This window comes from Xenopus tropicalis, chromosome 5 (genome assembly GCF_000004195.4).
Source record: "Xenopus tropicalis strain Nigerian chromosome 5, UCB_Xtro_10.0, whole genome shotgun sequence".
Taxonomy (NCBI): domain Eukaryota; kingdom Metazoa; phylum Chordata; class Amphibia; order Anura; family Pipidae; genus Xenopus; species Xenopus tropicalis.
Window position 1 is genome coordinate 58,079,695 of NC_030681.2, and position 58,916 is coordinate 58,138,610.

At 39.2% G+C, this 58,916-nt stretch overlaps 1 protein-coding gene across 1 annotated transcript; it reads right to left on the minus strand.

The window, feature by feature from the left end:
- Nucleotides 1-7,903: 7,903 nt before the first annotated feature.
- ppil4 (peptidylprolyl isomerase like 4) lies at nt 7,904-57,914 on the minus strand. The gene is given in 13 exon segments (NM_001128642.1): nt 7,904-8,295; nt 8,844-8,976; nt 15,469-15,565; nt 17,477-17,588; nt 17,688-17,754; nt 20,119-20,243; nt 25,460-25,576; nt 27,840-27,936; nt 32,223-32,365; nt 39,539-39,656; nt 43,290-43,354; nt 47,241-47,308; nt 57,694-57,914. Coding segments are annotated over 13 exon segments (1,416 nt in total). The 5' UTR covers nt 57,764-57,914; the 3' UTR covers nt 7,904-8,091.
- Between the last annotated feature and the right edge of the window lie 1,002 nt (nt 57,915-58,916).

Genomic DNA, 58,916 nt, shown 5'->3' on the forward strand with positions numbered 1-58,916 from the left:
TCCTCTTACAACATCTTCATTATCTCCATCCAAATGGGAGGGGTGCTTTTTTAGCTAACAGGGAAAGCTTTACAGACATTAGGGCAGTAGGACATTAAGTGCAGTGGGCAACTTGCCCCTTTCCCCACAGTCAGTCTTGCGTAAAACCACTTTTATTAAACATTCTTATGTCAAAACGCACTTCCTGCTCCTCCCTGTAGTTGCACTTGGTGCCGCTTAGTCCTTCCTGCCTTCAGTTCCTAATCGGGTGCTACTGTACCTATTGACACGGGAGCACTGAAACTATCACTACCCTTAGGGCCGTGGTAGATGGGGAGATTAGTCGCCCGCGACAAATCTCCCTTGTTGCGGACGACTAATCTCCCCGATATGCCATCCCACCAGCTTGAATGTAAAATTTTATGTAACTGGTATTACTGAGTCTTGGTTGGATGAAACATGTGACTGGGCTTTAAATTTAGATGGTTGTACTCTTTCTAGGAGAAAAGAATAAAAAGGTGGACTTTGTGTTTATGTAAAGTCAGATATAAATAAATACACTGAGATTTATTTATTTCCTGATATATCTATATAGCCAACACATTTCCACAGTGCTTTACAGAGATAATTAATCATTCACATCAGTCTCTTTCCCAGTGTAGCTTTAATTTAGTCAAAAGCTAATTAACCTAACTGTATGTTTTTGGAGTGTGGGAGGAAACCAGAATACCCAGAGAAAAACCCACGCAGGCACAGGAAGAACATACTAAGTTCTTGCAGATATGCCCTAGCTGGGACTGAACTCTCGCGCTGGAAGGCAGAAGTGCTGTAGCACTAGGGAGCATGTGGAGTCACCATGGGTAGAGATTTCTGATGAACTAAAGCAGTGCTGTCCAACTTCTGTTGTACCGAGGGCCGGAATTTTTCTGACCTACGTGGTGGAGGGCCGATAATGGAAGCCAGTTTTGACCACTCCCCTTTTTGAAACCGCACCCACTTGAAACCACACCCATGTTATCACATGACCATACCCATATTAATGGTTGTAGTACAGCAAAAACCTGCCATACTCTGCCTGCCCTACCCTTCCTGTGTGTGCCATACTCTGCCTTCCCTACCCTGCCTGTGTGTGCCATACTCTGCCTTCCCTACCCTGCCTGTGTGTGCCATACTCTGCCTTCCCTACCCTGCCTGTGTGTGCCATACTCTGCCTTCCCTACCCTGCCTGTGTGTGCCATACTCTGCCTTCCCTACCCTACCTGTGTGTGCCATACTTTGCCTTCCCTACCCTGCCTGTGTGTGCCATACTTTCACTGTGTTTGCCATTCTTGGCTGGTTTGTGCCATACTTGGCCTGTGTGTGCCATACTCTGATTTCCCTACCCTGCCTGTGTGTGCCATACTCTGCTTGCCCTATGATGCCTGTGTGTATGGCACACACAGGCAGCCTACAGTGACACAATGCTGGCACTGCTCCTACAGTCTGCACAATAACTATATATTAAAAAAACTTTTTAATTGCAGTACCACCTCAGTATATGTTCTTTTTGTAGTGTGCAGGGATTATTTGTGGGTTTCTACTGCTCCTGAAGTGTGAACAGGGGAACAATGTGGGTGATTACAGCCTGAGCCTGAGGTGTGAACACTGCAGGGGGTGAACAATGCAGAGATTAAAAGGTGTGAACAACACAGGGGATTACATGTTTAAACAATACAGCCTGATTACAGCCTGAATCTGAGGTGAGAACCATGCAGGGGGGCAGTTAATCACAGTACTGATACCATTTAAAGCTTACAGAAGAGTAAGCCATCAAAGCAGCCAGACAGGTGGGGGGCCACACAGAGGGGGGTCGCGGGCCGCATGCGGCCCGCGGGCCGCCAGTTGGACAGCACTGAACTAAAGAAAACTAAGAATTTTTTTTTTGTGTGTGTGTGTGTGTGGAGGGGGGGGGGGTTACATGTCCTTTTATGGTACTGCACTAGCAAATCCATAATGCAAAAGTACCTTGGAGTCCTTGTAGATAAACTGGGATGTAGCACGCAATGCCAGTCAGCAGCTGCAAGGTTTTAGCTGTATTAAAAGTGGCATAGATTTAATTCATGAGAGAAGAGGTTTATTCTTCTACTGGATCACAGTAAAAATCTCAACCATAGTCCACACAGTCCCCCTGCCCTGGGTCCCAGAATTGATAAAACCAGATAATATCACCTCTTTCAAAATCATATACTATCCATATGGGACAAAGTCAAATACAGAGCTACAGATGCCCCCCCATCTCCCAGCAGTTCCTTTATTTCATAATGAAGAAAAAGAAACCCACACTTTCTCCAAGGCCTATCCCAAAAGCAATATCAATAGAAACTATATAGTGTGAAACTAGAGCTTTATAGAGCCTGGGTGAAATTCCACCACTTTCTATTCACAAGATTTTTTTAAGCGTATTTATCAAAGTGTGAACACATTGATAAATATTCCATGAAAAAAAGCCCTATAAATGAATAAAGAGAGTTGTAATGTCAGTCTGGCAGACTGTGGTAGGCTTTAGTTGCAGACATTTAAAAATATGCCCTATATGTTTCCCCAAATACCTCAGGTGTACTTTCACAGAAAGAGCATAATGTGCAAACATTTTGCAGGCACAAATAATTTGCACAATTACACCAGTGTATTTTGCCCATACAATTGTAATCAGAAAAATATGCTGACAGTTATTGCCATAAAGATTTAATATCTTTAATATTTAATATCTTTAGGGCAGATAATGGAACCATGCGGCATGTGTGGTGGGTTGTAACAGCCTTTTGAGACTCAGTGGTGCATCATCTGTCTAAAGTACTGCACACAACATTTTCCAAAGATTTTTTTGTGTTATTGTTGGGGAAAAAACCCAAATAAATTTAACAACCAGCACCCAGGCACATTTTCTTAGCAGCACATCTTATTTATAGCTATGGCCTGGACATTTGCATATCTTAATTTTGATCTGATAAGGTAAAACTTGACTGGGTCTTTTGTATTGAGAAATTAACTAGCATAGTATTATATAAATATCAGTCCTTTTGCACAATTTGGCAACCTTGGATTGATTACAAGTATCAGGGATTTTTAGCAAGGCACTTACTGTCCTTATAATGATATAATAAAATTTGAATCTGGGAAATAGGGGACTTCTATGGCATCAGTTGAACTGGTCCGTGGATACAGCATGTTGTGACAGGAGATAGTCAGTTGAAATGTTGTACCCATTTATTCTGAAACCTTACTCTTTTTTTGTTTTCTTATTGATTGGTTATTTACCAAACTATATACGTTAATGTTTACCTCACTTTTGGATGTCCACCTATATTTCCTCCTACTACTTGTGTAATTTAAGATTAAAGGGTCATGTAAAGCCTACAATGTATATCAGTTGGGCACACCTCCCCAACCCAAATGGCATCATTTGTACTGCATATATCCCCTCCGTTTGCTAGCAACATCACATTTTCCTAAAGCAAATAGCAGCTTTCACCCGGTGGCCATTTTTCCTCTGATACATAATCAGATAAAATTAAATCTGCAAACCGTATACACACACAAAGACCCTTATTTAGCATACATTTAATCAAGAATGGAGACTGACACAGGCAGAAGTGTCACTGATAGAAGTTCTGCTTTGTTTTAGCTGAGCTCAGGAGAAAAAAAATTTAAGCAGACAGCTACAGCTTAGTTTCCATGGGAACCAGCAATGCCATCTCTTCACTGGCTGCTAGACTGGAGGGCGTGTGTAGTAATCTGAGCTTAGAACAACTGAGCATGCCCACAAGCCAGAAGTCAAAGCAAACGCCCGAGGGAGGGGGCCGAGTGGGTTACAGGAGGAGAAGGAAATCTAAGTGATTAAGGAGATGTTGCAGCCTTCCTATTAACCTCTGGACAAACAGTGTGGCAGGTATTGAAAGAGTTCACTGATTACATTTTTGTGTGTGGAGTTTACATGTCCTTTAATATTATATTGTGAAACTGTACAGTAACGATATTAAGCTTAGTATAGTGACACAAGAATTCTTCTCTTTTTATTAAAAAAATAGACATTTATTGAAACGATAAACATTTTTTTCCAGAGAGAGCTGTGTTTGTGGACTTTGCTACCTGACATGGCTGTACTGGCAGATCCCAAAGCTTCAAAAAAAAAAAAATTGCCATCTTATCCCCCCCTGATAAATGGAGAGGCTTCAAATAAGGCATTTCACCTTGCTCCATCAACTAGCATTTGGGCAGTTTTTATTTATATAAAAAAATATTGAAGTGAATGGATATGTAACTATGTAAGGTGACCATACTGGTAAGAAAAAATGTACTTTTAAAGCATTCAAGTTAGCTGGGACTTTTATCAGGTACAAGGAAGACGATAAAGCATGCAAAAAAGCTATCAGGCAAGTTCAAATAGAGATGGAAATGGGTATTGCAGCTAGGAGTAAAAGAGAATACAACATTATTTTTTAAATATGTTAGTAGTAAGAAAATGAAGCAAGAAGGGCTGGGACCATTACTATTACAGGGGGAGTCACTTTGTTGATGAGAACAGAGAAAAAGCAGAAATTCTGAACTCATATTTTTCATCAGTCTACATAACTGAGGAGCCAGCTAATCAAGGCTTCCATTTTAAAAGACCTAGTTCTAGTAATATAACTACTTATGCATACATCACTGAACATGTAAAGGTAAAAGACCAGATGGTATTCATCCTAGGGTATTAAACGAGCTTAGCTCTGTGATTGTCAAACATCTTCACAATATTTTAAGTTTGTGCCAACATGGTTTTATGCATAACAGATCTTGCCTTTCATGCGGAGGGAACCTCAATTCTGGAATGGCAGTGGATGTCATCTACTTAGACTTTGCTAAAGCATTTGATACAGTACCACACAGAATGTTAATGATAAAATTGAGGAATATTGGCCTAAAACATACAGTCATGGCCAAAATTGTTGGCACCCCAGAAATTTTTCCAGAAAATCAAGTATTTCTCACAGAAAAGTATTGCAGTAACACATTTTTTGCTATACACGTTTATTCCTTTTGTGTGTATTCGAACAGAACAAAAAAAAGGGAGGAAAAAAAGCAAATTGGACATAATGTCACACAAAACTCCAAAAATGGGCCGGACAAAATTATTGGCACCCTTAACTTAATATTTGGTTGCACACCCTTTGGAAAAAATAACTGAAATCAGTCGCTTCCTATAACCATCAATAAGCTTCTTACACCTCTCACCAGGCATTTTAGACCACTCTTCCTTTGCAAACTGCTCCAGGTCTCTCTTGTTGGAAGGGCGCCTTTTCCCAACAGCAATTTTAAGATCTCTTCACAGATGCTCAATGGGATTTAGATCTGGACACATTGCTGGCCACTTTAGAACTCTCCAGCGCTTTGTTGCCATCCATTTCTGGGCCCAAGATCTCAGATGCAAACCCAGCTTTCTGACACTGGGCTCTACAGTGTGACCCAAATTCTTTTCGTAATCCTGCCAGAGGCAGCAAAACAACCCCAAAACATCATTGAACCTCCACCATATTTCACTGTAGGTACTGTGTACTTTTTAGGCCTCACTCCGTTTTTGGTAAACAGTAGAATGATGTGCTTTACCAAAAAGCTCTATCTGTCTCATCTGTCCACAAGACATTTTCCCAGAAGGAGTGTGGCTTACTCAAGTACATTTTGGCAAACTGTAGTCTTGCTTTTTTATGTCTCTGTGTCAGCAGTGGGGTCCTCCTGGGTCTCCTGCCATAGCGTTTCATTTCATTTAAATGTCGACGCATAGTTCACGCTGACACTGATGCTCCCCGAGCCTGCAGGACAGCTTGAATTTCTTTGGAACTTGTTTGGGGCTGCTTATCCACGATTCGGACTATCCTGTGTTGCAACCTTTCATAAATTTTTCTCTTTTGCCCACGGCCAGGAAGATTAGCTACAGTGCCATGGGTTGCTAACTTCTTGATAATGTTGCGCATTGTTCACAAAGGCAAATCTAGATCTCTGGAGATGGAATTTTTCCACAATTTTGGTTCTCAAGTCTTTAGACAGTCCTCTTGTCCTCTTTCTGTTGTCCATGCTTAGTGTGGCACACAGACACACAATGCAAAGACTAAGGGGCACATTTACTAAGACACGAAATCGAATCCGAATTGGAAAAATCCGATTGGAAAACGAACATTTTGCGACTTTTTCGTATTTTTTGCGATTTTTTCGGCGCCTTTACGTCTTTTTCGGAAATTGTCGCGACTTTTTTTGTTACCAATACGATTTGCGCGAAAAAACGCGAGTTTTTCGTAGCCATTGCGATGCGCTCGTATCTTGTCGCGACTTTTTCGTATTGAGCGCTCGTAAGTGGCGGGCGAAACTTTCAGACTTAGCATGATTTTGGAAGCCTCCCATAGGACTCAATGGCACCCTGCAGCTCCAACCTGGTCCAAGTAAAGTCACCATACTGAAGCTTGAATGAATCCGAATCTTTCGTACTCGGCACGAAGGCTACGAAAAAGTCGCGACAAAATACGAGCGCATCGTAACGGCTACGAAAAACTCGCGTTTTTTCGCGCAAATCGTATTGGTAAAGAAAAAGTTGCGACAATTTTCCGAAAAAATCGCCAAATACCGATCATTACGAAAAAAACGCAATTGGGCGCATTTGGCCGGTTCGTGAGTAAGTAAATGGGCCCCTAAGTGAACTTCTCTCCTTTTTATCTGCTTTCAGGTGGGATTTTTATATTGCCCACTCCTGTTACTTGCCCCAGGTGAATTTAAAGGAGCATCACATGTTTGAAACAATCTTATTTATCCTCAATTTTGAAAGGGTGCCAATAATTTTGTCCAGCCCATTTTTGGAGTTTTGTGTGACATTATGTCCAATTTGCTTTTTTTCCTCCCTTTTTTGTTCTATTCCAATACACACAAAGGGAATAAACATGTGTATAGCAAAACATGTCACTGCGTGGTTAGTGGAGTACTGCAGGGGTCAGTCCTTGGTCCTTTGCTTTTTAACTTGTTTATTAATGACCTGGAGGTGGGCATTGAAAGTACTGTTTCTATTTTTGCTGATGATACTAAATTGTGCAAACCTTTAAGTTCCATGCAGGATGCTGCCACTTTGCAGAGTGATTTGGGAAAACTGGGCAGCAAAGTGGAAAATGTGGTTCATTGTTAACAAGTGCAAAGTTATGCACTTTGGTAGAAATAATATAAACGTGAGTTATACACTAAATGGTAGTGTTTTGGGGGGGTCCTTAAAGGGCATGTCAACCCCAAAAATAATTTTTTGCATAACGAAAGAAAACATAATTCTAAGCGACTTTCCAATATGAAATAATTAAAAATTGGTAGCGCTTTAAAAGTTATTTATAAATGTAATTGCTATTGAAAGCAGCATTTGCTGAACTCCTGGTTGTTACATTTTAAACAATGTTGCAAAGGTCTTGCTTCTCCAGCAATACAGGTCTGTCAGTCTGCTGCCCTGTGTTACATTGTTTCAACAGTCTGAGCCACCAGGGCAGAGAATAGAAAAGGACAGGCAAACACTGCTTCTAATAGCAATTATAAACACAAATAACTCAAAAACCATTACAAACTTGTAATAAATGTATATTGCAAAGCTGCGTAGAATTTTGGTTTCTTTTATTAGGCAAAAAATAATATTTTGAGTTGCCTTGTCCTTTAACTGAGAAGGATTTGAGGATTTTTGTAGATAACAAGTTTTCTAATTTGCAATGCCATTCGGTGGCTACTAAAGCAATTAAAGTGCTGTCTTGCATAAAAAAGGGCAAGAAAACATAATTTTGCCTCTTTATAGGTCTATAGATCAACCCTATGTAACTACATAAGAAGATAAATCTGAAAATATTAGTTAAAGCTAAAACCACTACCTTGTTGTAAGATAAAAACAAACTGGTTATATAAGGTATTTTTAATTTCTTTAAAAGTAGGGGACACAGTACAGAAATACAGTATGTATAAGGTTCTACAAAGTAATATTTCATATATAATAAATTGGTTTCACTGTGCTTTCATGAGCAGATTTTCAAACTGCTTTAATCTAAAAAAAAAAAAAAAAAAAGTTTTATTATTGAGTAACTTTCCTCAGTCCCTTTCTCTGTATTTTGACTTATTCTTATGATGTTTGGGGCTCTTGTCTCTCCTCTTTTCTCTAGACTTGGTTTCCTCTCTGTGCCTTTCTTTAGATACATAGTAGCTGCCATGGGTTTGAGAATGTCTATGGCTTTCTTCGTATTTCTTCTCACTTCTTTTCTCTCGATTATAGTCTCGGACATCCTTCTCTAAATCCTGAAAGACAACAGCTCTATTACAACATAAAAGGATAAAAGCAATTATATGTTGTCATTTAATATTCATATCAACAGCATTTAGTATACTGTAGTTAGTATAACATTTCTCCACCAAACTGAATACCACTCCAACATAGAAAGTTCTAGAAGGTTCTGCCTGGTCCGGCATCTCACTCAACTCCATCCTCGACCCCCTGCAATCTGGCTTCCGCCCAACAGAAACTGCTCTCACCAAAGTAACCAATGATCTTCTCCTGGCTAAGTGTAAAGGTCACAATTCCACACTATTCCTTGGTAGTTGGTAGTTGTTTTCGTCCTTATAACTAAAAAAATAAAAAACTAGCAAACTACAGTCATTAATTAACTGCTGAACTATAATTTCTAGCATGAACATCTTGTTCATCAAAATGCGCAGATAAGAAAAATGCAACAAAAGCAGTCAGGCTACACCAATATAACTGTAAATTATAAAATTCATTAAAAAAAAAAAATCATGTGATGGTGGTTTGCCCCTATTTAATTAAACCATGTAATTATTCACAATACCTTAGATTTTTTTATTCTCCGTTCATCTTCATCATCGGACAAATGGCGATGCTTTCTGTCTTTATGTTTTTTTACAGAATGCCTTTCTTTGCTGCTTGATTCTTCTTCATCCAGCACCAATTCATATTTATCACTATGACAATTTATTAAGGCACTAAAATATACTCAGAAAATTATTGAAAACATGCTTACTATTACAACAGAAACTTTCACAAACACATTTGCGTGTGGCAACATCTGTTTATGTTCGTCCATACCAAAGTATTCAGACTCATGAACAAATCTCTGATTATATTTTCATGTTCTATTACATTTTTAATTCAAAGCTCTAAAACGAAAAATTTGTTTTTAATGTGACATTAGAGATCACATTATGACCACAAGTGCAGTGCCTTTCAGCTAAAATTCCAGCATAATTGCAGCCACTTGGATTTTCACTACACGCAAATGCACCTGATACGTTAAAATGTACACAACCCTGTTCTGCAGTAAAAATTGAGTGGGGATTGCATGATTTCTTGGAGGAGGGGGTAAAATGCCATTAGTGCGTGATTCCTTGAAAAATGGCCATCATGGGAACCCATTAATTAGTACAGTAGCCCTTTTGTATTATATTAGAAATAAGTCCAACATAAAGTGAAATATTACATTCCTAGCCCTAGTTCCAGCCCTGAGTTAACGATGCCTTTCCACCCCACAATTCTTTGAAAATAAATCAACCATAGGAAATGCCTAATTTAGAACTTTCAGATACATAAAAAATCTGGATCAAGATGATGGTGGCTTCTTCAAAACTTATGCTGACTCCCCATTAGAATGGCCAAGGAACACTGCTGTGAAGTTTTCTTCAAACTAAAGTGCTCTGTAAGTGAGAACAGCTCAGTACAGCTTTAAGGACATATCATGCAAATGATGTAAAAAGCAAGCATGTTCAGGGGAGGGGATTGGGCGGGCAGCGGGGGCCCCCTAGTGGGAGTGTGGGGTTAGCGGCAGTAGCCCTGGTGGGCCCTGCAGAAGCCAGTCCAACCTTGAATGTTTCAGGAACAATGCATTAGGTACAAAAGGCCATTCTCTTTCCATCACCTTCATCTCAGGGCTACCTCTATATTTGTGAACAACATGAACAGAGGGTTTTGTAAACAACAATATAGTTTGAGCAGCATTAAGAAACAGGGCTTCTCTCAAACAGAATGTAATTCACTGGTGAACAAGATCTCTGGATACTAAGAAATAATGTATTTCATCAAATCTACAGTGGTGTGAAAAACTATTTGCCCCCTTCCTGATTTCTTATTCTTTTGCATGTTTGTCACACTTAAATGTTTCTGCTCATCAAAAACCGTTAACTATTAGTCAAAGATAACATAATTGAACACAAAATGCAGTTTTTAAATGAAGGTTTACGTTATTAAAGGAGAAAAAAAACTCCAAATCTACATGGCCCTGTGTGAAAAAGTGATTGCCCCCCTTGTTAAAAAATAACTTAACTGTGGTTTATCACACCTGAGTTCAATTTCTGTAGTCACCCCCAGGCCTGATTACTGCCACACCTGTTTCAATCAAGAAATCACTTAAATAGGAGCTAACTGACACAGAAAAGTAGACCAAAAGCACCTCAAAAGCTAGACATCATGCCAAGATGCAAAGAAATTTAGGAACAAATGAGAACAAAAGTAATTGAGATCTATCAGTCTGGTAAAGGTTATAAAGCCATTTCTAAAGCTTTGGGACTCCAGCGAACCACAGTGAGAGCCATTATCCACAAATGGCAAAAACATGGAACAGTGGTGAACCTTCCCAGGAGTGGCCGGCCGACCAAAATTACCCCAAGAGCGCAGAGACAACTCATCCGAGAGGCCACAAAAGACCCCAGGACAACATCTAAAGAACTGTCTCACTTGCCTCAATTAAGGTCAGTGTTCACGACTCCACCATAAGAAAGAGACTGGGCAAAAACGGCCTGCATGGCAGATTTCCAAGGCGCAAACCACTTTTAAGCAAAAAGAACATTATGGCTCGTCTCAATTTTGCTTAAAAACATCTCAATGATTGCCAAGACTTTTGGGAAAATACCTTGTGGACCGACGAGACAAAAGTTGAACTTTTTGGAAGGTGCGTGTCCCGTTACATCTGGCGTAAAAGTAACACAGCATTTCAGAAAAAGATGGTGGTGGTAGTGTGATGGTCTGGGGTTGTTTTGCTGCTTCAGGACCTGGAAGGCTTGCTGTGATAGATGGAACCATGAATTCTACTGTCTACCAAAAAATCCTGAAGGAGAATGTCTGGCCATCTGTTCGTCAACTCAAGCTGAAGCGATCTTGGGTGCTGCAGCAGGACAATGACCCAAAACACACCAGCAAATCCACCTCTGAATGGCTGAAGAAAAACAAAAAGACGACTTTGGAGTGGCCTAGTCAAAGTCCTGACCTGAATCCTATTGAGATGTTGTGGCATGACCTTAAAAAGGCGGTTCATGCTAGAAAACCCTCAAATAAAGCTGAATTACAACAATTCTGCAAAGATGAGTGGGCCAAAATTCCTCCAGAGCGCTGTAAAAGACTCGTTGCAAGCTATCTCAAACGCTTGATTGCAGTTATTGCTGCTAAGGGTGGCCCAACCAGTTATTAGGTTCAGGGGGCAATTACTTTTTCACACAGGGCCATGTAGGTTTGGATTTTTTTTCTCCCTAAATAATAAAAACCCTCATTTAAAAACTGCATTTTGTGTTTACTTGTGTTATCTTTGACTAATAGTTAAATGTGTTTGATGATCAGAAACATTTTGTGTGACAAACTTGAAAAAGAATAAGAAATCAGGAAGGGGGCAAATAGTTTTTCACACCACTGTATATGTAGAGGTATGTTTTCCTCTCTGCTTCCAAAAAACTGCTGTGCATCCCACTTTTACTCTTGAGGCATGTTGTTTAAACTATACTGTTTGCTACATTGCAGTGAGAGTCAGCATAGGAGAGAGATTAGAATGGATCTGTTTGGGACATTGCAACTCTGTGAACATTCTATTTCTGAATGTATGATAAACTAAAAAATCTAAAGCTCTTAAAATGACAAAAGCACAACATGAAAAAATAAATTATACAGATAGAGTTTCTCTAGTCTGCGGATTTTCTTGAATGGCTTCTATTCCCTATTCAGCTTTGCTGAAACCCAATTTGGCCTTAAGAACAGAAGAAACTGGTTAACAAAATAAGTAGTTTCAATAATTTCTAAGTCTGGTTTTGTGTGCTCTATGTACTCTTTATCTATACTCCCTATGCATTTCTATGCTAGAAAAAAATACTGTATAGAATCTGTGCTTTTGTGGGTACAGAGTAACTCATATCAAATAAACTTTACTTATATCCACCATAACTGAACTTCCTCAACATACATAGTAGGAAGACAGTACTAAAGAATATTCAAGTGTTTGGATGACATAGTGGCCAATGTTGGTTCAATTATTATTATTTTGAAGTTCCCCTTTGTATTATAAGGTGGTGTTTTGTGCTATGTACTTTTTTTACTGGGATGTATAACTAATTATGTACAATAACTTTTTGTGTGTTTGGTCAGATGTTTATATACCTCTTTGTTCCCCATTAGTATTTTTTTTAGATTTCATAAAAAATAGGCTGAAGAGTAATGGGTGGGTTTAAAAAAAAGTAACATAACGAATCCATTTAGGATAAAACTGGTTTGATATTCAGACTGCAAAGATGTGGACATAAAGGTTATCACCTAAGTGAGTGTATGAAAATTTTTTCTTACAATTTAAAAGCATATCTGAGTTTAGAGTAAAATTGCTTATGGCTCTGCCTTACTTGGTTTCTTTCTCAGCAATGCTAAATCTCCAAAATTCATACCCAATAGTTCACTGTCAGGGTAGTGCACCCCTTCACATCCCCAATCGCTGCTGCTGCTGTGACTGCAGTCACTTTGTGGCCTTGCCTTGCCTCATATCCAGGCTTGGTTTTTACAGTTACAGCAAGCTTTACTCCACACAAGGCAATTATTTTTTGTAATGTATTTTCTAGCTACAGTCATTGATGCATGGCTACTTATGCTGCTTTTACTTAAAGGAGAAGGAAAGGCTAATAAAGAGTTAATCACAAGCTGCAGGCATACCTTCAGTTGTATCAATAGTGCCCTTAAGTCTCCCCATACTTCACCGGTTCAGAAGATCAGAAGCCAAACAGGAAAAAAAAACGCTGAGCATTGTAGAGAAGATTCCCATAATGCATCGCTCCTTCAAGACTTGGCGACTTGTTACTGCAGGCGGCGCCTGTGCACAAGGCAGAAGCGTCCGGTTGCCATGGCGACGCAGCATCGCCGAACTCTGTGACAAGCAGGTGGGGGAAGCGGGGGGGGGGGGGGGCAGGTGCTGCGAGTGGTGGAGGGTTTGTGGCAGGAGCGGGGGGTTTTGTGGAGCTTGGTGGGGGGTTTGTGGCAGGAGCGGGGAGCTGCAGAATCTTTGTGACAGGAGCGGGGAGCGGAGGGGGCTGCTGGCTTGTGCTTTTCAGCGCATACAGACACGCTGGACAAGATGGCGGCGACGTTCACTGAAACAAGTATATAAGTTCTAGTATGTGTATCTCTGTAAATCTTTTATTAGGCAAGCCAGAAATATAGCATTTTTACACAGCAATAGTAGTACTATTTAATAGTGTGCTTAATAGATTTTGACTTTCCTTCTCCTTTAACAAAAATCACAGAAATCCACCATGTTTTAAATATAGCTACAAGTTGTGGTTATAAAAACCATTTAGGGCTCATAAGAACTCAAGTGCAAAGCACTTAAATGAATACAAAGCTGTGTGCAAAAATGTGACACTATTCACTGATGTACTTTGCTCCCACACATGCGCTTTACGGCTTGTACGTAGCGTCAATGTGCACATTCAGCCTGCTCTGATAAATGGCACACAACAGTACAGGTCATAATATACACAGAGCAACTGTCAAAGTAACACCAGCCTTGAGTTGCCGGTACTTCCAGGCTTAACTTAGTGGGTTAAACCAACACACTGAAGTGACACCATCTGAGCACAAAAAAAAAACAAAACTTTAAAAAAAATGCACTGCAACTTATGCCCAATTCAACAATACCAAACCTATATTGCAACTGGATAGGTTAATTGAGTGTGATCTTCAGCACACCACTATTTAGTGGGTGCTTGTAATGATACTAATTCTAGGGAAAATGGTGCTTTGTGGGTAACATTTGAAATCTGTACACTGCACTTGTATTAAAAAAATTAACCATTTTCTGCTGCGTCTTTTAATCTATCTTGCAGTACAGCAAACATTGCTCAACTGCAAGATCATTTAGTAAGATAACAGATTGAAAAAATACAGATTTCAGTAACTTAGTATTTTCTCATATTCTAAAAAGGCATCCAACCCCTTCTTGAAACTATCTAATATCCCCATACAACAGCTTTGGGACAGAGGAATACAACTTCACAGTTTGCACAGTTCTTTCCACACCTTAAAGGGCATGTCAACCCCAAAAAATAATTTTTTGCATAATAAAAGAAAACATAATTCTAAGCAATTTTCCAATATGAAATAACTGGTTGCGCTTTAAAAGTTATTTGTAAATGTAATTGCTATTGAAAGCAGCATTTGCTGAACTCCTGGTTATTACTTTTTACACAATGTTGCAACTGTCAGTCTCCTCCAGCAAGTCAAGTTTGTCAATCTGCTGCCCTGTGTTACATTGTTTCAGCAGTCAGAGCCACCAGGGCAGAGAATAGAAAAGGACAGGCAAACACTGCTTCTAATAGCAATTATAAATACAAATAACTCAAAAACCATTACAAACTTGTAATAAATGTATATTGCAAAGCTGCTTAGAATTTTGCTTTCTTTTATTAGGCAAAAAATTATATTTTGCGTTGCCTTTTCCTGGAACCTCCTTTCTTTTAATCTGAATGAATGCCATTTTGTTTGCTGGTTGATAAAGCATCCAAGAGTTTTTGTATGGTCCTCTTGAATATTTATACAAAGTCTTATTATATCCCCTCCTTCAATAACTTTTCTCCAGCCTAAACAACCCCATCTTAGCCAACCTTTCCTCATAACTGAGACATTCCAGACCCTTTATTAGCTTAATAACTCTCTATTGGCCATTATTTCATTAATGTCATTTCTAAAATTTTGAGACAATAACTGTACAGCATATCCTAGATGGGGCCTGAGCAGTGCTTTGTAAAGAGAATATGACCCTCTCATCCTGTGAATCTATACCCTTTTTAATACAAGACAATAGCTTACTGGCCCTTACTACTGCTGACCGGCATTGCTTGCTATAGCTAAATTCATTACCCACAAGTACATTCGGGTTCTTCTCCATCAAGGATATATCTAACTTGTGGCTTGCATATTTTCCTATCCCAAATGCATAAAACTATATCAACATTAAATCTCATTTACCACTTAGGGCCCAATTTACCATCCAGATATCCCTGCAGAAATACTGCATGCTGTATATGATTAATTGTAGTGCATAGTTTTCTGTTATCAGCAAACACTGATACATTGCTTAAAATATCCTACCCCAAGTCATTAATGAACAGAAACATGTGGCATCTCAATATAAAATCTTGAACTACTGACTCAAAGGATACTCCTGTTTAGGTTTGGCGCTGTATTTCAGTGCAAATTTGGCATTTTTGTCGGCATCATTTTCATATTCTTTAAAATCATCTTTTGTATACTTTCCCCCTTGGAAAAAGTGGTAAGCATTTACTATAATTTCAAATACAAGCAGAATAAATTTCACCACATTTTCCATAGTCTATTATGGCCACATTATTTTTATTTCTGCCATGAGGTAAGTTAAGAACACTTGTGCCGGGCAGCAGTTTGCCAGCAACAGCATAAACAGCAACAATTGGTGCACTGGAAGAAAGAAAAGGAGGTTGGTGGGGAAAATATATATATTTTTTTCATACTGAAAGAAAACATAATTTTTGGCAAAATTAAATTAGTTAAAATTTTAAGTAGTTGTAAGTTATTTGAAAATGTAAAAGCAGTATCTAACTATATTCTCTACGCTCCTGAAAAAAACATTGAAAGCCAGGTATCATAAGGCCATGGTCACACCTGTTGTACAGTCTGCTTCTCTCTGCCTGCATTTTGTAGGCTGACGGATTTGCAAACACCTGTTAAATTGTCAAGAGTCAAACTCAGAAAGCAGTAACGCTACATTTAACTCTACATTTTTGGGTGGAGGGCCTCATTAAAGGGTCTTTTTTTTAGATCAGATTGTAAGCAGGCACCATATATTCATTACTGCCTACATGACAAATGTGATTTTCAAAAATAGATTGATATGTCCCCAAAAAATGAGTTCTTTTGCCATCTCATATATCTGATACATTAGTTGCAAACATTCCTCAGCAGCATTTGAGAAACTCTAGCAAGTAATGTATTCAACTGTAACAACTGATGACATATATATTCTCTGCACTCCTGGTTCTGACTCCTAAGGGCTCTGGCACACGGGGAGATTAGTCGCCCACGACAAATCTCCTGTGTCTCGGGCGACTAAACCCACCCGGATTGCCATCCCACTGGCGAAAATGTAAATCGCCGGAAGGCATTCGCGGCGGTGCGATTTCGGTGAAATCACGCAAGTTACCTCGAGGGGAGGCATATGCCATCCCACCGGCGATTTACATTTTCGCCGGTGGGATGGCATTTCGGGGAGATTAGTTGCCCGAGACACAGGAGATTTGTTGCGGGCGACTAATCTCCCCGTGTGCCAGAGCCCTAATACAATGTTGAAAGCCAAGATATCCTAAGAGACCTAGATGAGAGCGGACATCTGTTACATTGTTTTAAGTGTTAGACACAGAAAGATAAACCTGCAATTATAATAAAAAACTTTGGTGGTTGACCCCTATAAAGATAACTGTCTTTTTTAGCCTAGACTGAGACCAAGCATTATATATTCATCACTGCCTACATGATCTGTGCGATTTTCAAAAACTAGTTTAAAAATGAGTTTTCTAAACTATTGTTATCTGATTCATTAGTTGCTAACAATACTCAGTAGTATCTGAAAAATGCCAGCAGCTTATCAAGTTGTAACATATGCTTTAATAAAGCTTTTTTCACCTTTAAATTAATATTTAGCGTGATGTAGACAATGATATTTTGCTATCATTTGCAACTGGTTTTCATTTATTATTATTTGTGGTGTTTCAGTTATTTACGTTTTTGTTTAGTTATCTTTGCAGTTAGGTATTGGTTTGAAAAAACTATGGATAGGAGGGGGCCTAAGTAGAAAGATAAGAGATAAAAATGAAAAATAATAATAAAACTGCAAGTTCACGGAGCAACAGTTTTTTAGCTGCCGGAGCCAGTGAAAGATGTAAAAGAGAATGACAAATAATTGAAAAATTATTAAAAAATGAAGACTGATTGCAAAGTTGCTAAGAATAGGACGTTCTATAAAAGATTAAGGTTAATTTAAAGGTGAACCACGACTTTAAGTCAGGCGACTGAAGCTACTGATGCTGAATATTGTTAACAGCTAACAATTTTACCTTTTTTGTTCTTGCTAGGTAGAAAATTAATAATACTTTAAAAAAAACAAACAAAAAAAAACATGATGTTACAGTGAAGTACCTTTTCCTTTCCATTTCACCTTTGCAACTGACTGGCTGAAATCTACATGTATTCGTCGATCATCAATCAAGACATTATCCATCTTAAAATAGGCTTTCTCACAATCTTGTTCCTGGCCAGAAATAGATTACTTTTTATGTAAAAATCAACTGCAATTGCTTAAAATTGAACAGCTTAAGAACATACAGTTATTACATATTATAAATATTACCTTTTCAAACTCGATAAACGCATAACAGAGTGACTCTCCAGTCTTCCAGTCACGTATAATCTCACAGCTAGAGGGTATTAGAAACAAAAAATTAAAACTCACACACAAACCTATCACATGAATTTGACAACAAACTGCTAATTTGGTCTGTATGTGTCTGTAAAGCTGGCCATACATGATGGTTTCCTTTCCGCTTTGCATCAACAGCACTTGCTGTTTAATGGGGGTCAGCAGGTAGTGGATAAGGCAGCTGCGGGTCGGGTAGTAGGCCCAGGCAGGTTAAAATGCAGGTTGCGGGTTAAGGCTGTGGGTCTGGGTCAGGTTCAAACTTTGGTTCTGTACATCAGGGGTCCCCAACCACCGGGCCGGGGACCGGTGCCGGGCCGTGGGCTGTGCTAAACTGGGCCACCTCTGGTCCCAATTACCTGTGATCCCAACTCCATGACAACAGCTATGCGAAGCCCAGGGAGCTTTCTACTGATCGCAAAAAGGACCAAAGTACTTAAAGCTCCATAATAAGTGTCAGGGGATGTCACCACTTAGGTGGGAGTTAGAAGAGCAGAAGGGCTGGGCGCATCTAGTTGCTGATTTTGCATTATGATGAGCTGTATTATACCCACCACCCCTGGTCCTTGGAAAAATTGTCTTGCTTGAAATCGGTCCGTGGTGCAAAAAAGGTTGGAGACCACTGCTGTACATGACTACCGTATATACTCGAGTATAAGCCGATCTGAATATAAGCCGAGGTACCTAATTTTAACTAAGAAAACTGGAAAACCATATTGACTCGAGTATAAGCCTAGGGAGGGACATGTAACCGCTACTGCTAAGTTTTAATAATCAATAACAGATAAATAAATAGAAAACTTTAGGGAAAGAAAAATGCTACAGCAGCAGACAAAAGCAAGTTTGGGAATGCTAAGGAAGCTGTCATACTAATTATCAAGTACTTGGACCCCAGTGTACAAGTCCCACCACAGTACTACAATAGTAGTTACAAGGGCAAAATAATTCTTGATGCTGGACTTAATACAAATTAAATTTTTGTAAATAACACATCACAACAAAAGGACAGAACAAAATCATAATTACTATGTTTGTCAAATGCAGGTTTACATCTAGTCTTCAAGGCTGCCATCACAATGCCACAATTGCCCCTAGGGCACAATTTGGACGTAACATTTGGGGCCGAGCTAAAAAGCTCAGGTCTGAACGAAGCAAGATGGGGAAGGTGAGAAGAGGTATTGGTTTTGCCATTGGTACTATTAATTATCAACTACTAATCCCAACCCTCCAGCTGACAGTACAGAATTGACTCAAATTCAATTACCAATGGCACCTCCTAATGCGGTTTCATCTAATCACTGCCTCTTGGAACAAGAACAGTATTTATATTTCGCTTGAGAACTTTTAATCACCGAGGAAAGTGGGGAGGTGCGTTTACTGACTATAATATTTGATCAGTGTTATCTCTTTTCCCTGAGCCAAAGATCCTATTAAAATAATAAACATTCGCATTCGCATGAATGTGTATCTGAACTCACCCCGTGGGAAATGTTTCTATTGCTAGTTCTCATTCCAAAACAAATCGCTTCGGGCAACGCAAGCGTGTCAGTATAGAACTACCGGTAACTCCTCCCACTGGCGCTGTCAGGTACGGAAGCCTGCTGAGGCCAGAAGAATAAAGAGCGTTCCGGATGGGACTCAGCGGTTGCTGATCACGAAGGGGAACCAGGTAGGGAAAGGAAAGAGCAGGCAAGGAACCGCTGGGAATAGATACTGTGCAGGCGGCTGCTATAGGACTGCACGCTGGAGGGAAGCCGTTGCTGCCACAGGACTGCACAAACCCACCTTATGCACAGGGAACCCCCGTGACTTCATATTTATTTGCACAACAAACTCCCAGATGAAGCACACGCCGAGCTGAGGTGCAGGATCCTGTGGCAGCATCTTGGTGGCGTCACCACTTGCACATGAAGGGGGCACTATTTTAGGACACGGGTATACTCGAGTATAAGCCGAGGGTTACTTTTTGAGCACATTTTGGGGGCTGAAAAACTCGGCTTATACTCGAGTATATACGGTAAGTGGTAACTTTAAGAACCGGAATGTAATTTTTTTTTTTTAAATGGAAACTTGATTCCTCTATTGCCTAGAATTTAATCTGCTCTCTGCATTAGGGAGGTAGCCCCTCCTCGACCCTGTAAGCATGCGAATAAAGGTAAGTTCAGGGGGAAAGGGGGCAGCATTGGGTAGCCCCCACCCCCTTAGGGTTGCATGGGGGCAGGATTGCTTCTGGGATAAATGCCTTGTATTACCTGTCTACTGGTACAAGTTTTTGCAGCAGACAAGCGGTAAAAAGATAGAAAGTTCACCCTTCTGTAAATTATGTTACAGAAAAGCACCTCTTACAAGGGGTGTAAAAGTATACCTCTTTATGGATCCAAATCTTGAAAAGATAATCTCCAAATCTTCATCTGTGGTAACAGGATTTAGCTTACAAACAAACAGCACATTTTCGGGAGGTCTGATATCTGCATCAGGTATATCACCAACCTGTAAAATACATTAGCATCATGGTTAAAAATCACAAAAGCAAACAAAAACAATGCTTCATAAATCTTAAAACTGGCAAGCACTACGAATTGACATCATAAGAATTTTCTTAATAATGGGACATATAGTAAAAAAATAAAGCCAATTTTCAGGTAATATACTTCCTTTAAAAACCATTTAATGAAAAACAAAATGCAATCTTTTGCAGCAGATATTCCATCTCCCTGTTCACTCTCATTACTGCGTGCAAAATTCTTCCAGTGGCAGTTGGCTGTACTACTCGGAAATTAACAGGGTGCTCAAAATTCTGCACTGCATGAAAGTAGTTTGTTTCTTGTATTTGTAACCTCCTCAGTGAGAAACAAACTCTTTATCCATTAGTTTCCTGCAGGGCAGAACTAGGAGCACCACCAACATTTCAAATTTGTACAGTCGTCAACCACCTACTGTAAATCAATATTTATAAATGAAATTAGCTTGTAATTTTTGCTTAGGAATTACTGCAATACAAGCCATTTAAGATTCTGGGCCAAATTTGTATTTGGCAACCATTATGTCATAAAAAAATATTGTACAGAAAAGCAAAAGAATTTAGGAGCAAAAAGTCTGTAATACTTGCCAGTAAAGCCATCAGACTTTTAACATCCTTATTATTGTTCTGGATCTCTTTATTAGGCTCTGAGATGGTGAGGAAAGTGTGTTTGGAGTGCAGTTCCTTTTAAGAATTTACTAATTAAATGTGAAGGAGGATTTAAGCTCTGTTTGAAAGATGCCTGGTAAAATAAAACAAATTCATGTACTATCTTAATCAGATTGGCTGATAGGGCACCATTTTTATTCCTTATGTGAAGGAGAACTGAAGAAATGTATTCTCTTATCCACGTTAGTATTGTGTCAGCCTTGTTTACCTTTTGGATGCATTTATGTTTCACCCACTGTAATTTACTCACCCCCTGTCATTTGATGATTGATTTAGGGGCTAGAGAACAATGCAAAATGTCATCTGAGTGAATGGCGGTCCTTTAATGCCACTAGAGTTTGGAATGGGGTGAAGAGAGAGGACAGATTATTGGGAGGGGTTGTGGAAGACCCACCATTCATGGGGGCACATTGGTACTAATGACAAAGTTATGAACATGAAATTATTTTAGAAAACAAGGTAAAAATTTGGAACTTGACTCAAAAAACACAACAAAAGGGGGCGTAAACCATATAGATCTTACCTGTACAGAGAAAGAGTGCTATGCAATTGTGACCCAGAAATTGTTTAAGTTGACACTTTGTAAGTGCAATTTTATTAATGTTATTTTGCATGTACAAGTATGGGACCCGTTATCTAGAAAGCTCATAATTACAGGAAGTTTATCTCCCATAGACTCCATTGTAATAAAATAATTCTCATTCTTAAAGGAGTCTCCTCATATTTCTCCCCGTTCAGATGATCAGAAGCCTCATAGGAAAAAAAAACCCCACTGGACTCTGCAAAAAAACGTTCCCATAATGCCTCGCTCCTGCACCGAGACCAAGTCACGTGTACATGCTCTGTTTGTAAGACTATGAGGAAGCTTCCTGCTAATTGGCTCAGATCCACATTCCTAAGGGGGGGGAGGGAGTTCTTAGCATTCTTGAGGGAGGGGGGAGCAGGAGAGGGGAGAGAGCTGCATGTCTACAACAAATCTTTTGACAGAGGACTCAGCGTTTCTGTGAGTGCTTTTGATAATGCTTACTTAGTTTTTACCTTTTCTTCTCCTTTAAAAATTATTCCCTGTTTCTCTTTAATAATAAAACAGTACCTTGTACTTGAGCTCAACTAAGGTATAATTAAACCTTATTATAGGCTAAACACTCCTACTGCGTTTATTTAATGTTTAAATGATTTTTTAGTAAACTTAAAGCATTGTGATCAGGACCTGAGGATTCCAGATAACAGGTCCCAAAACCTGTATTATGTGCAACATTATTGGAGGCAGCAAGAGCTCAGGGAGGTCAATTTATGGATAAGAGATTGATATAAGGAGGTGTGAATTTGTGTTTTTAGAGAACTGGGCAGAGTATATTGGCTGTATAGGCACAGTTATTCTGGAAGAGAGAATGGGTGGAAACACTCAAACTCTGTGGACAGTAGAGGAAAATGAGGGTGAAGAGGTAGTTGGGGATTTCATATACAGTCATGTAAAAAAATTAGGACACCCCATTAAATAATCAGTTCTTTAAGAAATGTTCACTTATCGATGTCTAATCTTGTTTTTATTTATCTCTGGATTTAACTGCAGGTAAACAACAAAATTAACCTTGATTTACTCAAAAGATCTTTTGATAAAACAGAAGATATCAACAAAAATGTGTATTCTAACTGAGGAAAAAGTTAGGACACCCTACCCCCTAATAGCTAGTGTTACCCCTTTGATTGAAATAACTGCAGTAAGACACTTCTTGTGGCCAAAAGTTTGAGGAAAGTTTGCCCCACTCCTTAATGCAGAATTCTTTCAGGGGGTTTGTTGCATGTACAGTCTGTTTCAAGTCACCACACAGCATCTCAAAGGGATTAAGATCTGAGCTTTGAGTTGGCCACTCCAGGACTCTCCATTTCTTAAATATCAGCCAGTCCTTGGTGGTTTTACTAGTATATTTTGGGTCATTGTCGTGTTGCGGGGCCCAATTCCACCACAGCTTTAATTTTCTTAAAGATGGTCTGACATATTCCTCAAGCACCTCTGACACAGTAGAATTAATGGTGGATTCTACGATGGTGACCTGGCCAGGTCCGGCTGCAGCAAAGCATCCCCAAACTTCACAGTTGGTATGAGGTTGTTTTCCTAGAAACCGTGTTTGGTTTATGCCAAACATGTCCTCCCACCCACTCTTCTAAAGTTGAAACATAGTCACTTAGTGACAAACTGTGCAAAGTTTGGGGACCCTGACATTAAACATATGAGAATGGCAGCAATTAAAATTTTCCCACTGAAAATTGTGATTGGCTTTTGGTGGCCCCACGCACTTTTCAAACCACGAGTACTTAGTCACCCAGTAACTGATTGTGCTGTGAAGTTTGGAAACCCTGGCATCAAACCAATAAAATCCAACAGGTGAAATCTAATTGGCTGTTGGTGGCTCCGCCCACTTTTTTGAGAAAGGCAGCATTTTAAATTTAAACCAAAAAAATTCACTAGGTGAAGTCTGATTGGCTGTTGGTGGCTTCACCCACTTTTTAAAACCTAAAAATGCAGTCCCCTGGTAACCCTGGTGTTAATACTGTGAGAATGGCAACAGGCTGAATTTCCTTGTTGAAAATCAATAGTTAATCTGATTGGCTGTTGGTGGCTCCACCCACTTTTTCTAACTCTAAACCGCAGCTCTTTGGGGACCTTAGTATTAATATTTAAAGAATGGCAGCAGTTTTAATTTAAACATATGAAGTCTATAGGTGAAATCTAACTGGCACCCATTTTTTCAAAATTAAAACTGCAGTCCCCTAGTGACCAACTGTGAAAAGTTTGGGGACCCTGGTGTTAATACTGTGAGAATTGCAGCAGGTTGGATTTCCCCACTGAAAGTCAACAGGTAAAATCTGATTGGATGTTGGTGGCTCTTTTCTAATCCACTTTTTCTAATCTTGAACCACAGTTACCTGGTGCCTAACCCTGCAAAGTTTGGGGACCCTGGTGTTATTACTGTGAGAATGGCAGCAGGTTGAATTTCCGCCAAGTCAATAGGTAAAATCTGATTGGCTGTTCAAAGCTCCGCCTACTTTTGGGCATCCAACAATCATCATATTTTCATTCAGACTGACCCCATGACTATGTGATTCAAGTTTGGGGAGTGTAGCCTCAAAGCTGTAAGATTGGCAGCAGTTGCAATTACCCCATAAAAGTCAATGGGTGAAATTTGATTGGCTGTTGTTCGCCCCTTCCACTTTGGGGGTCATCCAACAAATGTAGCTGTTTCATTCAGGGTGGCCCCATTATTATGTTATTCAAGTTTGGGGGTGTAGCTTCAAAGCTGTAAGAGCGGGATCGCTTAGAAAAGCACAAGCAAACTGCTCCGCTATAGGGTGAAGTAGTGTGGAGATTTTGGGTGTTGTTCCCCTAAAACTGTAGGAGGAGTAGCGATTAGAAAATGGGGGGGCGCTAAGAATAAGAAGAAGCGGAAGAAGAAGAAAAAACAGAAGAATAAGCTGAAGTCGAAGAACAGTATGTTGGGTTTTTCAACCCAACATAATTAGACGAGTATGTTACAGAACCACTTATGCAACCAAAGAACAAAAAGCTCAGCTTCTATTCCTGTTAAAAACAATGCAAGGTTGGTGCAAGTTTTAATAATGGTGGGTTATAACTACACAGATTTTTAATTGGAGCAATAGAGACATAACAGTTAATGGTAAGAAGTTTAAAATGGGCTGTATGACAATTTCATGTACAAATTAATGAAAACCCAACCAGGAATAATGTGATATTGTATCTAGTGATATCTAACAATAAAGAACTTATTACAAGGAAATATACAGTGGGTCAACAATACTAGATTTCAGGATAGCAAAGTTTATAACCCCTAAATCATTACTTCATAACTCATGTATTGTTACTGGTTGTTTTGTATGTTTAATGTATACACACATTATTGTAAATGTATTGTATAAAGCTGTGGAATATGTATAGAACCCTAAAATCATTACTTCAACCTCTTGCCTCTTGTACTCAGACAGAAGAACACAAAACAGAAATGGTTGTCATTCAGAATGATATCAATTAAATTAATGTTCTCAATGAATTCCCTTAAGACAAAAATGCAAAGCTGCCCAATCGACATCTGGCCCTTTGAGGGCCCCATACAGATTGTCGGCAGAATTCTGGATACTGGAGTTGCCAAACCGTTAAATATAATAAAGTTATATTTATATAGTGTCGACGAGTACTGCATAGTACTGGCCAAAACCCCCACACACCAGGTAGGTTCCAACTCCTTCGGATGGCTGTTACTCATTTATATACTCCTGCCTTCCCCCCCCCACCTCCACTGACATTAGTTCATTACAATGTGTGTTGATTTATCCATATCATCTCTGGCTGAATGGAGCTTACAATCCTATTTACATATTTTCTTCAAAGACAGAATGAACAGGAGGGCCTGAATAGATAAGTATTAAAAACCAAGAATAACTGTGAATGGGGGTACTAAATTATAAAAATGCCTTTAGTTCTCCATAAAATATTTTTTACCATTTCCAAAAGAACAGCCTGTGTTTTGGCATCTTTCTCTGCAATCATTTCTTCAACTTCTTCAGCAGTCTTTCCTTTGTCATCACATATATCCTCATCTGCACCAATTCTACCACTCTGCAGGAAAATAATACAAATGGTAAACAGTATTATTCAACCACCTGAAATGGTATGCCAGGTGGGTACAGTTTCTTTTAATTAAAAAAAATATAGAGATCAGTTGTACATGTACGGTGGAAATGTAAAACACTATCAGATTTTTGGGGCTATGTTACCCCAAGGACCCAAATTCCAAGTTCTCATGCGCCCTATCACTAGGGAAAAATTTAATTTTCCCAATGCAGCACACAGAATGACCGTGTATGAGCTGCAAAAGAAAGAAACTTTTACCGGTTCGGGCTGGGAGGGGCTGTGTGGGGAAAGTAATAGATAATGCTCCATAGCAGAAGAGAAACAAGCTATGAGCTACAGAGGTGAGACACATTTACAGGTTCAAGCTGGGAGGGGTTATTTGGGACACTGTGAGCTGCAGAGAAATTAAACCTTTACAGGCTAGGAGGGATTATGTGAGGAGACTGAATTGGTGAGAGCTGCAGGGCTGAGGAGACATTCTGCTATTGCTGTGCAGTGTGGGGCTTGGGGGTGCAGGGCAAAGGAGAAACTGTGATAGTGTCATGCCATGGGAGAGCATGAGAGGTGCAGAGATTTTAATGCTGTTTTCCTATATCATTATTTATATTTTTAAAAATGTGTACAAGTAACCACTTCTAGGTGCAGGGCAGTATTGATTTCCAATAGGAAACAAGTAATGGCAAAGCTTGTACCTGATGAAGTAAGCATATAGGAAGTTGTGTGTGTCAGGTTCAAAATAGGCCACTCCCATCCATTCAGAAAACTGATCAGAGAGACAGAAGGAGGACTAATTTAACAGGTATAAAGGGTAGCTTTTGCAATGGCTTTTTTACTATTTATTATGGAAAATGAATTTCTAACACATTAATAGCATTGTTAGCTGTTTCATAAGATTTGGACATTGAAAGTAAACAACCCCTTTAACCTCTTGAAAAACAAATAAAAAGAAAATCCAGTTATAAGGGCTGTACCTTACCTTAATTCCAATGACATTATTGAATGCTACATGGATTTATTAGAAATTTTCCTGAATTTTCAATTATCTTCCCCCTTACCTTTACCACTCCCCCACTATTTTTTTCTGTAACCAATTCTCTGCCTTCACCCATTCTCTGTTGCTCACTCCTCCAACTCTTTCCCTTCTGCACACTCAACACCTTTTTAGGAGTGAGATGCTCTCTGAAAAGTTTAAATTTAAAAATCACAATGATTCACTGATACAATAAAGAAACCGCAAAGCTGAATACAGGCAGCAGTAAAAAAAAAATGGCACCCGAGCACAACGTGGAGGAACTGTGCAAGTCAGACGTTGCTGAAATTAGTAAAATAGCGCAGCTCTCCCACCTTGTCTACAGCAACTGAAGGTTCCAGTTCCACTTGTATTTGCAGAACTACATGAAAGATTTTATTGGACATGGGATTAAGAGATGTAAATGGGATCATCTAAAAATTATATCATCATATAAATCATGTGACAAGCTGAAGTCTGATTTTTTACTCTCACTGAAATACACTGACTATATTTAGATGTATGTAGATGCATGAAAAAAAGAACCATATGACCTGACTCTTACATTACAACATGGAGGAACAGAATTTGCAGCATCCCATAAAATATTGTGCTGTTGCAGCACAAGATCCCATGATTCAGATAAAGTTAAATGCACAAAATCTCCCATGCAGTACGCCCATTAAGATACAGCTATCACTGTTTGAGGGTTTTAGATATGGGACATTTAATATGGAAACTGCAACAAAAGAAAAAATAGAAAATCTAGATGAAGTTAACATTTAAAAACTCAAGCCAAAAAGTAATTCATAGTAAAACAAATCCCTGATGAATTAGATACGTAGGAAGTGATGTGTAGAATTGTTTCCTGTGGTGCCAGTGAAAAATTGATATTGTTCATCCAAAGCTACAATCTCCAGAGAGCATGTGCATTGATCAATCTGTTATTAATATAAGCCTGCAGTGACATTGAGAGCATGGGGACCTAGTACTTGGAAAGAAGAAGAGTAGTATAACCCTATGAGTTGCTGAAAATATTGGTTGCATGATATGTCTGGGGTTTGTTAACTTGTTTTATCTTAAACGCCAAGTCATTTAACTGGTTATGAGTATTCATTTAACTTTCAAAATATCCTTTTGCCTGGCTTTGCGGCTCTGATAATAATTACTCAAGATTTTCTTATTTTCTATAGTAAAATGTTTCTATAAAAGATATGAGAGGTAAAAATAAATACTTACATCAAGTTGCTCTTTAGTAGGTCCTGGGGAACTGTCAGGAATGGTTAATCCTGAAGGATCATCAAAGGGATCGTCTAAAATCACAGTATGATTTATCCTGTAAGTGAGCAAAATTCATTGATAAGATAAAATCTCGAAAATCTCTCTACTTTCTCTACCTACCTACCTACATACATACATATACAGGTCACATAACTCCGAGGTGACTACTTATATCTTTATAAATTACATTAAGGGGTACAATATGCATTACAAGATTGTAATTCAGCTTTTTAACAGCTGTAATCCCCTGTACTGTTCACACCTCAGGCTCAGACTGTAAACACCCACATTGTTCACCTGTTTACACCTCAGACTGTAGCAGCAGTGCCAGTATTGTGTCACTCTATGTACTGCCTGTCCTGTGTATGGCACAAACAGACAGCATAGGGCAGGCAGTACTGCATACTCTGCGTGCCCTATGCTGCCTGTGGGAGGTGAACCTGGCAGGGGTTTGTTCTGGGAGTTTGTTAGCATTTGAAAATAGTCATTATATGGTCCCTAAGGTGTGTAATTATGTGCTGAAGTTGCTGTGCTTTCCACAAGGAAGGAGGAGGCATATGGATTTAAGGTTATGTCTTAATTTGACATAATAGAATTCTTTCACATATGAATGAAGGGCGATATGCCTCCAGTGAGCACCAACCATTTTTTTTTTTTTTTTTTGCTGCAATACTACCATTAATGTTCTTAAAAGCTCTTGTGATAACATGGGTGTGGCTTGAAGTGGGCACAGTTTAAAAAAAGGGGAGTGGTCAAAACTGGCTTAGACTATTGGCACCCCACCATGTAGGCTAGAAAAATTCCATGCCTCAGTACCACAGAAGTTAGACAGCACTGATCTAATTATGTAGCCAGTGCATGGGTATGGCCATCTGGTCCAAGATTTTGGCATGATACAAAGCTTGCCTTTACTAACAGTGTCCACAAATGGTAGCTGACAGCTTGCTGTGATTAAGTAATTCAAAGATTGAAGCAAACAAGATTTATACCGTTTATATAATGTAAGTTAAGTTAATTTTGCTCAACTAACATGATAGAAAATAATTTGGAGTTATTTTTGGGGGTGACAGGTCCCCTTTAAGGCTAAAGACCCACAGAAAAAAATCAGTTGCCCACGAAAAATCCTGCTACCGCAGGCTAACCTCTATAAAATGCCTTTCCACTGGCAACAATACTCGTGACAGCAGGAGTGCACCTAATGATGTGAGTCGCAAAAGGTTGGATTTAATTAAAAAAAAAAATTCTGCTGTATTATACAGTGAGCCATGGCAGAAGTCCTTATGTTAATATCTCACAGTTTCATGATACATGCACCTCTCAGCTTTTTATGTATTTTTTTCAGCATGATTGACTTTAGTTTTGCTTTACTTTGGTATAAACTGTTTTTGTTCACTGGTTGCCATAAGAACTGACTGGACTCTTGGGGGTCATTTATATTGGGCAAACTTGCAACTGGGCAGTTACCCATGACAACCAATCAAAAGTCTGGTTTTACTGTAACACTTGCAGCTGGTTGGAAAATATAATCACTGTTTGGTTGCTATAGGTTATTGCCCAGGTGCATATCTGCCTCGTGTTTACACATGAGCCCCTTGGTGCCATTTCTTATACAAATAGGGACTGGTCACGCTGCAGGGGGGGCCAGGGGCGACCAAGTTACCCTGCTGCTCAAGGACGTGGCTAAACAGCACTAACCACTTAAAGGAGAACTAAACCTTAAAAATGGATATGGCTAGAAATGCCATATTTTATATACAAAACTGACTGCACTAGCCAAAAGTTTCAGCCTCTCTATAGTAGTAATGATATAGGTCTTTACCATTGTCACAGGAGCTCCCCATCTTGGATTCTGTTAAAACTATTTGTAACAGTGCACATGCTCAGTGTGCTCTGAGCAGCTGTTGAGAAGCTAAGCTTTGAGGTTGTCACAAATTATGGACTATGTTTTACTGGCCCCCAAACAATTGAGCCATATTCTTGAGTATGAATTTGAACAGTCCCTGTCAGAATTTTTTTTTTTTATAAATCAGTTTTGAAGCTTCAGACCAGAATGAGCACTTCTAAAAGTCTCACTGTACTGCTCTCTGCTTTCTCGGTAGGGTTTTTTTCCCAGACCAGGACTTGGCAGGCAGGCAAATAAAAAAATGCCACACTGAACTGGTTCTGTGCATGCCTCCTGCTTCATTTGCATATCTGTGATACCATTGGCTGTCAAGATTTAACCAACTGGATCAATGAAATGCAGATGAAGCAGAAGAGGTAAGGTATGTGAAGTAACAATTTCAGTGTCAACTTCCTGTTATGGCAGAATGCAAGTTGGTGTCAGCGATCCCTAGAGAGGAGAGAGCAGAGGTGAGAGAGATTTAAGAGCATTGATCCTGGTCTGTAGTTTCAAAACTAAACATTTTAAATAATAAAGATGAATCACAAAAAATTTTTTTTTTCTGACAGGGGCTCTTTAAATTCAGACTATTGTCTGAAGATGAACATCCCCTTTAATGTGAATGGATATCCTCTAATGCAGAGTGCTAGGTAAACACTATTTGTGGTTCCAGACTTTTTAACACAGATTTAATATTTATCAAAGTGCACCTGGTAAACCATACCATGGGCAAACCTATGAGCACTATATATTAAGACTATTAAGTCTGTTATGGTATACCCAAGGGTATATGGTGGTCAGTTGGACAGCCCTACTTTAATCTAATTATTTAAAATGATTTTGCCTGCAGTAAGGATTGATTATAAGGTACTCTTCTCTATTACAGAGAGAAAGAAATCACTTTTAAAAATCTGAATTAATTGCTTATAATGATGTCTATGGGAGATGGTCATCCTGTAATTCGGAATTTTATGTATAATGGGTTTCAAGATATTGAATCCCATCTGAATCGTACTTGAATCAGGTAGGCATATAGAGAAAGGTTAGGTTTTCATGAAAAAAAAAAAAAAATTAGGTAAACTAAAAATTCTCCCTGGAAATGCCCCTAAAGAGGGAGAGAGAGCATGAAATGTTCCAAAGCAACTGGCACCCAAATGAAATGTAAAGTTTGGTTATCACAACCTTTATATTTTTAGTATCGTGTATTAACAAAATGGCTATGCATGAGATTATCAATACTGCCATGAAGTACTCCCCACTGGCAGAATGATAGTTACACAGCAGGGCCTGAACTAGGGGTAGGCAGAAGAGGCACCTGCCTAGGAAGAAACGACAAGGAGAGGCGCTAGGAATGCACCTGTTCTGCCTACTTCTTGTCTGGGCTCTCCTCCACCACCCACAATGTTACCGTTTGTGCACGTGTGGGCGAGGTGGCTGGCCAGGGTTGCCTAGAGTGCCTGGTCGGCTTGGCCCGCCCCTGCTACACAGTCAATATGAGCTGAAAAAAAACAATCTAGAATATATACATACATATACATATATATATATATATATATTTCCTTGAGAAAGGTCCTAACGAGGACCGAAACGTTGGTTTTAACAATATATCTGCAATAAAAAATTTTTTTGATGAAACATTGAAGGATGTGCTGGCCACAGATGATTATTTTCTATGCATATATATATATATATATATATATATTTCCTAATTAAAAGTATACACAAGCATTCATTGCACCAATGCTATAAAAGGGAACATACTATCCTTTAATAGACTGAGGCCTATTGCACACTGAATGTGAGGCTGTACTAGGCATCTATAAATAGGCAAAATTTTGTTTTCATCCTGTTATAATAATAGCCAGTAGAGTTATAGTTTGTTATCCACAAAAATCCCAAAATAGTTCTCAAATAACAAGGCCCCCAAAACACTGTCATTAAATGCATTTATGTTATTTCTAACAATACAGTACACCAGTTTAGTCAAATCTATTTGTAATGCGGTAACACCCAGCTAACTAAAATTCCAAAAATGCCGTAATTTTTATCTTACCAACCTCAATATCAAGTAATAATAGCTTTGCTTTTCTACGTCTTTCCGTGCTTACAAGTGGAATATACTGATGAATATACTGGTGTTTTTATTAAGTAGATTTTTAAAAAGACATTCATTTTCTTTCTGGTTTTAAAAATCAAATGCAAAGATAGAATCAAAAAGCTCCAGGCAGCATTTCAAAACTGCAGTGCGATATTTCATAGCAGTGTCAGCACACTACATGTTTCGTGCAGAGCCCTTTCTCAAGTGTACAGGTGCAAGGCATTATGGGATTAAATACCTTCATGTGGAACAAAAAAACATTCCTCCAACTCCTCCTTTCAGGTTTTATAGCACAGGCATTAAAATAATTCTACCAGGTCAGCAAAAAGATTTGGCAATATGTGGAGCAGTTTCATTATACCTTATATCTTGGTAAGGAACAAACTCTTTATCCACAAAGGCCTCATTAATTTTCTTCACCACATTCATGCCCTCTGTTACTTCACCAAATACTGTGTGCACTCCATCTAAGTAATCAAGATTTTCCCCAGTGGTGATAAGAAACTGAAAAACAAAACAAAACACAAAACAACATAATCAGTGATAAATAACAAAAAAAAATATTTCTTTAGGACTCTTATACTTAAGGCCCCTGCCATATAGGGCAGATTCTCAGTCTGCACATAAGCACAAGCTGATAATCTGCCCCTACGCTTCAAAAATCTTATCATTGTGCCTGCACCCGGAGCCACTGCGTCAGGCCGCGAACAAGCACACAAAATGGATTTCTGCACATAACTTACTGAGTATGCAGTTATGTACCAAAATGCAATTTGTGTGCCTGCACCTGGGCCGAAGCAATTGCTCTGGGTGCAGGCACAACAATATTAAATTAATATATATTATATTAAATAATATTTTTGAAGTGTAGGGATAGATTCTTGGCCAGCCTTTATCTCTAGAATGAGAATCCTCCCTGTGTGGCAGGGGCCAAAGGGAATTGTTTAGCCTGTTTTGCATGGCATACTATGTTTTGTGCATACTACAATTCTGCAGATGAACTTGCATGAGACAATTAGTTTACAACACAATTTTTTGAATCACTTGGATAATCCAGTAAGATTTCTTTACGGGGTGAACTCACCAAAAATAACATTCTGGGCACAGGTGTCATGCCTCAAACCTTCACCTCTTCGGGGATTAATTCAAAAGAATATACTTCATGATTAAAAGGCTGGCACAAAAAACTGGATCATTGGAGAATAACATGGTGCAGTTAAAAATGCATTTTATTGAAAGAAAAAGCATCTTAAACACAAGTAGCCTGACTCATTTCGTGCCAAAAATAGGGCAATTAAACATAAGCTAAAGAGTTTTTGAAATCACATAGTATTTAAAGATAAAAGCACCAATCAGAATACACAGTTAAGTATCCAATCACAAGATCCAGCTCATTCATCTATCAGAACATATTTTACAAAACATAATAAATGAATGTGGGTTAACCCTTTAAGTGCCACAGAATGTAGAATCTACGTTCTGTGGATAAAAGTACCCAAGTGCCACAGAACGTAGATTCTAGGTTCTGCAGTACTTCCAGGTTTGGGAGCGGGGGAGCGGCTGTTAAAGCCCCTAGACAACGAGCAAAGGAACAAGTGGCTGCTGAGGCGTGATCGCCCTGCTCTCCCCCCTCCACTCCTGCGCGCCCACTGACCTGCAGTGAAGACATCTCCTGTGGTTCCTGGGTCCCTCCTGCGATCTCTAGCCTACATTTTGGGGGTGTTTCACACATTCACAGCACTTACAGCACACACCACACACAAACACGCAATTTCGTGGATTTTTTTTTTTCGCATCGTTTTTTTTCTTTCCTGAAAAAAATGGTTTCTAGGGTTTCCATACTGTTAGGGGGTCTTATGGCACATAAATACACACACCAGGTGCAAAAATGCACGAGCTAGAGCATGATATGTGAAAATTCTTATGCACTATTTTTATTTGGGTGCCCCTGTACGCCACATAGTTTGGTAAATCTATGCATTTAGGGTATCAAACTGTTCAGTAGACCCCTGGAATTCGTATTTAGAAAGTTTTGTGTTCATACGTTACAAAATGTGGGGGTACATAATGGGTTAAAATGCAAGCTTTGTGACGATTTTTAGAAATGTCATAAAAACTGTTCTGTTTAGCATAGCTTTATAGTTTTCAGTAGAAAGATGTATTTAACCATTTTTGTTTTGTCAAAATCTGTACTTTCAGAAAATATATGGTTTACTAGGGTCTCCATACTGTTACGGGGTCTTATGGAACATAATACACATGGCGGTGTGTTGAATTTTCAGTAGCTAAAGAGATCTCCGGGGCAATTTGTATGCACTAACTTCTTTTGGGGTCTCTAAATGCCAGATACATTGGTGATCCTATGCACAGTGGGCATCAAACTGTTCAGTGGGCCCTTGGATTCATACTTAGGATGTGTTTTCTTGGTACCTAATGCTATGTGGGAGATGTGAGGCTTGAAAGTGGAAGCTTTGAGGCATTTTTTTTAGAATTTTTTTAAAGAAATTGCTAACTTCAGAAAAGCATTGCTTTAGCTACTTTAGGAGTAGAAAGACATGGTTACCCATTTTGGATTCAGCAGAACGTTTTCAAAAATATATGGCTTCCTGGGGTAAACTAAATGTTCCAGGATTTTTAGCTTTGGAATCTAAATTATGCCATATTCTGTTGTAATGCATTATTCTGTTGTATTCCATTACTTTACATATCAGGTATTGGCACGTTCAGGAGACATGAGGCTTTCCAAATCATTTGAAATTTGGTCCATAAAATAAAATATGTTTCTGGTATAAATCCCTATATCATGAAAAATATTAATTTTTCTTTTGGAAATACACAAGCATTATTTTTTGTGAAAAGCTCAAGTTCTCCTGAAGAAAAAAATATATACTTTGAGAAAGCACTGAATGTTTAAAAAACATTTGGAACTGAGGGGAACCGATATATGAAATTCTGCTGGCACTTAAATACAAAAGTTTGAGAGCTTTTTAGTAAAAAGATTTTTGTAAAAAATATGCTGTCTTAAAGAGAGAATAAGGAAACATGTATTAAACATTAAAAATGTGAAGTCTGAAACTACTGTGGTCAGACACTTTGCAGTATGTTCTAATAGATCAGTGCTGTCCAACTTCTGCGGTGCCGAGGGCAGGAATTTCTCTAGCATACATGGTGGAGGACTACTAATGGAAGCCAGTTTTGGCCACTTTTTTGAACCACACCCACTTCAAACCACACCCATTTTATCACAATAGTGGTAGTGCAGCAAAAACCCAAATGCTTGGTCCTCACTGCAGGGATATCAACAGTTATTCATATAGGAAAGAATTATATTATGTCATATTAAGATACCCTTAAATCCATATGCCTCCTCCTCCCCTGTGGATAGCACAGCAACCCCCAGCAACATAATTACACACCTTAGGGACCATTTAATGGCTGTTTCCAACTACTAACAAACTCCCAGGACAAATCCCTGCCAGGTTCACCTCTCACAGGCAGCATAGGGCAGGCAGAGTATGGCACACACAGGCGGCACTCTGCCTCCCTTATGCTGCCTGTGTGTGCCATACTCTGCCTGCCCTGTGCTGCCTGTGTGTGCCATACTCGGCCTGCTCTATGCTGCCTGTGTGTGCCATACTCTGCCTACCCTTAGCTGCCTGTGTGTGCCACACTCTCTGCCCTACCTGTGTGTGCCATACTCTGCCTGCCCTTAGCTGCCTATGTGTGCCATACTCTGCCTGCCCTTAGCTGCCTATGTGTGCCATACTCTGCCTGCCCTACCTGTGTGTGCCATACTTTGCCTGCCCTACCTGTGTGTGCCATACTCTGCCTGCCCTTTGCTGCCTGTGTGTGCCATACTCTGCCTGCCCTACCTGTGTGTGCCATACTTTGCCTGCCCTACCTGTGTGCCATATTCTGCCTGACCTTAGCTGTCTGTGTGTGCCATACTCTGCCTACCCTATGCTGCCTGTGTGTTCCATACCCCCCTGCCCTATGCTGCCTATGTGCCATACTATGCCTACCCTATGCTGCCTGTGTGTTCCATACCCTCCCTGCCTATGTGCCATACTATGCCTACCCTATGCTGCCTGTGTGTTCCATACCCTCCCAGCCCTATTCTGCCTATGTGCCATACTGTGTCTGAGGTGTGAACAGGTGAACAATGTGGATGATTACAGCCTGAGGTGTGAACACTGCAGGGGGTGAACAATGCAGAAACTAAAAGGTGTGAAAATCACAGGGGATTACATGCAAAGGTAAGCCATCAAAGCAGCCAGACAGGTGGGGGGCCACACAGAGGGGGGTCGCGGGCCGCCAGTTGGACAGCACTGTAATAGATCATTGGACTATTTTATAGCAGTGGGTATTAAAATTATTGTGAGTAAACAAGATGGTAATATATCTGATAAACTACAAAAAAAAATGAGGCACTGACTTTGTAGTGCAATTAGTCTTGTTTTGTTTGATATGTTTGATATTTATACAATATACTATTAAAAATATGTAAATTTATCTGTAACTGTATAAACTTACCTACCTAGCCAGAGGCTGTTTGAACAGGTTTGATAACATCTGGACTCCCATGGCTCAAATCTCCTGTTACTTAATGAAGACTACAACTCTCCAGCTTTTCCTTCCCCTAACTTTCCTTCTTCTTTCTACTTCTTACTAGTTAAAATCAATAAAATTTACTTTACAAAAAAAAAAAGAATATGTAAATTTAGGAGCCAAGCATTTTTCTTCTATTTGCTTTTTATATAAGTATGATACTAAATTAGATTTTGGAAAAACTCTCAAACTTTTGTATATCTGTACATATGTTTAACCCACATTTATTTACTATGTTTTATAAAATATGTTCTGATTGGTGAATGAGCTGGATCTTGTGATTGGATACTTAACTGTGTATTCTGATTGGTGCTTTTATCTTTAAATACTGGTGATATTATTCTATAATAAGTGTCCTTTTTTGGCATAAAAAGCATCATTGATTTTTTGATGTTTGTTTGATTTGCTCTTTCTTTAAAAAAAAGTAAAATGCATTTTCTCCAATATGCCAGTCTTTTCATCATGAAGTATTTTTTTTTTTTTTTTGGAACACAATCCTTTGGCCAAGAGGCCCAGTGATCATGCATGATTTGACTACAAATCCAGCTGGTCAAATTGCAGACTTTTTATTGGTATTTTTTTTTTATATCAGCTAGCTTTAGGCACAAAATAGGTACAAAACACTTTAATTTTCATTATATTTTTTTTAACCATAGGGCTGACCTATGGTAAGAAAAAAAATAATCTGACAATTTGCTGCTAATTCCCCAGTTTATTAAAGTCACTCTGCAAAGTTAAAACAGTCTACAGGAAACCTGCAGTGACTGATGGATAGATTAAACAGCAATGTATTAGGTTCATGTTCACAATGTTGGTGGGAAAGGGCACAAAATCCTGCAGCTCCAGTCACCTAAGCTGAATTCTGATATCTCAAACCAGTCATGCCCTTATGTTGGCACCACTCCCCAAACTCACCCTCTGTCCCGTTTTGCTTCGCCAAAAAATTAGCAAAACTACCGAAACGACGGAAAATTTGCAAAACGCGGGTGTCGCGTCACCGTATTGGCCCGCACAATATATATTTTTTTTTATGCAACCACACCTATTTTGATGTGCAACGGATTTTTTTGCAGCAAATTTTTGTGGAAGTTTCACAAAACAATTCTCCAATGGTGAAATGCGGAAATTTGCTGTGAATCCATGCCTGGCAAAAAATATTTGCTCATCACTAATCCTGTAACCTCACATTGTGTAACCTCTGCTCTGTCCTAGACAACTACCTAATTAACTACCTAATGACTTTAACAAACAGTCATATAAAACACTTTGCTGTAGTATATATAGGGCACCCTAAAAAACACTTTTTTGGAGGTGATAAGCTGTGGTTTTCTAAAGTGTCACCAAGACTATGTAACTTTTTTATTAAAAAAAAGCATTACATATTTTATATAAGGCTTTATAAGCTCAATTCAAGCACTGCCTATAACCTCAATCTGTCTAGGCTTAGCTTTGCTCTCCCCCTTCTACAGAGGCTGGTCAAGGCTTTTAAAGGTTCGGCCCCATTTATAACTGTCTTTCCTTCACGCTACCATTATCCTTGCACAATTTCCTGGTATTGATATAGCACCAACACATTTTCACAGTGATTTACAAAGAGTATACTTTATACACATCAGTCTCTGCCCCAGTGGAGCTGGAAGAAGCAACGAAAGAACAGGATTGCTTTGTGGTCCTCACTATGAAGAACCATGGCCAGGCTTAGGCAGTTTTCTGTTGACAAGAGCCACCATATCAGGCACGGCTGTGGAGTCGGTAGATAAATTCTCCGACTCCTCAGTTTCTGATACTTCCGACTCAGACTCCTCTGTTTTTAATATGCTAATGAATTTTATACATTCTCTGAAGGAAAGGAAAGAGACATACATGTCATTTAACCACAGAACTACTGGCTAGGAAGCCAACACTCTACTGTATTGCCCAATTAAAGCAAAAGACAAACATAATGAAAACAACAAGGTTTTGCTTATTTTTATTTTTTTTTTTAAACAAGTGGCTGGATAGTAATAGCTGGCATAAAAATCAGGAACTGCAACTTTACCAGTTCAAAACAAACCACATTCGTAGTTTTAACTTTTAAAAGAAAAACAAACCTATGAACCAAAAACAAAATCTGGAAAGCCTAAAAATGGTTTACTTTAAACTTGGATTATAGTTATAGTTAAAGGGAACCCGAGTCGAGAGGAATATGGAGGCAGAGGAACACTGTTACTAAATTCCCATCTAAAAGTTATTGAATAAGGTAGATTGACCTGGTAGATGTGGTGGGTGGTTTCCCTTTCCAGCATCATCAATAACATAATAGTGCTCCAAATGTGCATACACACAAAGTTCACATACAATAGATTAATTTTGCTATTAACACAGCCCTATGATAGCGAGCAACAGGATTACTTGACTCCTTTTTTGTAAACATGTTCTTCAGTATCTGACTTCCTCTCAGAAAAATCCTTCATTCCTGGGGCCAGAGTCTGCAGCTCTCTCCTCTCCCCCTTCCAATAAAAATTCATAAGAATTCACTACCCCTCCCATCAGAACGTGTGATCTTAGCTGCAACACGGAAGCTACTACAGAGACCAAGCTAAAATGGCAGCTGCTATCTTAAACAAATGGAGAGAGCTTCTAGGGCTGTTTACTCAGGTATGGTAAAGCTTTCTGCAGAATAAATACAGCTTGCACTAATGTGGCAGTAAAATGCCAAAATGACTTTCCTTCTCCTTTAAGCACAATTACAATTTGATATCTAAGCCAGTAAGAACTTGTAAGTTCGTTATTTTGTTCCAATTCTCTAAATGTCACCCGACCACACATTTTTCTGTGAAAGAATACTGCACCTCATATACTTGGCTCATTTATGGGCTCTTGTATTTACAAGAGCCCATAATATACTAAGTTCTCCTCTACATTTCCTGCTTGCAAGAATACAGAGTAGATTACACAGAAAAAAAACACATTAATTGGCCAGCTATATCATAGAGTGTACAAAAGTATAAATTATTAATTTTTATGATTGTGAAAGAATGACTGAAATAAGTGGCGGTAGTGCTCGATTTAAAAAAAAATGTTGCTTACCTGTGATCCATGCTGATCATTTCCATTATTTACCATTGACACTGTTCCAAACTTTTTGTGTTTAATTCTGGGCACTTTTTCAGATTCAAAAAACTTTGCCTGGTCTCCATAGATTTTACTGAGGATGAAAGAAAAAAACATAATTTTAACGTAATTATTGGCAAACATATAAATGGCACTCTTTTAAACAGCCTAAATATGCTGTTAAAAGAACTCTTCATGGTTTTCTTATTTTGGCAAAGGAACCCCAAAATAGTTAATTAAAACTTGTTTATGTATTTTGTGATAAGAAGTGATTTATGGGACAGCAATTTGAATCAAGCTACAGATTCAAAGTTGTGTGCCCAACTCTCAGGGTCAGAATTGCGGCTTCAGCAGGAAGTTCTAAACATTCTCACCCTCAGACCAGTCTGAATGGAAAGTCAACTTCCAGGCGACATTGGAGATTTAAATCTGCAAATAGCATATATGCAAATAGCAAAGACCCTTATTCAGCATACATTTCATCAACAACGCAGGCTCACACAGGCAAAACTGTGCTTTGTTTGAGAAATGCAATAATTAAGATGAGCTCAGGAGAGGAGGTTAGGAGAAACAAATAGGAGCATGCAGCTCCTAGAGCCAAGTTTCTATGGGAACCAGTGATGCCATCTCTTCACTAGCTGCTAGAATGTAAGGTGTGTTTAGTAATCCGAGCTGAAAAAAACTGAGCATGCCCACGAGCAAACAGTCAAAGCAAATTCCCAAGGCAGGGGGCCAAGTGGGTTACAAGAGGAGAAAGAAATCTAAGTGATTAAGGGGATGCTGCAGCATTACTATTAGCCTCTGGACAATCAGTGTGGCAGGCATTGAAATATTTCAAAGAAGCTATTCACTGATTAAATGTGTGTGGTTTACATGTCCTTTAAGGTGGACATACACAGGCAGATTTCAGTTGTCGATTAAGGTTCTTCACACCAATTCGGCAGCTTATCTGCCTGTGTATGGACCCCCCTGACAGACCTACCCAACAGATATCTAGCATAAAATCGGATAGATCTCGATCATGTAGGTTTCATTTTCCTGTCAGATCGGGAACTGCATCAGTTTGTTAATGGGCCCTAGTGTTATTAGCCCAATATCGCTTACATTAGGTGGGCATATCGGGAGAAGATCTGCTCATTTGGCGACCTCACCAAATGAGTCAATCTTACAGTGTATGGCCACCTTTCATATAGCTATGTTGTACTGTAAGGGCTGTGGCAGACGGGGAAGACTTGTTGCCCGCGACAAATCTCCCTTGTCGCGGGACTAGTCTCCCCATCTGCCACAGCCCTAAGAGAACATTATAAGTAGATAAATCAATCAACACTATTGTACAACCCCAACCTAAGGCACCTAATACATCAGACTATAAAATCTGGGCAAAATATAAAATGAAATACCTTTTGTCAATTATTTACCAAACCCTTAAACAGTTTGAAACCGTATATCAGGAATTTAAGATAAGGTAACGGATGCCTTGTAAACTCTAATTCAAATTATACCATAACTGAAACTTTCAGATTTGGAGATGGTGCTCAGGGACCAGGAAGAGAAAGCAGACAATACAAAAATGTATTTCACACAAGTAGGGTTTATACAATATGAGTGTCTAAATAAATGTCCTACAAAATTCAATAAAATCTTAAACTCATTACATTGGTGATGCTACTCAATAACATCTATGCAGGGAAATACGTCTGATTTAATCTCTACATACCCTTTCCCATCACTCTCTCCCTATTATTTAACTCTATTCTCTCATTGTTTTAATTATGTTCACAAAAAAATTAAGGCATAGATATTAATTTTGTATTCTTTATGAGGATTATATTTTTACTTGGTTAACTGGGTTTATCTAACACGATACATGATATTGTAACACATAAACCACTTCATTTAAAAAAAAACAAAAAAACCCATCTGCCATTTGGTATTTGTGTACAAAGAAATAAGCAGCCATTTTGAATCCTTCAGAATGTGCATATCCTTCAGACTGTCTACAAACACATTTTTCTCTGGAGTAACTTACAGTTAGGGGGCTCAGAATGTGCATATCCTTCAGAATGTCTACAAATACATTTTTCTCTGGGTTAACTTACAGTTAGGGGCTTTAATTGTACATATAACAGACAGCATGCTTTATCTGAATAGACCAAAACTGTCAGCCATGAAAATTCTAATTTCTGTGTTTTAACAAATCACATATATTGATACCATACGATTATGTGGTATATGCCGTAGGACATGCAACTAAGTTTAGTTGCATGTCCTACGGCATATACCACATATTCGTATGGTAAAGGGGATGGAAGAATTAAACTATAAGGTTAGACTGTCAAGATTGGATTTGTTTTCTCTGAAAAAAAGCGGGACATGATTACTCTGTACAAGTACATTAAAGGTGATTATAGACAGATATTTATAAAAATAATCAGCACACCAGAGGCCTCCCCTTTAGATTAGAGGAACAGAACGTTCATTTGAAGCAGCATAGGTGGTTTTTCACAGTGAGGGCAGTGATGTTGCTGAACGCCCTTCTGAGTGATGTTGTGATGGCAGATTCTGTTTATGCCATGTGTGTGCACTGAGGTTTGCTTGAACAGTTAAACTTTGTTCTTTTTTCAACCCAACTTAACTATATGTGGTACTCAGCAGGTTGCTAGCTTTTATCTTATGAAATTGTTCAGCACTAGAGCCCACATCTGTTTTCAGCCAGGGCCCAGCAATGAGTTTAAATATTTTACTTTGTCTGTGTTTCATCTGGGCACTGCATTTTCCTTACACACACAAACAGAGGCAGGTTAATAAGCATATGATTTTATAAACCATGGTGTGTGTAAATGTGATAGGAATTTAGATTGTAATCGCCACTGGGGCAGGGGTTGATTTGATTGATTTAGATTTATAATCTCTGTGCTGTAAAATGGCCACCCTTAAAGTGATACCGAAACTAAAAAACTTTTCAAAATATGAATTTACATTAAAAGTTACCTATAGGTCATGTTGACCATTTTTCACTTATAGGGCTGCTTTTGTAAGTACAGGTATAGGACCCATTATCCAGAATGCTCGGGACCAAGGGTATTCCGGATAAGGAGTCTTTCTGTAATTTGGATCTCCATACATTAAATATACTGAAAAAACAATAAAACATTGATTAAATCCAATAGAATTGTTTTGCATCCAATAAGGATTAATTTTATCTAAGATGGGATCAAATACAGGGTACAGTTTTCTTATTAGAGGAAAAAGGAAATCAATTTAAAAAATCTGAATTATTTCATTAAAATGGAGTCTATGGGAGACTGGCTTTCTGGATAACGGGTTTCCGGATAAGGGATACCATAACTGTAATTGTTACATGAAGTTCCTAAACCTGATTGTTATGCCAACCTGACTGTCCCTTCTCAGTTATAGCTTCTAATGCTGCACAAATATGGCAGCCACCTCATAGAGGAACATGGGGAATCAGATAGGTGATGTAAAAGCATTGGGCAAACACTTTCAAGGCAAAATTATAAATAGCATGCAAAGACGATGTTATGATGGATGTAAAAAATGGTTTAATTTCTGGCGTCATAAAATGAAGAAACAGAAGTGTAGCCTTAAAAGTAGTTAAACCTAGATCTTTCTCCCTGAACTTCTGCAGCCAAAGATTGTAAAATGCAGCAGTTAAACAAGTCACTCATTTTAAAAGCAAAAATGTTTTGGAAAGGAATAAACTTACCAATACAGAGACTCCCCACCTCTTCCTGTTCCTGTGGGATCACCAGTTTGTATAATGAAATCTTTCTGCCAACAAATAGAAAAAAACAACTAACATCTGTTTCCATTATTTTAATACCATAAATGGATGCACTTCAGTTAAACATAGATAGCTACCACAAAGACTTTATTTATAAGTGAAGTACAAAACAACACTCAGTGATAACAAGGCACACTCATGGGTAACACTATACTGGTGACATGGATATTAGAAAGCTCATTGGTTCTCTCCAGAAAACCTATTTTATTGTTGTTGCTTTTAATTACTTCATCAGGCAGATACACCACTGATAGGAGCACTCACAACTTTTTTTTTTTTTTTTTTTTTTTTTTTCAAACCTTATCTTTTTTCCAAGAAAAAGGTGAAAGAAATCCCACAATAAATGGTCCCAGATTTGCCTCAGAAAGGGGTGAAAAAACCTTGTGGCAGTCTGGCCTGTCCATGATTCAGATAACTGAGGTTTAAAACCTTGATAAATCAGAGACTGCAGCGCATGGGTTGGAGTGGTAAGTGTTGTAAAAGAGTGGCATTTTAAGCAGGTATTAAAATGTGTTTGGTGGTTTATTGAGTGTCTTATCTACTAATGATACTTTGTTAAATTGTGGTGGGAAAAACCACAGAAGAGAAGTGATGGATTATGGTACTTGAAATCCCTCTACTTTCCAGAGAATCTGTACACCAAAATCAAAAGCAGAGGCATGTCAAATCAGAGAATCCATCACTTCACAACTTTAAAAGGTGAGGGAAGGGTTGCATTACACTCCAAGCCTAAGGCTGATGCCACACATGGTGGATTCTCAGCAGTCTGAGGATAAATGCATTTTGGAGCTGAAATCTGCTTCTTCACTCTTCAATGGCCCAGGCTGGTATATGCACCGTAGAGTGAGAAAGTCAGCTTTTTACTCTACTGCACATGCCCACCAGTAGCAAAAAAAGAAGATCACTCCATGGTACTCACTCAGGCCAGTGCATTTTTCTGCTAAATAGGAGCACTAAACCAGGGTATCAGGTAAGAGGAGCACTAAACCAGGGTATCAGGTAAGTGACATGGGGTGCCAAACATTTGGGTGCTAGATGTTAGTCAGTGTGTGTCTGGTGACATTCATGCTTATTTTGTAGCAGTCAAAATGTCAGCCATTAAAAATCCATAGGAGATATTTCATTTTTGCCATTTACTATGCACCAAACTGTTTTGTTTGCACCAAAAAATTTTTCCATTCAAAAGATTTCAGTTAAGTATGCATACAAAGTCTAGGTATATAACAGAAAGCATTACAAAATATAAAGTATAATACATCCCATAGAGTCTGGGGTGTATTATATCAAAGGCTATTGTGTTAGCTGAAATGTTAGTGTGCTCCACAATAAAAATCACTTTTGCTGCATTATAAGCTCTGTGAGTGTGGATTGCTGACAAAGGAGCGCTATTGTAGTCCTTAATAGCATGTACCATCATGCAGAATTGTTGGGCTAATTGTCTAACACTGCCACGCAAACTTCCTATTGTTCCCACTATAGAATCTGTACTTGACTCATTGCTACAGATGGGAAGTGTTTTAGGTTGGGTTGACACTCCCACCACCTTAGGCTACCTATTATATATACAATACCACAAATCCATCAGCAGCCCTCCTGGTTGACCTATAATTTCAGCCATAGGTTCAGTTTTCCAACTGGTGGCTATGTTTGTTGACCATTTTTTACAGCCCAAATATCCATGGACATTTATATACAAAACAGTACTCATTTGCTAAGTCTAGTACGTGACATTCACTTACCTACAAACTGTTTACTATTGACTATGGATGTAGCTAGCCTCTACACCATTATTCCCAATGAGGCAGGTATTGCAGCTGTGAGATACTCTTTAACTGAAGCCCGACAAAAAGACCTTCCTGTTGAGTATTTATGCGCACTTTTAAAGTGGTCATACACATTACAATCTTTCCCATAACCAATGGTTGCAGCAAGGATTGTTTATCTTCTCTATCAATGTTAAGAGCTGAATCCTCAGATATGCAGGTAGAAACAAAGCAAACACGCACCTAATATTGTACAAAACAATACAATATGAACATACCAACATTTACCACCCTGCTGGGAAAATCCATTGTGCTATATCGACGACTGCTTCGTGATTTGGCAGAACACAACAGAACAACTGACTGACTTTGTTCATCATATGAATAGTTTACAAACAACTGTCAGATTTATGATAGAGTGTAGTTATACCACTAAACATTTTTTGGACCTTGATATATACAGAGTGGGTGACAAATTAGGATCCGCACTTTTTTGCAAACCAACAATATTTGCCAAAACTATGCTACATGCACATTTGGGCAGGTTGTGTGTAGTACCAGTCTGTCAATGAGTCTGCCCATAACATGTCTACTGTATGAACACATGCATCCAACACAGGATACCTCCCCTTTTAGAGGAGAGTCTCTGCATGCAGTAGATCCAGATCCTGTCAGTCAATTTAGATGAGTTATAGTTCAACTACATTTGGGGATATCATGGGTCAAAACACTTAATAGACACATCAGAAAAGTTGAATGCAGAATGCAACTGGACCACCCTTACTCACTTTGTAGTACATTGACTAATAGCCCACTGTTGTAAGTTTAGTCCCCCAATAGGAACCTGCAATGATCTGCAACCATTGTGTCTATCTTGGCTATCTAACACTAAGCCATTCTGTATTTGCACATTGTTCATTCACTGGGTCTGTTTGCCACTGGTTCATTCATCACAATACATTTTTTATTCCCACTTTTGTCATTCACAGAAACCTTTTCTGCTTTTCACCTTTTCTCTATTTTCTGCACACTGGGTGTATGGCCAGTACAAGTACAAGTTAATCTGGAGGTAATTTTGCTACAAAGCAGCATCTGTCAGATGCTTTTGAAATGAACATGATACTAGAGCAACTTTTGTTTGCTACTTACTTTGGTAATTAATATTACACCTTACTTTATTTAAAGGAGAAGGAAAGATAAAAACTAAGTAAGCTTTATCAGAAAGGTCTATGTAAATACAGCCATAAGCACTTACAGAAAAGCTGCAATGAGTCCTCTATCAAAAGAAACACAGTATCTCTTGTCTTCCTTGTGTACACATGTTCTTTGGTATCAGGTTTCCTTCTCTCAGAAAAATTCTTCAGGGCACCGCGCAGGTCTGCACTTCTCTCTCGTTTTCCCTTCTCCTGCTCCCCCTCCCATCTGAACTTGCTCCCCCTCCCACGTGTGCTGTGCAATCTGAGCTACCAGCAGCTAGAGCTGCAGCATGGAAGGTAAAGCTTTCTGCAGAATAAATATAGCGTTCTAGCTTGCACTACTGTGGCTAATCTATTGGCCAAGATTCCTTCCTTCTCCTTTAACACAATCTTTCACTGATCTTGCAATGCATTAAGATGTGTTTACACTGGTTGCCATGGTCACACAAACAGTTTTAACACCAAAAGCAGAGGGGGGATGGTATTTAGTGTGTTTGTCAAGTGCTCAACATCCTGGATATTTAAAAAAAAAAAAAAAAAAAAAAGTTTTTTTGGTGTATATATACTTTTTTTTACCAGCACCTGGGACAGCTGACTACATAGTAAAGGGTAGTGCTCATCTTGAGCAACCAGGAGGAGCATTCCCAATATAAGTTTATCAGCTTGCCTGGGTGCAGGTGAAGCACAATTTAAAGGAAGACAGCACCACACTTGACAGGACCTGTCAAAAGAGATTTTTTTTAAACAAAACTTTTGAGTGGTTCAGTGACAGACAGTAATTTCCTAAAGGTAAAAACAAATAGAATTGTGAATCACATAAAAACAGGTTACTACTGAAGTAAAAGCTCCAATATTATTTTTAAAAAGTTCATAAAGAGGAATATTTACAAAAAGTTAAAATAATGTATATTTACCTGTACACTGTGAATGAGGCAGTAGTTATAATACTTGATTTTGCACAGTTTCAGGAAATTTAAACAAGCTAAATTAAAAAAAGAAAAAAATTTAATTAATTAAAATATATTTATTATACATATGCAAAGTCTACTTTTTGTCAAGACATTGGCAAGGTGGTGTAAGGAAGGCAAAGGGACATGTATTTATTATTCAAACTAAATTAATGAAACATAAATACTTCTGTTTCTCTGTTCTAGGAAAAAAGGTTCTATCTGCCAAGAATGTAGTCAGTGGCATAACTATAGAGAAAACAGACCCTACTCTCCTCTTTAGCTGAAAAAAACTTCTCCTCTCCCCAGCCACTCTCCTACCTGCCAGTGGAAAGGGGAGACGCAGGTGGGCAGGAGATGTGAGCGGGCGGTAGATTGGGGTATGGATCAGTGTATACTGGGCCTCTCTGAAGATTTTTTTTTTGCAGGGGTGGGCTGGCAACTTAGTAGATATTCCTTGCACAGATAGAAGTTTCTCTCTGCATCAGAGGCTTTGCCTTTACACAACTTTTAGAAGTGTACACGCAAACAGGTTTTTTTCTGGCACTAAGCTTGTTTATTAACCTGAGATGAATACCATCCGGTCCTGGACCTTTGTTTTACCTTTACATGTTCAAGTCTCTTGAATTTCCTTCTGAGTGACCCATGCATCAGTAGTTATATTTCTAGAATTGGGTCAATTGAAATGGAAGCCTTGATTATCTGGCGCCACAATGGTATAGACCAGTTGTGGGCAATCTGTGGCTCTTGAGCCACTTGAATTTGGCTCTTCGGCCCCTTGAATTTGGTTCTTCCAGGTGCGGGCTCGCATGTACAGTGCGATTGCATTTTCGTTGCCCGTAGCAAAAATCAGCAGGAGGGGGTGGTCTTTGGGCTACGGGAAACGCGGTGCAGGCGGGGGGCGGAATATGCAGTGCAGGGGAGGCTCACTCGTTTCATGTACGAGTGAGCCAGTCCAGTCTGCAAAAAATTTGGCTCTCAAAAGAAATTTCAATCACTGTTTTGTTGATATTTGGCATAGTTGACTAATAACGTTTCCCACCACTGGTATAGACCAATAAAAAACAAAAGTTCAGTATTTCTGCTTTTTCACTGTTCTTATCAACAAAGTGACCCCCTGTAAGGGTTCCACAACTTCTTGCTTAATTTATTTACTATTTACATATTAAAAAAAATAATTTTGGATTCCTTTTACTTGCTGCAATACCCCTTTCCATCTCTATTTTAGCTTGCCTGATAGCTTTTGCATGTTTTATTTGCTTTCTTGTACCTGATGAAAGGTTCAGCTGTCCCAGCAAACTTGAATGCTTTAAAAGCATGTTTTCTTCCCAAACTCAACACAAACTTTTATCCAACCATAAAGGTTTGGCTTTGCAATGTTTTTCCTTGCTTACAAGGGGAATATACTGCCCTGTATACTTGTTAAGCAAAGAAAAGATATTCCATTTTCATTTCATTCCCCGTCCACACCCCTAAATGCTCACCCACACAAATGTTAGAGATGAGTTCAACATTATTAGATATCAACATGGCCCCCCCAAAAAAAATTTTCCTAGTAGGTTCTTGAACTGCGTGAAATAAAAAGTTGTCATTGTCCACCCAATTACTCCAGTCAATGTTAGAAGGAACACTGCCAGTACCTGCAGAAGTACTGAAAAGTAGTTTGGTAGAGCTTAACAAGCAGTTTAGTGATCAGGGCACAGACACACTATATGGTCAAAAGGATCTAGACACTGATTAAAATGACATATTCTCAATTGAAACACTTAGTGCTAAGTGCTGTGCCCTGTTCACTTCTAACATTAAAACTGGTGTTGTATAGCTATAAATTTATGCTATAATCTTCACAAGATTTACTATTTACCATTCTGGGTTTTTTTTTTTATTTATTTTATTCAGGTACTGCATGCTGTAAAAACTTTGCATAACATTGTGGTTTCTCTACAAATGAAATGACTAAATACTAATTTAAATCCAAGCCCTATTTGTCATATTAATATTTGAGATGTGCAGTAGCATAGTGCTTAGCAAAATTAAGTGCAGGTACCTCTGTGGCCACATTCTAAAAATTCATAAAATTGCCCTAATCATTTAGGACATGATTTTGTCATGGGAAAACATGATTTTTTTCAAAATGCATCAGTTAATAGAGCTTCTGCAGCAAACTCCTAAATTGAAATCAGTTTTTCAAAAACACAAACTTTTTTTTTTATATTTGATTTTCACAGGGTGCCACAATGACCTGTGCTCTGATAAACTTCAGCCACACTTTACTGCTGAGCTGCAAGTTGGAGTGATATCACCCTCCTCCCAGCAGCCAATCAGCAGAACAATGGCAAGGTAACAAGATAGCAGCTCCCAGTAGATATCAGAATAGCGCTCGAGTAAGAAATCCAAGTCCAGATTGCCAGTTACATGGGAGTAGAAGAAACAACAGGTTACCTGAAAGCATTCTAATGTGTAGGGCTGGCTCCTTCTGAAAGCTCAGACTCAGGCATAATGCACTGAGATGGCTGCCTACACACCAATATTACAACTATAAAAACATATATTTAGATAATCTCTACTCCCCATTAATAAGTACAAGAGACAAATTAATTCAATTCAAAAGTATACACCAAACCTATTAAACACCAGATGGGTCGATTGGAACACTCCAGATGCCTTTGCTGCAATAAACCTGATGCTGATTTCATTCACTTACTTTGGAACTGCCCAGATGTCCAGAGATTTTGGCAACAAGTCATGCGCTTCCTAGCAGATTAACTCTCTTTACCTAAAGTTCTAAACCCAATTACAAGCCTGTTGGGCCTGGTGGACTCCCTACTACCAAAGACAGCCTCCAGATCACTTATGAGGGCTCTGTTATTCTATATATTAAAAAAAAATGTGGCCCTACACTGGATGGGTCCCCTACCTCCTACTTTAAACAAATGGATAAAGTTGATCAACTCACAACAGGAACTGTACAGGTTAACATATCTAGCCAGAGGATGCCCATTAAAGTTCAAGAAGATTAGGAACCCATGGTCGGAGTCTCCAGCAACAGCTGTCTAAAGCACCATAATACGCCCTCCATTCCCTACTCCCCCTCCTTTCCTCCTTCTCACTTTCCTCTTTCTATCATTTCCCTTGTTTATAAGTGTAGGGACCCATAGGGTTTAGCACTACTATGGCTTAAATTACCTACAACTTTTTTCTATTACTATTACTGTTACTGGGCAGAATCCCATGTATCTAGTTTGCTCTATGCATTATACCTTATTGGTTAATATGGTTGTACACGCCCCCTGCAGACTGATATAGTGTCTAGCAGGAGGGTGTGACTTCCTCTTTGGCTGCTTCATGCTTCTCAGTAACAGCTCCATTGAGCCTGGGAGCATAAGTAGGCCCCAGAAGCCATTGTAACTCAGAGTGACACCATCCACTCTGGAGAAAGTCAGGGACAGGGCCCCATGAACGAGGTTTAAGTAAGCATAGCAGATTTGTAATAGCACTCTCTAGGAGAAGTGAGATAGTTAGCATCTAGCAAGCAAGGGCAGCCTAATAGCCCCATCAAAGGAGAATTGGTGTCCTGGAAGTACCCTTCCATCCGGCAATGTTGCCTCAGCAATAGGGCCACGCAGTAGAGACAGGTTAGAATAAACCCTGATCCCTACTCACAAGGAGGACTCTCAAGCTAGGGGTTATCAACCTGAGGAATAAGGTATCTATCCAGTCCTATCTCCAAAGGGGCATTCAGCTGACAGGTGCATTTACCCTACATAGTTACATAGGGTTGAAAAAAGACCATCAAGTTCAACCCATCCAAGTAAACCCAGCACACACAACCCACACCTACCAATCTATACACTCACATACATAAACTACATATACAACCACTAATACTAAATGTAGATATTAGTATCACAATAGCCTTGGATATTCTGCTTGTTCAAAAACTCATCCAGGCCCCTCTTATAGGCATTAACAGAATCTGCCATTACCACATCACTAGGAAGGGCATTCCACAGCCTCACTGCCCTCACCGTGAAAAACCTCCTACGCTGCTTCAAATGGAAGCTCCGTTCCTCTAATCTAAAGGGGTGACCTCTGGTGCGTTGGAAAAAAGAACATCCCCCATCTGCATATAATCCCCTCTAATGTACTTGTACAGAGTAATCATGTCCCCTCGCAAGGGCCTCTTTTCCAGAGAAAACAACCCCAACCCTGACAGTCTAACCTCATAGTTTAAACCTTCCATCCCCTTTACCAGTTTAGTTGCACGTCTCTGCACTCTCTCCAGCTCATTAATACCCTGCCCAGACTCTACCAAGAGGTGGGATAAACCGGTGTGTACCCCCCTTTGCTTCTCCTAAAGGGATATTGTCATCTACCCTCTATATCTGCATGCATTGTGAGTATCTGATAACCTTGTTTACCATCATTGTCTCTGACAATAAAAGTGTTCATAGTTCAACAGAAAGAACCTTTCTGGCATCCATTCTTACCAACTGCACTACACAGCTACTGTTGTGTAGTTTAACTACACCCTCTGCTCCGTTCAGGTCTCTTCCACCTAAGCGAAGGCCCATCCTAAGAAAAAGAGTTGCATGTAACACATGCTCTCATATCACTACTAGCATGGTTTAACCATTCCATATCCAAAATAGTGTTACATAATAAAAATCAATAAAAGTTGACTATTAAAAAAAAAACATATATATTTGTTGGTACAAGAATAAAAATCATGATAGTATCCCTTTAAACAACTATTTTTTAATACAAGACTAAATGTATACTTTGTTAAAAGTTATGGCCATACGCCTAAATAAAGTAATTCTTAAACTGATACATAGGGACCAAACTGGGTTTATATCTGGTAGAGCAGTGCTGTCCAACTGGCGGCCCGCGGGCCGCATGCGGCCCGCGACCCCCCTCTGTGTGGCCCCCCACCTGTCTGGCTGCTTTGATGGCTTACTCTTGTGTAAGCTCTAAGTGGTATCAGTACTGTGATTAACTGCCCCCCTGCATGGTTCTCACCTCAGATTCAGGCTGTAATCAGGCTGTATTGTTTAAATATGTAATCCCCTGTGTTGTTCACACCTTTTAATGTCTGCATTGTTCACCCCCTGCAGTGTTCACACCTCAGGCTCAGGTTGTAATCAACCCCATTGTTCCCCCTGTTCACACCTCAGGAGCAGTAGAAACCCACAAATAATCCCTACATAAAGAACATATACTGAGGTGGTACTTCAATTAAAAAGTTTTTTAATATATAGTTATTGTGCAGACTGTAGGAGCAGTGCCAGCATTGTGTCACTGTAGGCTGCCTGTGTGTGCCATACACACACATCATAGGGCAAGCAGAGTATGGCACACACAGGCAGGGTAGGGAAGGCAGAGTATGGCACACACAGGCAGGGTAGGGCAGGCAGAGTATGGCACACACAGGCCAAGTATGGCACAAACCAGCCAAGAATGGCACACACAGTGAAAGTATGGCACACAGGCAGGGTAGGGAAGGCAGAGTATGGCACACACAGGCAGGGTAGGGAAGGCAGAGTATGGCACACACAGACAGGGTAGGGAAGGCAGAGTATGGCACACACAGGCAGGGTAGTGAAGGCAGAGTATGGCACACACAGACAGGGTAGGGCAGGCAGAGTATGGCACACACAGGCAGGGTAGGGCAGGCAGAGTATGGCACACACAGGCAGGGTAGGGCAGGCAGAGTATGGCACACACAAGCAGGGTAGGGCAGGCAGAGTATGGCACACACAGGCAGGGTAGGGCAGGCAGAGTATGGCAGGTTTTTGCTGTACTACAACCATTAATATGGGTATGGTCATGTGATAACATGGGTGTGGTTTCAAGTGGGTGCGGTTTCAAAAAGGGGAGTGGTCAAAACTGGCTTTCATTATCGGCCCTCCACCACGTACGTCGGAAAAATTCCGGCCCTCGGTACAACAGAAGTTGGACAGCACTGTGGTAGAGTATACCTCTAACCCCTATAAAACATTAGGTGACTCTTACAAATACCACATACCAACTTGAGTAAAAGGGTAATTCTGTCATTAAACGCTGCTAAAGTGTTTGACTACATAGACTGGGTTTTTTTTTTTACAGGATGTGCTTTCTAGATTTGGCTTTGGTACTAAGTTTATAGCTTGGGTAGAACTAATATATCATAGCACGCTAGCTAAAGTATGTACAAATACCTTGGTCTCTGAACTATTTTTCCTTGAAAGGGGTACTAGGTAGGGTTGCTTCATGTCAGCTGGGTTATTTGCACTGGCCATAGAAGTGCTGGCAAATGTCATCAGGTCAGATAACACCACTGGGCAGGGTGGCTATATGTAAAATTAGTGCTGGGCGGTATGACCAAAAATTGATATCACGGTATTTTTTTTATTATATCGGTATCACGGTATTTGACGGTATTTTTTTTTCCCCATGCATGATTAGGTGACCACCCCAAACACCCCCCCATCTGCACCCCCCACCCCCTTCGCATAAATATAACTTACTGGCCAGGCAGCCGCAGGCACCCCCGACAGCTCACAGAGCCTTCTGGCAATTTTTCTTACTATTTCCGGGTTGCGCGCGTGACGTCAGCGCGCACGTAACGTCAGCGCGCACAACCCGGAAATAGTAAGAAAAATTGCCAGGAGGCGCCCACACCGGTATGTTAAAAATTTTTATCATTTTTTTAAAAAAAAAACGGTGTTCGGTATATACCGGTATACCGCCCAGCACTATGTAAAATTATTTTCTTGCCACAACTGTTATATTTATTTCACAACTGGACCAATACGATACCAAAATATTTATATGAGCAGGGAAACGCAGCAGACTGTCATATCCAGCAATGCAACTCACCAGCCTTTAAAGAATAAGTAAACCTTTTTTTTTCAATGGAGTAAAATTATTTGAAACAGCTTCCAGAATTACCTTCCTTTGTCCCAGCATTCTTTCTGACCTGGTAGTATTATTAATTTTGTTAGGTATTTGGTTTGCACTTGTGATATTTATGCGTCTTGGAGGTTTCTAGGCCTGTATGTATAACATATAAATTAAACTTTATTAGTAACAACAAATGAAGTATGAGGTTAAAATGGGGTTATAATGGCTACTATAGTTATGGTAGGAAATCTCCAGGATGCAATGACAACATTAGTGTTTTATAATAATTTTTATAATAATATTTATCAAATTAATTTTATGTGCAATTATGCACAATTCTATGCACAATTATGCACTTTAATATGTAGTTATCTATGAAGATGTCTGCATCTATATATGTTTAGATGTAAATTTATTTTTGTAATTATGTTATCACTTAATTGGTTTTGTTTTTTGTTTTGTGGTTTTTTGTAAATTTTGGATTATTTGGTGTGATTCTAAAACAATTATATGATATGTGCTATATGCAGGGTTATCTGAAAACCCATAGCTATGTATGTTTAATAAGATTTTCCGATATACTAAAAGCTTGATAGAGGGTTAGTTAAGTAACCCTGTACACTGTTTATCAAAACACTAAGGGTATATAAGGGAAGTGACACAAGTAAACCACACCTCCTCTGATGAAGCGCCACATGGTGCGAAACGCGTTAGGAGATTAGGATGCACCTGGTCATGTTTTGGTATAGTATGCTTTTGTTATGAGTTCTGTTTATGTTTATATTTATTTGAGCCAATAAATGTTGTTGTTTTTATTCCACTGAAAACTTTTGCAATTTATTCTTATATTTGATTCAGGACTTATCAGTGGGATATTACTGATAGATTCCCTTTCTGAAACCTATTTATTATTTATTGTTTCTGACCTGGTTCCTCAGTCAGAAGGTGTTCTTTTTCTTTGCTTCCTTCTGCAGAGTGAAGCCCCGCCCCCACTTCCTGTTCAGTTCTCTCTTCAATTCGACAAGGTTGTCGGAGTGGAGAGCCTTCTGGGCATGCCTGGAGGCAGCAGGAGCCAGTTTGTGCATTAGCAGGGTTTTTTTTTTTATGAGAGACTTGAACAGAAAGTGGGGGCGGGGCTTCACTCTGCACAAGGAGCAAAGAAAAATGATCACCTTCTGATTGAGGAACCAGGTCAGAGAGAATGCTGGGACAAAGGTATGTAATTCTGGAGGCTGTTTAATGTAATATTTTACTCATAGAAAAAAAAAATGGTTTACTTATTCTTTAAGGCGGTGTGGTTCTCCCAGACTGGAGATCTTACTATATGGCATTTGCAACACATACTAGTATGGATGAGATGTGATAAAATGGATGCATCATATAATATCCTAAGCGTCTGCTGGGGTCGAGTACCTCCTCAGGTATTCTTAGAAACACCAGATAATTTTGCATGCCCTCTCCCAATTATTGCAACCTTAATTTGGGTGTGGGAAGCCACATTAGCACTCCTACAGTACCAGGCAGCCTCCCATTATGGGGAAATGGCAAGTTGCTGCACTTTAAAAATCCAGACTTGCAAAACTTTTGGCAAGCTCAAGGAGTATAATTTGTTGATGATTTTTGATGGGATATTTAAACCCTTTAATCAGATCAGGGCTGATTTTGATGTAACTCCAAATGTGTGGCTTCATTATTACCAACTCAAACATGTAACCAGGGCCCAATGAACAATGTCTCTTGTCCCAATTTCTAAATCACCAGTGGAAAACATACAGGACTTAGCAAATACATGCAGAATTCACCCTCTTTAATGGATTTATTCTATCCTGTTAAAAAATAGAAAACACACTACAGGTAACTTTAGAAACAATGGGAGCTTTTCAAATTAAACATGAAACCCAAACTCATTTTTTTATTGACACATCCATACCCATTATAAAAACATTTAAAAATCCAGCTGTCAATAATATATTGCCTGCCCTGCCTCTATGCCTTAGGCAGAGAGATGGGGAAGACCGTTAGTTTCACTTTCAGTTCAGATATTTGCTGCACTTCTCTCATTCCCCCTCCCTCCTCACCATTTAATTTTGTAACCAGTGCATGGACATGGGTATCAGCTCCCCCATACTGCCAAAAAACAAGATTTTGGCAGGAAGCAAGGCTTGCCTTAATAGCAGTTTCACAAAATGGCACCTGCCTGCTTTTGCTGCAATTGTGAATTCCAAGGCTGAAATAAATGAGATTAAAATAATTTATATAGTGTAAGTAAAGTTTATTTTGCTTGACAAACACAATAGAAAACAATTTGGAATTATTTCTTAAGGTGACAGGTCCCTTTTAATGCCAAAAGTAGATTCATCCAAATACTTATACTACACCAGGCATATATTACCCCTGTTCATATGTGTAAAGCTAACATGCGGTCTAAAGATAACTGCCCTAAATGCCAATCACCACGTGCAAATTTCTTACACCTTATGTAGAGCTGCCACACAGTTGCTCAATTCTGGAGTAAAGTTTGCAGATTTGTATGTATCCGTGTCTACTACAATACAAGTCCAGGTATCTCCAAAAATATGTTTACTTTTGGTTGTAACACACCTTACTAAATCTCATTATATACTAACATCAATACCAAAATCACTATCATTAGCTCGTAAATGTGTTGCTCTCAAGTGGCTTTCAGATGACCCCTCCTACTACTGTGTGTGGAAAAACCTTGGCACGCTTGGTTTACACCCAAAGTGGTATACACAATACATTTGACCAGGTTTGGCAATGTTGGCTGGACTCTTTAGGTTTGGAGGGCACCCCACATTAAGATACTTTATCACTGTGTATTACTGCAATGTTATTCTTCATTGTGCCTTCTATTGAAAATAGCATGTAAAATCATAAAAGCAATGAACTGTGCATACCCACCTATTCTTTTGTTTATGTTTTCCTTTATTTTTGTTAATGTTTGTATCAAAAGCAATAAAAAAAAAGACTTAAAAATAAGTATACTGTTACACATTGCCACCTTGTGGTCAAAAACAATATATATTAGCACACATTATACATTTAAGAAACTTATCAATATAGTTAAAATAGTAAACATTTTTTAAATAAATATTTCCTGCAGATTATTTTCAGTTGATGTATCTGTAAAAACAATAAAATATACATTTTCTTTTATCATATTCTTTTTTTATGGGATTTTATACTTCGGGGCGGGGGATAGGGCACCAAAGTGACTTAGCCACTAATACATGCAGCTTGATTACTATGCCATTTTTGCTTAGCAAAGACTAATGGTCAGATGGTATGGTGTGGTGTAGCTGTTCACACCCCTTACTGTAAGAGTCAAATGCACACAGCCATAACATCAGCCCCTGTACAAGCTCTTTTCACCCGTTCCCCAGCCAGATGATATGAGTTACAGATAATATGCAAGTTCACAGCACTTAACAAGACAAATTGATTTGCCTCACACTGTGATCTGTGATACATCGACTATACACTTTAAAGAGGATTGAAGTATTGATAACAGCACCTCTGGGTCTTTCCTCCGTGTACAGATCAATAACAATGTCGCCCAGAGTAGTCTCCAAAAGCACCGCCATTCTACTTCGTCCAGCTACAGCACTCCCGCGGCGGCACACAGTATCCAGGCTGTCCTCGTCATCAGTTCGCCGCCTTCTCTACACTAGTCGCACATAGCACGTCATACAGCGGGTATAGAGGCAGAGATCCAACTTCCGGGGAATTTTAATTTTTCTTACGTAGCTGTGTTCTAAGAGTCAGAAAAGGCGATACATATGCAATAGCTGCCTACATAAAAAGTGTTGCGCAAGCACAACGTGTGGGGTCACCGTATAAAATAGACAGCCCAGGCTTTCAAAATGCGGGAATAGACTGTGGTTTGTGGCTTTTTTTTTTTTTTTGCTCGTGGTATTTAGTATTGTAACACTATTTTGGGCTATATTGGACCAAAACCAGGCCAGTAGTAGAGCACGGGTTACACGTGACTCTCATGCACCGTGATGGGCCGCCGCTATATGGGAGAAATTACTGGAGGATGTTGTTGGACTATACTTGCCACTGTGTAGTGTATTATATGATATATTTAATAGATGATGGACGCCAGCAGCTTTTGCAAACAAAGGAACTGTTTATTTGTCCAAGACAAAGGTATCAATGCAGGGATATCAATACTCAGATGAGGTAACCAGGTATACATCAATACAAGTGATGTTAAAGGAGAAGGAAAGGCAAAGTCACTTGGGGGTGCCAAAATGTTAGGCACCCCCAAGTGACTTTAATCGCTTACCTTGTACCCCGGGCTAGGAGAAAACAGCACCAGCCTGGGGTACCTGGAGCGTAGCGCTTCCTCCTTCCGCCTGTGTTTTGGAACAACTAAAGACAGGCGCATGCACAGTAGAGTGAAAAGCCGACTTTTCTGTTAAGTTTCGGTTTCTCTCTACTGCGCATGCGCGCGCTACCCAAGACGGAAGGAGGAAGTGCTGCAGCTACCCCGGGCTGGTGCTGTTCTCTCCGAGCAGGGGCACCAACTCAGGGTAAAAGGTAGGCAATTAAAGTCACTTGGGGGTGCCTAACATTTTGGCACCCCCAAGTGACTTTGTCTTTCCTTCTCTATCTCCTATAAAGGATAGCTTTACAACTGTAAATTAAGTACAAGAGCTTCTGCCCAATAATAATAAAGATGTGAAGAGGTAGGGTGTAAAGCTATAGGGAGCTTAACTCTATGGGTCCCTA